Source organism: Acomys russatus, chromosome 3, assembly GCF_903995435.1.
Source record: "Acomys russatus chromosome 3, mAcoRus1.1, whole genome shotgun sequence".
Lineage (NCBI taxonomy): Eukaryota > Metazoa > Chordata > Mammalia > Rodentia > Muridae > Acomys > Acomys russatus.
Genome location: NC_067139.1, coordinates 81,309,380 through 81,380,455, shown reverse-complemented (window position 1 = coordinate 81,380,455; position 71,076 = coordinate 81,309,380). Strand labels below are relative to the sequence as shown.

The 71,076-nt window shown below is 44.4% G+C and overlaps 4 protein-coding genes and 3 non-coding genes across 7 annotated transcripts; 6 read left to right on the top strand and 1 right to left on the bottom strand.

The window, feature by feature from the left end:
• Nucleotides 1-17,663: 17,663 nt before the first annotated feature.
• LOC127187150 (olfactory receptor 6S1) lies at nt 17,664-25,670 on the top strand. The gene is made up of 3 exons (XM_051143362.1): nt 17,664-18,734; nt 23,812-23,938; nt 25,447-25,670. Exons 1-3 carry the CDS (start codon nt 17,745-17,747, stop codon nt 25,668-25,670), a joined length of 1,341 nt encoding a protein of 446 aa, XP_050999319.1. The 5' UTR covers nt 17,664-17,744.
• Trnat-ugu (transfer RNA threonine (anticodon UGU)) lies at nt 23,651-23,723 on the top strand. The gene has a single exon. It is a non-coding gene; the product is annotated as a tRNA-Thr (tRNA).
• Nucleotides 24,009-24,080, top strand: Trnap-agg (transfer RNA proline (anticodon AGG)). The gene has a single exon. It is a non-coding gene; the product is annotated as a tRNA-Pro (tRNA).
• Nucleotides 25,215-25,296, bottom strand: Trnal-aag (transfer RNA leucine (anticodon AAG)). The gene has a single exon. It is a non-coding gene; the product is annotated as a tRNA-Leu (tRNA).
• Nucleotides 25,671-33,241: 7,571 nt separating the features above from the next.
• Rnase12 (ribonuclease A family member 12 (inactive)) lies at nt 33,242-33,848 on the top strand. Its single transcript, XM_051143393.1, has one exon. It carries the CDS (start codon nt 33,266-33,268, stop codon nt 33,701-33,703), a length of 438 nt encoding a protein of 145 aa, XP_050999350.1. The 5' UTR covers nt 33,242-33,265; the 3' UTR covers nt 33,704-33,848.
• A 6,102-nt stretch (nt 33,849-39,950) lies between these two features.
• Rnase11 (ribonuclease A family member 11 (inactive)) lies at nt 39,951-40,532 on the top strand. Its single transcript, XM_051143392.1, has one exon. The coding sequence runs from the start codon at nt 39,951-39,953 to the stop codon at nt 40,530-40,532; it is 582 nt and encodes a 193-aa protein (XP_050999349.1).
• A 13,039-nt stretch (nt 40,533-53,571) lies between these two features.
• Rnase9 (ribonuclease A family member 9 (inactive)) lies at nt 53,572-54,135 on the top strand. The gene has a single exon (XM_051143361.1). The coding sequence runs from the start codon at nt 53,572-53,574 to the stop codon at nt 54,133-54,135; it is 564 nt and encodes a 187-aa protein (XP_050999318.1).
• Nucleotides 54,136-71,076: the final 16,941 nt, after the last annotated feature.

Genomic DNA, 71,076 nt, shown 5'->3' with positions numbered 1-71,076 from the left:
GAACTGTCTTTATTATTTTGTAAGTTGATTTTGTTATGCTGAGTCACATCCTTGTATTCCTAGTCTCCCCAGGAGTTTTATCATAAAAGAATGATAGATTTTGTCAAAAGTCTTTTCTGCATCTAATGAGATGATCATGTGGTTTTTGTCTTTCAATCTGTTTATGTGATGGATTACATTCACCCATTTACAAATGTTGAACCATCCTTGCACACTGAGGGGAGAGGTGACGCTTACTTGGTCATGGTGAGTAATCTTTTTGGTGGGCCCTTGAATTTGGTTTGCAAGTGTTGTACTGAGAATTTTTGCATCTATTTTCATCAGGGCCATTGGTCTATAATTCTCTTTCTTTGTTGGGTCTTTGTGTGCTCCAGGGATCATGATAACTGTGACCTCATCAAGGGAATTAGGTACTGTTTCTTCTGTTTCCATTTTTCAGAATAATTTGAAGAGTGTTGGCATTACTTCTTCCTTGAAGTTCTAGCACAGCTCTGCACTTAATCCTTCTGTCCCTGAGCTGTTGTTGTTGTTGTTGTTGGGAGACTTTTAAATACTGCTTCTATTTCACTAGGGGTTATGGGTTTGTTTAAGTTGCTTATCTGGCCTTGATTTAACTTTGGTAGGTTGTATATATCAAGTAATTTTTCCATTTCTTTTAAGTTTTCCAGTTTGATAGAATACAGATTTTTTTTTCAAACAGGAAGATACATTTTATTTCTTTTTTTCATTTTTATTTATTTGTTTATTTTGTACATACACATTTATATTATTACATATGTATATACAATATATTACCTACAGCAAGAAGAACCATGACACAATTAGGAATTATATAAATGTTACATTCTTAGTATTTTGGCTATTTGTATTTGACAGCCTTGAAGAAACATCTCTCCTGTCTTGGTGCATCTAAATTTCTGAATGTAAATCAATCTTCATCACCTATGTCATTATCAACTTAGAACACCTATCTAGACCTAAAAACATCTTAACCCCTAAACTATTAAGCTTCATTGTAAAACTAAGCTACCTGGTCTTCAACTCCCTCAGAGACTTGAGAAGGAATAAAATTGATTACCTGAGTATGCCGGGAGTGCAGGTTAGTAGCGTTCCAAATGAGAAGATGACAGAGACAGTTTTCTGCCTGAATAGTCACCCAAAACTCTCTATAACATTGGAGCATCTTCTTCAGCCTTCCGGTCCAATATATCTGACAGACATATTTGTGTTAGAGAGAAGGAGGTATTGAAGACGTTCACTATTACTGTGGTATTGTTTCTTTTACTGTGTCTCTCTTTTTTTTTTTAATGAGGGAGAGGGAGGTTGTTAATCACAAGAGTTATAATGAGCAGTGTTTATTGATTCCTGTTATTTTGTTGCTATGATGTGGATTCCCTCCCTTTTTTTTCATTTTCTGGTCTGGGATTATTTATTCCTTCTGTTTTCTTGGGTACAGTTGACTGCTTCAGATTGAGGTTTTCGTTCTGTGTCTTTTGTAGAGCTGGATTGGTAGATATATACTACTTTGTTTTGGTTTTGTCATGGAATTCCCCTCCCCTCTGTCTCTTGTGATTGACAGTTTTGCTGGGTATAGTAGTCTGGCCTGGCATCTGTGGTCTCTTAGCATTTGTAGAACAGTTGTCTAGCTTTTTAGAGTGTCCTTTGTGAAGTTGTTAATGATTTTAATGGATATGACTTTATATGTTACTTGGTACTTTCCCTTTGCAGCTTTTAATAGTCTCTCTTTGTTCTGTACATTTAATGATTTGACTATAGTGTGCTGTTGGGAATTTTTTTTCTGGTCTTGTATACTTGGTGTTCTGTTTGCTTCTTGTACCTTACCTTAATAGGTACCTCCTTTTTCAGGTTAGGGAAATTTTCTTCTACAATGTTGAAAATATTTTATGTGCCTTTAAGCGTCTAACCTCCAAAGAATCTAATCTTCTGCAAGCCCGGACCTTGAAGGCTTCAGCTTTCAACCTACATTTGCTAACAATGTAGGCTCAAAATGTTTCAGCCTCTGAGAATTACTGTTGAATAAACTCACTCTTCCTAATTCTTCCTGAACTCTCGCTGCCTGGTTTAGCTCAGCTGATCTGGCCCATGCTACTCTCCATGATGACTGATTCAAACTGATTTTCTGCAGCTTCTGACTGAATTATTCTGTTTGGCTTCATACTAACTTTGGCAATGTGTTCTAATTTTATTGCTGCTCGCATCTCTCCCTCTGGCCCATTCTGTCTTCCTATGTCTAGCTTTCTCTCTTGGCCACCTGTCTCTTTAATATTGTCCCAGTAAAAATTGCTGCTTGCCTCTCTTCCAAGCTCTCTCCCTGCACTGCCCTTAAGTAACCTCTCTTTCCTGTGCTGTTTTTGTGATAGTTGGGTGTATCCTATCTCTGACTTTTTCTGTCAAATCTTTCTCTGATTCATCACTTTGTCTGTCCTTCAATTAGGTATCACTTTCAAACACCAGTGCTTCCTTCTACCAACTAACATAACCTTTATTGTTTGGGATTAAAGGTGGCATGTCTGTATTCCAGCTGCATTGTATAGACCCAGAAGGTCTTTGGATATGATCCTTTCCCAGAGCAGCCATGTTTCTGGCTTAAAATTCCTCTATATCTATTTATCTGGTAGATTTGATCTTTTTTATGGTGACCCAGATTTCCTGTATGTTTTGTGCCTGGATTTTTTTTAGATCTAACATTTTCTTTGACCAAAGTATCCATTTCTTCTACCTTGTCCTCAACTATTGTGATTCTGTCTTCCATCACTTGTGTTTTCTTGGTGAGGCTTACCACGAGTTTTTTGTTTGATTTCTTAAAATTTTCATTCCCAGTTTTTCTCAGTTTGTGTTTTTCTTAGTGATTCTGCTTCTACTTTCATGTCCCGATGAACTTTTTTCATCATTTTATTCCACTGTCTGTGCTTTCATAGACTTGATTAACAGATTTATTTATGTTCTCTTTAAGGTCCTTGGACATACTCATAGTTTCCATTTGGAAGTCGTGTGCTTCAGTTATATTGCATATGTTACATTTTCAGTGTCCACTGTAGGAGAGTCTGAGTTCTGGTGATGTCTCGTCATCTGGGGTAGAGATGATTCGGGCGACTGGAGTGCTGACATCTGATCTTATCTCTGTTGGGTGGCTGCTCTGGTCCTTGTTTTCTTTGCTCTCTCTGTGGACCTCGGGATCTTAGGAAACTTTGTGGGTCTCCTGGTGGGCAATGGAGAGGACGGAGCTGAGCATGGAGAGGAAGCTGAGAGAGGCTGTGGGAAGGAGCTAAGGGGATCCTGTTAGCCTTTGTGTTTGGATGGAAGTGTATCCAGGAACTACACATCTCTGAGATGGGAAGGTATCCCAATGGAAGGGCATCCTGAGACACGAGGGCCCAGTAACCACACAGCTCAGAGAGAAGGCCTCCTCAGGAGAGTTGCCACTCCCAGGAGAGGGTATCCCCAGCTGAGCTGAGGAGCTCAGGATCCCCAGCACCACTCCACTTCTTCCCCAGCCGAGCTGAGGAGCTCAGGGTCCCCAGCACCACTCCACTTCTTCACATTTTTCCTTCTCTTCATTACTCTTTGGCTTCTTCTTCCAATGAAAGAGTCTCACCAGGCAGCAAATCTCATAAAAAAAGATTTATTGGGTGTGTCCAGGGCGTGGAGGAATGAATCCAGGGTTGGCTGCTCCTGCTCCCAGGAGAGGACAGCAGGAAACTGAGCAGACCAGAAAATCAATGGTGAGGGAGAGGGGAAGGGGGGAGCCCACATCATAACAGCAAAACAATAGGAATCAATAAACAGTGCTCATTTATAACTCTGGATATTAATGGCCTTGTTCCCCTCATTAAAAAAAAATATTAAAAGATTAGATTAGAAAACAAGTTTCAAGAAAAATAAAAAGAAAAAAAGAAAAAAGAAAGAAAAGAAAACAGGTTTCATCTTTCTCCTGCATCCAGGAAACACACCTTACCAGCAATGATAGTCACGACCTCAAGGAGGGAGTGGGAGAGAAGCATATAGACAAAAAACAGAAAACAAAAACAAACAAACAAACCCAAGCCAGTATAAACCTTTTAATATCTGACAAAATAGATTTCAAACAAAACTAATCAGAAGAGATGAGGAAGGACACTATACACTCATCAAAGGAAAAATCCTCCAAGAGGACATAACAATTGTAAACATTTATGTACCAAACACAAGGGCTATTTTGAGCTTGACATTAGGTGCAGGGCTCCCTCTCTCCAGCAGGACTTTCGGCTCTCTGCCTGACTCCATCTGGAGAGTGTCTTTAGACATAGATGGCCCTAACCACAGTTGATATGTGGCCCTTGACACAGCTCCCTGCTAGCTCTCCCCTCCCTGCACCTGTAGGATAATTAGGAAATGTGTTTCCGTTCATATGATAGTAGTGTACTGCCAAATGCAAAGCAAGCATCCTTAAAGTGCCCAGTTTCAACCACTTATGAACACCTATTTTGGAAGCTTCCCCCCACCATCCACTCCCCAAGGGCTATATAACCTCTATTCTCCTTGATTAAACTTGAGCTAGCTCCTGAAGTGGGTCACAGAGTGTTTGATCTGTGCTGTGCTTATGGCCTTCCAAGCCCCATGCCTTGTCTTCTGCTCCAGGGGTGGTGGTTTACACCTTTAATTCCAGCACTTGGAAGGCACATGCCTTTGATCCCAACACCTGGGAGACAGAGGTAGGCACACAGGCGTTACAGTGATTTAATTTTAAAAGCCACTTGAAAAATTAGTTTCAAATTTTCAAAAACACTTTTAAAAATCAATTGAGAGATAATACTTTTTTAATTGCCAATTTGTTTTCCTTAGTAAAGATATAACTTACCAGAAAAAAGAAATCCCCCATAGTTAGGATTGGGGCTGGGTTTTTTGTTTGTTTGTTTGTTTTTGGTTTTGTTTAGTTTTTTGATATAGGGTTTCTCTGTGTAGCCTTGGCTGTCCTAGACTCACTTTGTAGACCAGGCTGGCCTCGAACTCACAGAGATCTGCCTGCCTCTGTCTCCTAAGTGTTGGGATTAAAGGTGTGTGCCACCACACTCGGCCATGGTTTTGTTTTTATCTTTCCAGGAGAATAAGAACATCTAACTAAGGAATCCAGAGATCACTGGACCAATAAAACATCTGGAGAGAAAGGATGGATTATCAAGAAAAAGTGTGACAAGAAAAAGGGTAGTTGGCCAAGTGGTAATGTCTGTCTAGCTCCATCTTGGTTCTTCTGCCCTCTATAGACAAAAGTGGCAAATGGTCTTTATGTGGTCCCAATTCAATTAAAAAATTAAAGCTGGCTTTGGGGTTGGAGCATGGCTCTCTTCTTTAAATCCACACATGCTTGCTAAAGGAAAATCCAAAATCTTTGTCTTATATCAGAAGACCCACCTGGTATGGCCAGAGGAAAACAAAAATATTGCCACTGATCTCATAAACTTTTGACTTTCATTTTACTCTCTAAGTTTTAAGGTATATTACCTCAAAATCTATAATGTTATTGTGTATACATAGACTTTCTGTCATGACACAAGTAGTTGTACAGAGTATTAATTAATTTTAGAAATAAACTTCATCTAGTTTCCTGTATGTGTTTCCAGGATTGAGTCTGAAGCAAATAACTGGGAACAAAGTCTGTGTACTTCATAGGTTATGGCTCTCAAGCCTTCCTGGGATCTGCTGAATATGGCATTGAAAATGTGTAGGTTCCACCACTTCTAACAGTAACCTTTTGGGTTCTCTAAGAACATGATGCAGTCCCCAAGGACAAATCCACCTGGATTGTGTAACAATACCCACTGGGGAGAAAAATTGCTCCGTGTTTCTTCTTCTGCTTGTTCTGCCCAAACAGTGGGCATTCTTGAGTTGACAGTTACGTTCTGCCTAGTAAGGATGGCCGCTGACAGACACCACCACGGGCACTCTTGAGTTGACTGTTGCATTCTGCCTAGTAAGGATGGCCGCTAAGCTGACAAACACCACCCAAAGATCGGCTTCAGACTACACACTGCTTAGGACATTCAAATTGCTGAGTTCATATGATGAACATTTTACAGAATTTTGAACTAAAAAATATTTAATCCCAAGACTGCCAAATACAACCAAGCTGGACATTGTGGAAATTTTTAAAAGGTTTGCTTAATTTTTGTAAATAGTTTTATTGTACTAGAGTTAATATCTTTCATTTTTATTAAGACCAAAAGGGGGATATAGAAATAGATAGGAACAATAGCAAAAAGGGTAGATAGTTGAATCTACTCTTATAGATCTTTGTATATTGATACAAAATTAAGGTTATAATTGGTTACATTGGTATAGATCTTTTGTGTACTGATACAAAATTAAGGTTATATTATGGTTACAGCATGCTGTGTATCAACTCTTTTTAAGGTATTGTACCTATGTAATTCTTAAAAATGCAATACAATGGTCTAGTCCTTTTGAAAGCTACTATCACAACTATTTAGGATAATTAAAAATACAAACTAATAGTCAATCAAACTTGTAGTTTTCTTAGGTACTAGTTTTCTAAATTAATCAGTCAGTATACAGCTATAAACTAGTACTTCAGATATACTAGAAATAGATAGATGGTCTTCAAAAACCTCAGAGATCTGTAGGACAGGGCATTTAAAGAGGCCTTATTAATTTGAGAATGTTTTGACAATGAGACATGCCAGCTCCTGGCAGCACTCCCTTTCACTTCAAAGAGGATGATGTGCATCAGAAAATTCTCCTTTTAGGAGGTGGCCTCATATGAGGCCCGTTAGCCACTGGGAAAGAATTGCCCCTGCTTCTACTGCAGACCGAATACTGAACAAACTGCCTGCAGGGAAGTTGACTTCCAAGCTTTGCAAGGGCGCGGTAGGCAGGTTTCTCATGATACCTGCTCCACAGGAAAGTCTGCCATATATTCTGAGCCAGCAGGATGAGGACGATGCTACGACATTATAGAGATGTCTTGAGTGACTGTCCAGATGACCAGCAGTGTCTGTCATTTCTTAGTTTTGGAAGCTGCTTGCTCTGCACTTCTTATTTATTCAGATAATACTTATCCTTCTAAGGTTGGGGGTTGAAGATGAAATAGTTATAATCAATAATTATGATGTAGTTATTTAGGACTTAAGATATTTTAGTTCTAAAGATGGTTTTTGATTGGTAATGCAAATTTTTATATAAAATAAGTCCACAGAACTTTGGACTCATCAAGATTGGATAGATAGTAGAATACTTTCTTTAAGGTTGCTAAATACACAGGGACTAGACATTGTGAAAGTAATTCTTACCTGATTTTTTTTTTTTTAAGTTTTCTGAGACAGGGTTTCTCTGTGTTATCTTAGCTGTCCTGGACTCACTTTGTAGACCAGGCTGGTCTTGAACTCATGGTGATCCACCTGCCTCTGCCTCCTGAGTGCTGGGATTACAAGTGTATGCCACCGTGCCTGGATGGGAATGCATTTTTTATTTAGACAAAAAAGGGGGAATGTTGCAGGATATGTGATCCCATTGATCCCACAATCATTGAGATTGTGAACTGAAAAAAAACCTGTCTTTTGTTTGGTGTGATTGAGCCCTGGCACACACCTTTAATCGGAGAGCTTTCTGTACAAAGGATTTAATAAAATCAACCATAGGTCAAGAGGCAGAGCAAGAAACCAGCTGATTAAAGAGTAGGAGGGATTTTGAGTTGAGGGTTTTAATTTTTAGCTCTTGGCTTTTTGTGCTTTTTGAGCTTTGGCCTAGCATGACTTTGGCCTTAGATTTTTTTTACCTTGTCTTCCTGGGCTGTCAGCTGAGTTAGTGAGCATTTTGGACCATTTCCATAGGGCTGTGAGCTGAGAAGGAAGGGCAGCTGGGTGCTTTCTCTTCCTCTCTGAGCTAGCAGGTTTTCAGCCCAGCATCTGGCTCCTGAGTCTTTATTGGTAAAATAGAGTGTTTGGAATTTTCATTTAAAACAACAATCCCTGGAAAGATATTCAAGCAGATGACAGAGGATGGACTCAGCAAGTTGTATATGTTGATATATTTATTTATGTACATATATATGCATGTATACATGTAACAACAGTGGTAAAGGATGAGAAAGCTGTAAATCAGGAGCCAGCAATGGGAGAGGCAGAGATGAAAGGGGTAGGAGAAAAGAGAGGAAGGGGAAACAATGCAATTGTATCTTAATTAAATTTAAAAATATAATCCATGAAGTATCCAATGCCCTCTAAAAAAATAACAGAATCATTTGACCATGAACTGGAAACCTCTGAAACTACGAGCCAAATTAAACTTTTTTTTTTTTTAAGAAGCTGTTTATTTTTGTTGTTTTGCTGCAGCAAACAAAAGTGTATTAGCACAGCAGTCAACTTAAAATTAGAAAGATTTGTTTGGGATTATAATTGAGGCTTCCTGTGGGATCACACATCACAGTGTGAGGAATATGGCCAGAACAGTAGTTGTCCCATGCTTCCCTAGCATGTGCCAGGTCCTGGGTTTAATCTTCAACACCATGGAGGCGCCCAGATGCAGGGACTAGATCTAGAAAACTGTGAGCCAAGCCAGCCATGGTAGTGATAACCTTGAATTCCAGCACTCAAGAGTCAAGCAGTGACATTAAAGTCAGCCTGGTCTATATAGTGAGACCCTGCTTCAAAAGAACCAACCAACCAACCAACCAGAGTGCTGAGCTAAATGAAACTTTTTTCCTTACAAGTCGATTGTCTTAGGCAAGTGAGTGAAGAATGACTCCAAGAGTGAAGAGCCCTCAGTGAGGACCTGACTGCTAAAGACCCCGGTTCTCAGTATTTTCTGTCTTCAATAGCGAGAAAATAAATATATTATTTGTTTGCTTTTGCAGTGTGGTTGGCCAAAACTAGAGCTTTGTCCATGCTAGACAAGTGTTCTGTCTCAACCCATACCTTCAGCCCACCTGGACCATGGCAACCTGTTACAGCAGCCCAGACTGAGCTAAACTTCTGTTTTGTAACATTTTGTGACAGCACTTTGTCATGTTTTCCTATGTTGTTAAAATTTTAAATGGAACAACAGAAAAAAAAAAAAAGCAATTTTAAAGAATCTATGGACTGGTTAACAGCACTGTCTGTTCTTCCAGAGGTCCTGAATTCAATTCCCAGCAACCACATGGTGGCTCACAACCATCTATAATGTGATCTATTGCCCTCCTCTGGTATGCAAGTGTACATGCAGATAGAATACTCATCTACATTAAATAAATAATTTTTAAAAATCTATCATAATGAAAAAAGAGACGTCTGTATTCCAGCCACTGTTCTAATACAACCTCAACATTCTAAACTGCGACCCTCTGTGTTCTTGAATTTGTACTTTGCCTCCACAATGTCTGGATCAGAAGCAGGCTGCTTTGGATAAAGTTAAATTAGTTTTGGAGTTCATTATCGGTTTGCATTTCCTGGGATCTGGATTACCCACATGATATTTGACATTCCCTGGAGACTGCTTGGTTAATTCTGCAGAATTAGTTTCTATCTTTAGGGAGATATTTTTTTTACATTAATTTTTAACCAAGGAAATACTGTATTTTTAAAAAATGTAGCCATCTCCCACATACTTGATTGCCACTGTTGTGTATTCACCTCGTTTTCCTCTCTGCATTTAAACATGAGATGGTCTTAGTGAGAAATGCCCTCCATGGGCTTGGGCACTTGAGCACTTGGTCCCCAGCTGGTGGCACTTGTTTGGGGAGATTTAGGTGGTGCAGCTTGGCAGGAGGAAGTATGTCGGGGGCGGGGGGGACCGACTTTGAAATTAGAAACCTCCGGCCACGTCCTGTTCTCTCTGTTTCCTCCTTACCATTTTCTCAGCTTCTGGCTCCTGCAACTACGCCTGCCCCTTGCTATCACGCCTCCCACCACAACAGACTCCTATACGCAGAAGCTGTGAGCCAAAATAAAGTCTTCCCGAAGTTGCTTTGGTGTTTTGTCACAGAGCAGACGGAAAAATGTTTAAACCAAGGGGAATCAGTAACGCGGAACATGCGTTTGTTACTTTCTGCAACTCTGGAGCAAAATACCTGACCTACGGAAAGAGGGATTCACTCGGCTTACGGTTTGCAGTGTCTCGTGGTAGGGAAGGCATGTCAGGACTGTGAGGCAGTTCACGTATGTATGTGGCAGCCAGAGGTTAGTGTTTGGGTTTTTCCTCTATTGCTCTCTCCCTATTTTTTGAGGCAGGGGGTTCACCGAAACTGCCGACCACGAATTCTGTAAGACTAGGGAGGGGGCCAGCAGCTTCCAGCAATTCTTCTGTCTGTTCCAGCACTGAGGATGTGCCGTCACACCCAGCCAGCATTGGGCACACGCCGTCACACCGAGCTTTTACGTGGGTATAAGGGATTCGAACTCAGGTCTTCATGCTTGCACAGTAAGTGTTTTGCCAGCTGAGCCCCTCCCCAGCTCCACTTCCTCACCTTTCTGAGGCCTTACATAGGAAGCAGCTGGACTAGTTACAGAGAATCACGTGTTACCAACATGTAGCTCTGCAAATCACTAATCCATGGCCAAGCCAGTTTATTTATAGTCCCCCTTTTATTTTGAAGAAAATTCCAGACTGATGAGGAAAACGAAAGTTAAAAGACCCAACAAGCAATGATTGGAACACAGGTTTAGTTCACGAAGGCTGCAATTCATTTAACACAGTGTTTGTTGTGGAGGTTAACTTTGATTGCTAACCTGATGGGACTTACAAGCATCGCAGAAACAAATCTTCGGACACATTTGCAGCGTGAGTTAACTGATGTGGGTGGAAAGACTCACCCTGGGTGAGAGTGACATCATTCCTGAGTCCCAGGTCCTGGAGTGGGGGGAAAAGCTGTGGTGGTGCACACCTTTAATCCCAGCACTTGGTAAGCAGAGGCAGGGGAATCTCTGTGAATTGGAAGCTACCTTAGTCTGCATAGTGAGTTCCAGGGCTACACAGTGAGAACCCGTAACCTACCCCCCCCCCCCCCCCCCCGCCAAAAAAGAAGAACTAGAGCTGAGCCATGCACTCACCGCTCTTTGATTCCTGCAGTTTTTTGAACAACTGCTTTGCACTCCTTCCCATGATAACCTGCACCCTCAAACTCTGAGCCAAAACCACCCCTTTCTTTCTTAAGTAGCTTTGGTTACGTATTTTGTTCCAGAAATGCATAAATTAACTAACAGAATTTTCACACTAATAGTTATATGAGGTTTATTGTAAGAGTGTGGGAGAGAAGGAAAAGGGGGAGAGGGAGAGAGACAGAGGCAGAGGAAGAGAGGGAAAAAGAGAGAGGTGAGAGAGACCACATTAATAATCTTAGTTAAAACATTTCCCACCTGTTCTCAGTGTACAGACAGAAGAAATTTTTTACAGGCTGTCTTAAAAGCAGGGAACAGAGCACAGACTATCAAAATCATGAATAAAACAGAAGAAAATTTTTTGCCTTTTGCTATCACATAACAAAAACAAAACAAACAAACATACAAAACCCAAAACTCTGCAAGGATCAGCACTAATGTAACGAGAATGCTAATTGGATGACAAAAGTCAGTGGGTGTGGACAAAGGAGGGAGGAGAACTTGGTTTCCACTCAGGTTGCTGGAGATGCAGGTGGTTTGGGCAAGTGCTTTAGCGCACTACCATTGAGCTAACCTATATGTTGTTATAGCTTTACTTTTGAACTACATGTGTATACCTTAAAATAAATTCCAAAACATCAGAATCTCATAAAGTCACAAACATAAGCAAAAATTTTCCTAATATGTTTTGCTGTTATGTGACCAGCTAGGTTTGGTTGTAACTGAGTGCCAAAGCCATTTTCTTTTTTTTTTTTTTGGTTTTTCGAGACAGGGTCTCTCTGTGTAGCCTTGGCTGTCCTGGACTCGCTTTGTAGACCAGGCTGGCCTTGAACTCACAGCGATCCGCCTGCCTCTGCCTCCCGTCCAAAGCCATTTTCATACAAGTAGCTTTGTAACTTTAACACTTAACCTTGGACAAAGGCATCAAAAACGTACTCTGGCATGAAGAGTCTCGTCAACAGTTAGCTCTGGGAGCACCACATGCCTGCGTACGTGTACAGGAGTGAGAGTATGCATCTCCAACCCTGCAGAAATGAATTAAATACCTTACTGTAACACCTGAGACTCTGACGTTGCTAGAGGAAACAGAGAAAATACTTCAAGGACAGTTAAGGGTTTCCTGGGAAGGATTCTAATTGCACAGGAAAGAATCTTAAGAGTTGACAACAAGATTGCATAAGGTTGAGTCACTTCAGCGCCACAAAGGAAACAGTCACCGGAGTGAAGGGACAGCCCGCTGGATGGAAAAACAAATCTTTGCTAGTTATGGCTGATAAGAGATTAATGTTTAAAAGCCACACAGAACCCAAAGGTTAAAAAAAAAAATCATATAATACATGAGCTAATGAACTGAATGGATAGCTCTCCACAGAAATGAAACACTGTGGCCAATGAAGATGTTTAATAAAGATGTTCAATAAAGATGCTTAATAAATATGTTTAATATCTCTAGCTATCAGGAAAATGGAATAAAATTACTTTGAGATTCCATGTCACTGCTGTTGGAATCACCAACCAAACAGATGATGACAAATTCTGGCCAATGTTTAGGGAAAGAGGAATCTTTATTTACTTCTGGTCAGAATATAAACTGGTTCAGCCAATATGGAAATCAATATGGACTCTTCAAAATACTAGAAACTAACATATCACCCAGCCTTGCCTCAGGGAGCCTCAGTGAGTACACCACAGAGGCCCTCACACGGCTGCGCTCAATGCTGCTCCATTCACAACAGAATAAGCGAAGCCAACCAACAACCAACAGATACGCGGGACAGGGAACTATGGGGGAGTAAACATGATGGAGTTGTCTTCAGCTGTAAAACAGGATGAAATTATGACATTCGTAGGAAAAAGGATGGAAATAAGCCAAACTCAGAAGACAAATATCGCGTCTTCCTTCATATGTAGAGTCTAGATTTAAATTTATACATACACTGTACACATACACATTTGTAAATGTGTATCACACACTGTACACATACACATTTGTAAACATGTATCACACACTGTACACATACACACTTGTAAATGTGTATCACACACTGTACACATACACACTTGTAAACATGTATCACACACTGTACACATACACATTTGTAAACATGTATCACACACTGTACACATACACATTTGTAAATGTGTATCACACACTGTACACATACACATTTGTAAATGTGTATCACACACTGTACACATACACATTTGTAAATGTGTATCACACACTGTACACATACACATTTGTAAATGTGTATCACACACTGTACACATACACATTTGTAAATGTGTATCACACACTGTACACATACACATTTGTAAATGTGTATCACACACTGTACACATACACACTTGTAAATGTGTATCACACACTGTACACATACACACTTGTAAACGGGTATCACACACTGTACACATACACATTTGTAAATGTGTATCACACACTGTACACATACACACTTGTAAACGGGTATCACACACTGTGCACATACACATTTGTAAACGTGTATATGTAGGAAGGTAACTATGAAAGACAGAAAGATGTCAGAAGGGAGGGGAGCCAGACAGCACTATGAGATGTATATGTCATTAAATCGGAAGGTAGGAGGGGATTCACAAGGTACTGAGGAAGGATATGAGGAAAGGTAGGAAGTCAAATAAAAATTAATAATAATAATATGTGTTATGAAAGTGTCTCAAGGAAACCAATTTCTTTTTATACTAGCCAAAATTTTAGATTTTGAAAAACTAGTTCTGTAATTAGAAAAAATATATATCACCTTATTCTTTTTTTTTTTTTTTTCAGTAGCTTTAAGTATTACAGTTCAATGAAGAAGTTTTATTTGAATCAGAATCTTATTATGTATCCCAAGCTGTCAATTCAGGGCAACCCTCCCAAGCGCTAGGCTTACCGGCACGAAGCCCTAGGCCCGCTTTGGTTAAGGCTGTAGCGGTTGTATGGAACTCTCTAGACAGCCCTGACACTACTGTAGATGCAGCCTTCCCTTGGCTTAGCAAGTGAGAGCTCCTACTTAGCGTCTGATCCAGTGGGACAGCTCTGCCAGTCCTCCAGTCCACTCTTGCTCCTCCCAGGCTTCTTTATGGCTTTATGTTATGCTCTCAGAAGGGTTATGTCCAGCAAGGATGGAATCCAGCTAAAGCGACCCAACTCACGTTTATTTCAGAGGAGCAGCTGCTCTTCCAGTCTGCGGACTCAGAGCAGGTTAATGCACATGCCATTTTTAAGTGTCTAGTATGTTCCGAGCCCTGTGACTCGTGTCAGAAATGCAAAGGTGAAAACTTGGTGCCCTAGTGATTAAGAGACTAGATGATGAGCCAAGAAAGAAAGGTCAGAACGCAGGAAGGTTAAATAGCAGATTGGGGGGAGTGGGGCGAGGGGGGCAGAAGTCGGCAGAAGTGGTCATGGGTGGAAAGCAGTCGGAAAGGTAGGAGGCAGAGGAACGGGTAGAAGAACCGAGTAAACTGAGGCTCGGGCCTGAACAAGAAGTCATCAAGTCTTTAGTAAGGATCGTATGGTGCTTAGAGATGACAACATATGATCAGCAGCTGTCCAGCATCCTTGACGATGGTTTGGGCATGTAGAATTACACATGATTGACAGGCTGTAAAGTATATGGCAGGAGGAAGCAACAGAAGAGAGATGGCATGATCATACCCTGGGGCCCCTCATTATTTTCTGACTTGGAACCCAAGGGAAAGAGTCGCACTATCATCTTAAGTCCTCAGGGTGAAGACCTCAGGGTGAGGTCTGTGTTGCTTGGGTTACAGATAGCTCCCCCTGAGTGTCGTGAGGAGGGGGGGAAATGGATACTGGGCAGATGCCAAGATCCTCCCCCCCCATTTCCATAGTTAAAACTCCTTTTACAGTTGCCTGACTTAGGATGGTTTATGTCAAATGAAGAAAACATTCCTTGTCTCCTTTTCAGATTTACACAGTGTCTAGAAAGTTAACATAGAATTGCAAATTTCTCCTGGGCCCCTTGGAATGTATTTGCACCCTCTGTCTTATCTTCTCCCTGTCTGGGTAATTTCTCCATCCCCAGCACCACTGCTCCTTAAGTTCCTCATCTCTGGATCAAGTCTTATTTCTCCACTGAAAACCGAAGAGGCACATGGAAGATCATGCCTTTTGATACAGAGCTTTATTAGAGACCAGTGACTTCAAGTGCTCTTCCCTGCACTCAGTCTAAAGCCAGGAACCAGGAAGAATGGAGTCTAAAAGCAAAAAAGGACATTATAGTCCTAAAATTCACCAACAAGACAAGAAAAGAAAATGTCTTTCAACCTCTGGAGATGAAAACAGCTATCGGTAAGTGTATTGTATTCTCAAGGTGGAAGTAACCAGCCTTGTGAGCCCTTTGCCTTCCAGCTACTGTTCTTGTAATGACAGTTTAGACTGTGGACACAGTTGTTTTTCCTCATGAATTGTGCCTAGTGGAGGCTAGGGTGCTGATCACATGGTAGGAGCCATTCCTTCCGTGTTTGACTTAGCCGTGGCATAGGAAGGAACAGAATATCCGGCAATGGTGTGTTACCCCCATCTCGGTGAATTCAAGGCCAGCCTGGTCTACACAGCAAGTTTCAGGATCTCTTCTAGTGAGATCGTGTCTCAGAACAATCTGTCGAACAAACAAAACAAGGCAAACTGTGAAGGAACAGTGTAACAGTACCCTCCTCAGGATCAGAAAGCCTCACTGGGCAGAGGCTATGCTGGGGGGGGGGGGGAAAGCCCAAGAGAAGAGGCATGACCCAGCTTCTCCTGTTTCCCAAGTGCAGATTTCATCCCCCCTGGAGCTCCGAGGATGCCAGGCTGCTGTCAGCTTCACAGTACAGGGTGCTGGAGGGACCAGAGGATAGAAGGGGCAACGTGGACTCACAAACTGGGCAAGATAAAGGGTCCGATGCTTAGGACAATGCCCAGGGCACTCAGGGGCAGGCGCGTTTCTCTCCTGTTACCTCAGACATAGATAGGCTCAGTCCAGTGATGTGCTAGTTTCACAGGGAATGACAGAGGGCCAGAAAAAAAGATTTGCTTTGAGCTCCCCAGTGCCACCTCGTTGCACTTCATCCTTACTTTCTGTTCTTAGGTCAGAAGCATTGCTTCTATGGAAAACATTCCTCTCTCTTCGCGCATTTATTTGAGAGTGTTTATTTTCAACATCTGTTTCTTGAGAATATGACTTACCCCATCTAAGGCTAATTTGTTATGTCTTTCTTCGCATTCCATATGTACAAGTAACATTTCCTCCTGTTGCAAATCCTATTTTTCCTGTTACATCTTTAGGTATTGAACAGTGACCCAGCAATGTGGCCTGTCTCTCAGTCACTGGACACAGGCTATGGCATGTGATGAGAGCAGAGCTGAAGTGGCTGCTTTAACCTGCACCCTGTGATTTGTGTAGAAGCTGGAGGGAAGTGTGTGAGCAGGAGACGTCTGCATCTTAGACAACAGGTACAAATGTTTCCCATGCACACCTGTGAGATCCAAGGGCGAGAAAGGGAGAGAGTGGAGTGTAAGGAAGGAGTCTAAGATCCCCTGGGAATGAGGTGGCTGGCCTGTGTTCAGACCAGGACAGCTAGAGAAGACGCGGTGTTCCGAAAATCAACTCTGATGTTTTGCTACTGAGAGGTTTTAGTTAGGTTTCTCTTTTCACTTTCCTTGCCTTTTATGGAGACTTTTAAAGACCGCACTGTAGAATGTCACCAATTTGGCTTCTTCTTCTTCTTTTTTTTTTTTTTTTTTTTTTTTTTTTTTGAGTTGGTAGCACTGAAAGGATTTGAATCAACTCCATTTTTCAATTTAATCCATTATAGTCAGGAATTTGTAATTCTGTCTCTGACAAACCAAACAGAGGCTGTTTTTGAAAAAGCTTTGGATTGTGGCTCAGAAGGGAAAGTGTCACAAATTGACAAAGGCTTCATGAACCCATATTACTATTAGCCAGAGTGCTCAACTTGAAGATGACAGACCAAGTGCATGAGTCAACACGGCTCATGTTTACACCCTCCTCTCACACACGACAGCTTACAAGCCCTGTGTGAAGATCTGAGTTTGGTTTATTGTGAAATTTCTCCATAAAGAGCAAGAATTGCTATATAAAGTGGGCCAGCTTCTACTCAGAATTGCTTAGCTGGGTAATTGAAATGCAAACAAGGGCTCCAGTTCCTTGATCGTCTTCCAAATGTGGTGGCAAGCCAAGCACAGATTTTGATGTTCATCCTAGGAGTTTTCTCTGCCACTTCATTTATTAGGTTGGCGTTGGAAACTCTTTGGAATCCTTTGTCCTGTTTCACTTGCTTCCTACGGAAATTTGCAATGGAGGAGCACAATGTACTCGGCCACTGTGAGCAGAGACGCAAGAATTCAAAGGCAGGGAACCAGCCCGGGTTCTCTTTGCTCTCGTATTTTCACCCAACTCAGGTGCTCAGAGATATTTTTCCCCATCATAATGAAGAACCATCGGGCAAGGTTTGAGGATGAGATGCGTGCAGATTGGCTCCTGGTGGTGTCTTAAGATGTAGCTGCCCTTTAGAGAAACCTGCGTCTCTGCGATCAGATAATGGTCCTGAGTGTCAGGATGGACAACAGCCGGACATCGTCTCATCATTCATACTGTCTTACAGGCAGGAAAGAGGATAATGGCTCCACATGGGAACCAGAGCAACGTCGGGACCACAGAGTTTGTCCTGGCGGGCTTGCCGAATCTTAACGGCACGGGAGTGGACCCGTTCTCCATGTTCTTTCTTATTTACCTGTTGACTCTGACAGGCAACGTGCTAATTGTTGGGGTGGTAGGAGCCGATCGCCGCCTGCAGACGCCAATGTATTTCTTCCTGGGTAATTTGTCCTGCCTAGAGATTCTGATTACGTCTGTCATCATCCCTAAGATGCTGAGCAATTTCCTCTCAAGGCAGCACACCATTTCCTTTGCTGCGTGCATCACTCAGTTTTATTTTTACTTCTTTCTCGGGGCCTCCGAGTTCCTGCTGTTGGCGGTCATGTCTGTGGATCGCTACCTGGCCATCTGCCGTCCTCTGCGCTACCCCTTGCTCATGAATGGAGCTGTGTGCTGTCGTGTGGCCGTGGCCTGCTGGATGGGGGGCCTCCTTCCTGTGCTGGGCCCCACAGTGGCTGTGTACTTGCTTCCTTTCTGCAAACAGGGTGCCGTGGTACAGCATTTCTTCTGTGACAGCGGTCCGTTGCTCCACCTGGCATGTACCAACACCACAAAACTGGAGGAGGCTGACTTTGTCCTGGCTTTTCTTGTCATTGTATCCTCTTTCACTATTACCGCTGCGTCCTATGGCCGCATAGTCCTGGCGGTCCTGCGCATGCCCTCTGCTGCAGGCCGCCAGAAGGCCTTCTCCACCTGCACCGCCCACTTGGTGGTGGTGACCCTCTTCTACGGAAGTGCCGTGTTTCTGTACGTGAGGCCATCCCAGAGTGGCTCTGTGGACACTAACTGGTCAGTAACAGTGATAACAACGTTTGTGACACCTCTGCTGAATCCGTTTATCTACGCTTTGCGCAACAAGCAAGTCAAGGACGCTTTGAAAGACATGTTCAGGAAGGTGCTAGCCGAGCTCTTAGAACATTCTTTACTTGGGAAGAATTTGAGAAGGCAGACAGTAAGTGGAAAGTGACGGGACTCTGTCTCAGGACCATGTGCCCTCATCGACAGCTTCCTCTTCCTCTTGGACACTATGAAATGACCCACAACGAGCTTCAGAGATACCAAGTTTATCTTTCAAGCAAAATGAATTAACTGTACATTATCCCTATAACAGCTCATGCTATTTTCTAATATTCTATTTTTACTGTAAATATGTGTCTGTGTAGGGGACACGGAGTGTGCACTGATGGACTAGGAATCAGGCAGATTCTCTGGTAGGCAGACAGGGAGAGAGGGGCTTTGCTAGGTAATAAAGGTGGCCAACTTCCAAGATGGCTGGCTTCTTTCTCACCCTCCTGATGTGAGACAAAAGCCTGACAGCTTAAAACAAAGGCCTGGAAGGCATTTTTTTTTCTTCTACCAATAGGCCCCAGCTGATGAGCTGTTTGTTATACAACAGTTATGGGGCCAACCAACTAGTCTATCTTTCTTCAAGGTGATCAACTCTAAATTAGGGAATGTGGTGGTTTGGACAGGAAAGGGCTCCCATAGACCCATGTGTGTGAAGGCCTGGCCCACTGTTAGGAGGTGCAGACTTGTTGGAGGAAGTGTGTCACTTTGGGGGTGGGGCTTTGAGGTCTCTCCCATGCTCAGGCTCCTCCCGGTGTAGCACGCAGCCTCCCCCGCCTGCCTGAGCATCAAGATGCACAAGTCTCAGCTCCTTCTCCAGCACGGTGTCGGCCTGTGTGCACGGTGCTTCTTCCCACTGTGGTGATAGTGGGCTGAACCTCTGAACTGGGAGCCCGCCCCAGTCAGATGTTTTTCTTTTCTCTTTTTTCCTTTTTCCTTTTATTTATTTATTTTTAATATTTTATTAATTTATTCATATTACATCTAAATTGTTAGCCCATCCCTTGTATCCTCCCATTCTTCCCTCCCTCTTGCTTTCCCTCTACTCCCTTCCCCTATGTCTGAGATGTTTTTCTTTATAAGAGTTGCCATGGTCATGATGTCTCTTCACAGCAATAAAACCCTATCTGAGAAGGGGAGGGGGGATTTTTCAAAGATTTAAAAACCCCCAAGCCAGGAGAAGAGACTGGATTTCAACTTCCTGAGTGCCTCCTCTGCTTTTCAGAAGGTCTTTTTCTGTGTGTGTCTACATCACATGTGTGCCCTCCTTCCTGTCACCAAACTCCAAAGCCTCTCTTCAACTCTTGAATCTGTCTGCTCCCATTTTTGGACTTTGAGATTTCTCTGTTGCTACCTGTCTTGCTTGAGAGGATTTCCCTGCGTTTTAAATCTTTAACTGGCAAAGAAAACAAACCTGCTTAAGGCCCATAGACTGTATCAAATGCATGAGTGCAGGTGCCCACAGAGCCGTCGTGGGTGCTGGAAGCCAAACTCAGATTCTCTGGAAGAGGAGCAAGTACCCTTGACCACTGAGTCATCTTTCCAGCCCATCTTTTACCCATCATCACAGTACTTGAAGTATTTGACATGTGTGTGTTTATCTGGGGAAATCTGTTTAAATGTTCCTAATTGAACATTTAGAAATACCTGTGTACATCCTCTATCCAAAGTTTAAAGATTGATTACACTTTCAATAAAGGATTCAATTATTTATGTAAACCAATAATATTAAAAAAGATATCAAAAAGAGGCCTGGGAATGTAGCTTACTTGATAGAGTGCTTGCCTGGCATGCATGAAGTTCTGAGTTCAAGCCCTATTGCTTCGCTAACTAGATGTGAAAATATATTTTTGTGATACTGATACTTGGAAGGGATCAGAAGTTCAAAGTTATTTTCACCTATAAAAAGTATGAATCCAGCCTGGGACATATGAGATCCTATAGAGGGTGATGGTGATGAAGATGATGATGAAGAAGTAAATCTTAACACACACAAATAAAAATAAAATCTCAAAAAAATATGTAGTATCCTTCACATAACAAGGTGTCTCTGACTTGGATAAATTACAGAAGGAATAGGGGCGTCAGGTCCAGTTAGAAAGGACACTGAATCTAAAAACGATGACCATGACCTTGCGCAAACACAAGCTTCTAAAGTAAATTCTAGTGGCAGCATAGAGAAAAGACAGGCATGTAGAGAGTGAAAGAGGGTTGGCCAAGGTGCAACTGACTGCAGTCACTGATGCAGGAAGGAGGCTGGGACACGAGATGCTCTAAGGACCTTTCTGCTAGAAAACATATTGACATGTGCTATTTTGTTTGTTTGCTGGGTGTGGTGGGCTAATGGTCAGGAAGGAAGTCAGGAAAAGCACAAAGTCTGTCATTCAGGAAGCAGACTGATCCCGTTTCATCCACACTCAGGAAACAGAGAAAAAAACAGGAAGTGGGACAAGGCAATAAGTCCCCAAGTATCACCCCCAGTGACATACTCCCCCCAGCAAAGGTCCACTTCCTAAAGGTCCTGCAACCTTCCCGGGCAGCACTACCAGCCCCCAAACGTGTTAGCGTCATATTCCAATCACAACAGTGTGCAAGCTTTCCAGAGACCCTTACCCTAAACCCAAATAGCACAGGACGACCCCACATAAAGCTTTCTCAAACACATGGGCATAAGCTGACAATCCCTTATGGAAACACACATGAAGAACTTCAGCCAAGGTAAGGATCGTGACTTGTTAATTGTCAGCATGGATGGATCTGGAATCACTGAGCAGCATGCCTGTGGGAGGGTCTGGGAGGAAGGGAGATGACCCTCTTCCAGAGTGGACAGCATCTTGGGAGGGGGTGGAGGAGGGGGAAGGGGAGGGGGAAGGGGAAGAAATGGGAGGAGGGAGGTGACAATGACCCAGATACAAAGAAGAGCCTTGGGCTTTCTTGCCTTCATTGTCTCCTTGTTGGGGAGTGTGACCAGTTCTGCAGCTGCTACTGATGCTTTAGCATTACCCTCCAGCCTCTTTGTGGTCCAGCACGGAAACCCAGCAACTCTCTGGGACTCTTCCAGGCCTTCAGCAGCAGATTAAGGTCCACTAAAGCATCTCCCTTGCCACAAAGTTCTTGGCTTCCTCAGCATGTACACAGCCATGGTTGGACTGAGGCAGAATGTGTAGACAGGTAGAGTTTGAAAGTGTTTCTCCTCCTCTCTACTTTTCCTTATAACAGATGTGTGAACCGTTTTGGTATCTGACCAAACAAAACAAAAAATCTAAGGGTATTGACAGACTTTCTCAGACAGTCCTGGCAGCTCCTGGCCAGGAAGAATGAGCTATTTATTGGCTTTTCTTCTCGGATAATTGTTGATGCTTTTTTAAAGACCAAAAGTTGCCTTCAGAAGTTAGCCTTACCAGCCTGGTCTACACAGTGAGCTACAGGGCAGCCAGGACTACGTGGAGAGCCCCTGTCTCAAAAAACCAACCAAGTAAGAAACACGTAAACAAAAAGCCAGTCTCAGCATTTTCATTTTGTGATAAGCAGCCTGGATCTCACACTCCACAGGCTTGCCCCTGGAACAGCCTGACTATACTGGTGTTTGGGTTTTCCCCCTTGATGTTTCTTTTTGGCAATTTTAGTAGTTTTGTTTTCCATTTCGTTTTGTATGAGAGAAAAACCTAGAGCCTCTTAGAAAATTAGCCAAACTGTGACATAGTTTTATGTCAGCTTGGCACAAGCTGGAGTCTTTTGGGAAGAGGGAACCGAAACTGGGAGCCGGTGCTGATCTCAATGGAAGGAACCGAAGTAAACTGCCCGCTCTGGTCGGCTCGGAGGTCGCGGAGATGTGGGTGTGTGATGTTAGACACTGGCATACATAGGAACCGCTGAGTGTCCATAGGATCTGCTGGCTAAAAGTTGATTTGTTTTGACAGACAAATGTCAGGTCCATGGCCGTTGCCCTGGCTTCTTCTTTGGAATGCTCTTTTAATCATAAAAACAAACAACAAACAAACAACTTCCCCCCAAAAAACCCCCAAAACGTTTAAATATGTAATAGATAACCAGTAAAGAAGAACATACTGGCCCATGCAGAAAACGGAAGTGACCACAGAACCCACAGAACTGTGACCAGGTGCGCATGCGAGGAGAGAAGGAGCGGCAAGGAGGGAAGGAGGAGAGGGTAGTTTTGACCAACACTGATTTTGTCGGAAGCCACTCTCTGAAAATCATAGCAATAAAGATGACGAGAAGCTATGACAATAGACTCATTTCCCAACGAGCACCTCAGGGTCTTAAATAACTAAGCAAGTGACGTAGCATCTTACACAATCTGAAACAACCAGGTAGGCCAACAAAGACCGGCTTTCCTGGCTCTGCACAGGACATCTTGGTGGGACCTCTGTGGGCTCAACCGCGGACCAAGAGCATCTGCCATAGATGGCTTATTTTCTGAATTAACGAGGCTCATCCATTTCTTAAAAATGTTTCGAGGTTAGCATCATGACGTACACATTCACATGAGTCAGGATGTAATGAATGTATTTTAGGTTGAAAATAGCTGTGAAGTTTTTCTAAAGTAAACGCATGGTTTTGTTCTTGTTTGCCAGGTTATACAAACAATGATGTGAAAAAAAAAATTAAAGTGCCAATCTTATTTGAATAGCAAAGATGCGTTAGCGTTCACTTAAAGAAGGGTTAAATTTGTTCTCCAGTGCACGGACTGTTCCTTCTCTTGCACCTTTGAGAAAACGAGAGTGAGAAAGAAGGCTGAGGGGTTTGCTGGGAGTCAGACAGGTGGGTGGTCTAAGCCTCGCGGAGGTCCCGCTTCAGTTTCCAAGATGAGGGCCGAGGTGACAGTCTGAAGGCGGCTCTGCATGAAGCAGAACATCTCCGGGACTAACAGAGAAACGTTTCGGTTTTGCATCGCAAGATCTTGGAACCTCCCTTAGAGAGAGTCCTAATCAATGCTCCAGAAGAGCAGGTTGAAAATACATATCCATAAGGAGAGAAGTAGGAAAGGGATGCTCAGGTGATGGCTCCATAGCTCAGGGGTTAGAGCACTGGTCTTGTAAACCAGGGGTCGCGAGTTCAAATCTCGCTGGGGCCTTCGGCTTTCTTTCTGCTTTTTTTTTTTTCTGCCGTTTTCTCTCTGGCCCTGGAGAAGCTTGCACCCTGTGTCCGTCCGCGTTGTGAAGTCCGCAGTCCCTCAGCATCGCTTCTGCCGCCGGAAGCTTCGCGGCCACCAATCCGCGACTCCGCGCGAGGCGGGCGATGGCTTTGCAAGTCTGACGGACGCTTGTCCTTCCAGCAGAAGGCGCTCGGGTACCCGGAAGTTCATTACACTAGGCCGAGCGTGAACCTTGGGGCGGAAGTAGGGCTGCGAGCATCCAGCGGCTCGTTGGTCTAGGGGTATGATTCTCGCTTAGGGTGCGAGAGGTCCCGGGTTCAAATCCCGGACGAGCCCTACTTTTGAGTACTAAAATTCTAGTGGAGAAAAAACCCAATTCACTTGAAACGGGAGTCGTGAAACACAGGAGATCATTAGAAGCAGTACTAAGGTAGTAAGTGCTAATAAGAATGGTATTTTTCTGTCCTAGAATATAATTCCATCAGATGTTTATGACTTTCTCTTTCCCTCTGTGTTCAAATGTCACAGTTTTAGGGACACTTTTTTGAACACTCCTTTGTCACTGCAGTCTGTGAGTTTTCTTTACAGCACTATTAACATTAATATTAATAATTAACTGATTTCTATTAAAGATACTGTCTGACAGAACCCTGTGAGTTTTCTTTACAGCACTATTAATATTAATGTTAATATTAATAATTAACTGATTTCTACTAAAGATATTGTCTGACAGAACCCGGTATGTAGCCCAGGCTGGCCTCAAACATTTCGTTACGCCAACTGCTGTAATCCTCACACTTGGCAGTGCCCATGACACACACACACACACACAGTCGTGCTTAGCAAAGGGTGAACACATTTACTGTGCTCTTAGCCACACCTACTGATTTCTAGAAGTCTCAAGTAAATAGCATTTCTCTTTGGTTTTGAGGGTACAGTCTGGAGTAGGGGCCGAGGGGTAGGGGGGCCATGTTGTGATAAGCTCGCGGGAAAATGAGAAATATTGTTCCTGGCTCTGCTCCGAGTACTGTGCATGTATGTATTGGCTCCGATTCTGGAGGTTTGTGCTGCTACAGATGAGGAAATTGTGGCCAGTCCTCCACGCAGCACCGCCTGCAGCCGGCGTTTTTGTTTGTGCTTCCGCTTTGGACAGGCTCTGTGCTTTATTCACCTTTCCGTGGTCCTTACCGAATAAGACACTGCCAATTGCAAGTGAGAGCTCGAAATGTGTGCTTCCTTCTCAGCTCGTTGCTTTTGGGAGACCAAGCATTCAAGGACACCTTGTGAGGGTAGCCCTGTCTTTAAATATTTGCGTTAAGAAAGACTAGATGAAGAACGTAAGACGCTCGACATCGGTCCTACTACCCACCTCTTCTGCCAACTTGAAATAAGTGCTAGGCGCCGAGGGAAAATGAGGCGTCAACTTCTAACACGACGTATTGTGGGAGCAAAAAAATAAAAAAGTAGAGATGGCAGCGGTGGGATTCGAACCCACGCCCCCGAAGAGACTGGAGCCTTAATCCAGCGCCTTAGACCGCTCGGCCACGCTACCGGTGGAAGTTGGTTCTTCATTCTTTGTACTTCTACTTTCCAGACACCAAGGCGTAATGGTTCCTGTTAGGCGTTCCCCGCCTCATCTTTCTCCTAGTTTGCTCAGCTTTCACCCTCTTTTAAAACTAAAAGATCTGACACTGTGGGTAAGATCCGCAGTACAGAAGGACCCAGAAGAAGCGCAACGCAGCGCTGCGGGTTCACGTCTCCCCCCGGAGTGTCCACGCAGACCCCGCTTCCCGCCGCATCTCCGGCCCGATTCTGAAAACAGGCAGAGACCCTGTCTTCGCTTCTTCCGGGGAGAATTCAGGGTTTCGGGGTTCCGTGCTTTTGGATTTGGGCGAAGAGACTGCAGTGGCTCATTGCGTCCACTAGGCAGAGCCCTACGCCTGTAGGAATCAAAGGCAAACCGACACCCGCGGTGGAGGAGAAGGGACTTCCGTACCGTAACCGTAAAAGAGGCGCGGTGTAGTTTGGCGGGTTTACTGTGCGAGAAGTTCCAGGTTCCCTGGTTCTCATCTCCAACCGGGCTTTCCTTAGTTTCCTCCTCTCAGAGTCGGTTCTCTCCCCAGTAAACCGAAACGTTTACTAAAGTGAAACAAAAACGGCACCGGGAACAGCGTGATTCAGTATAGCCACGTGAGCAACCACTATGTACGCAGATTCTTTGGCTTCGTCTTTACGTAAACTCCCTTCCCGTGAATTAACAACGAGAGTAAAGGCCAGGTGCTACCACCCGCCGCTTATACAAACTCTCCTCTCAAGTCTATCATCACACTACAATCAGCCGCCATTTCTCTTCTTGCAGTTTTCAGGACTTTCTTAGAGAAGCGAGGGTTTTTCGTTTTGTTTTGTTTTTGTTTGTTTGTTGTTGTTGTTTTTTTTTTCATCAAGGATTTCACACAGCCCTCGTATTTCCACAGCTGTCATCGTAATGACTCATCTTCGAATTCTGACACAATACGGGGCAGCAAACGTGAGGTATCTTGCTTGCTGTGGAAGCCTGGGCTTCCTCCCTCCCTCAAGCCCTTTTGTTTGGGGGACGTGGATGAAGAAACCCTTGGTAGCATAGCTCTTCCGGAACACACTTCTCGCCAGAGCTTTCCTTACCAACTCCTCGTGAGGAATTTTTAAATTAAAAAATTTTTAAATTTTATTAATTTATTCAGATTACGACTAAATTGTTATCCCATCACTTGTAACCTCCCATTCCTCCCTCCCTCCCGATTTCCCCCTATTCCCCTCCCCTAGGTCTATGACCGAGGGGAACCTCCTTCCCCACTATATGGTCATAGGCTATCAAGTCTCATCTTGGTAGCCTGCTTATTCTTTCTTTGAGTGCCACCAGGCCTCCCCACCAAGGGGAGTGGTCAAATCGAGAGGAATTTTTAACCACCTCTGAAGGGCGTGTGTGTTCTAAGCACAGTTTTTTTGTTTTTTTTTTTTTTTAAACAGTGCTCCGTGGTGTGCTTAGGGGTTCCTGGGGGAGCTAAAGATGCTACTGTTATTCTTCAGGCCTCTAGGAGGCTGTATCCAGCCCCATCTTCCACAAAGCCACACTGTACCTTGCCTTCCCGAGTGGAGTTACTTCCGAGTCCACCCATTATCCCGCTTAGCTTCTCTTTGTGCCCCTCCCTTCTCTAACGACAGGAAAGGCTGAGCCAAGCCTCTTCCCGGTGCTAAACCAATCTGGATTCCATGCCTTTGCGAGCAGAAAAGGTGGTGTCCCAAGTCTCCCACGAGAGGCTGTGAAGGAGGCCTCCTCTAAGCAGCCTGCTGCCTTTTGCTCAGTCTCCTTGGAGCAGGAAGGAACTGTGTTGCTTCCAAGGGAAGTGGTGGTCATGCAACTGGGGGTGCGCAGGTGAGGGGTGTGTGTGTGTGTGTGTGTGTGTGTGTGTGTGTGTGTGTGTGCATGCATTGTGCTGACAGGGAAGGAGAACAACACAGAGCTAACAGTTATTACCAAAATCTCTTAAGGGGTTGTCAGCAAATACAGATTCAAGGCACTAAAACTTAAGGTCTTACATAGTGGGGGATTAACATGTCTCCCCTCTTCTCATTTATCTTTCTGGCCTTATGAGCATATAGTGCTATACAGTTCCTCCAGAACCAGCCTTCAGGATGGCTCACTAAGTAATATCATCGGTGCTAAGCCTGATGACTTTGTGTCCTCCTGGGGACGCATATAGCAGAAGGACAATGCTTGCAAATTGTCCTCTGACCTCTATACAACCACTGTGGCACAGGCACTACCCTCTCAATTATAAAGTGGGCTGAAGAGACGACTCAGAGGTTAAGAGCACTGTCTGCTCTTGTCGGAGGTCCCTAAGTTAAATTCCCAGCAACCACATGGTGGATCCCAATCATCTATAATGAGATCTGGTGCCCTCTTCTGGTGTGCAGCTGTAGATGCAGGCAAAACACTGTATAGGTAAGACAAAACTAAACTAAACAACAACAACAAAACAAAACAGTGGCCTGGAGGGGCTGGAGAGAGCTGTTTTTCTTCCAGAGGAACTGAGTTTGATTCCTAGCGCCCATAGCATATAGCTCACAACTTGGGATCTGACATCTCTTTGGGCATCTGCACTTAGTTGCACATACTCTCACTCACAGGCCTGCAAGCCTGCACTCCCACAAGTCCACATGCTCTCTGAATAAATCTTAAATCCTAACATAGTGGTGCCTGTCTTTCACCCCAGCACTTAGGATGCAGGGGCAGGTAGATCTTTGAGGGCAGCGGGCAATATATCAAGCTTCAGGCCAGTTAGGGGTGCACAGTAAGACCCTGTCTAAAACTACGAAACCCAAAAACCTCTTAGAAATTAAAAAAAACAATGCATTTTGTAATCTTGCCTCTTTATGGTCAGAGAAAAGTACAGTCCTTTTGGACCACTCACCTGCATGTTCCTCCTACACTTAATATTTACCGAGTTCAGAGTCTTAGCCTCAGTTCGTGGGGGACAGTTTTAATGGGTCCCAAGTGGCCCTGGCAGGGTGCTGATGAGCAGGGAGAGGTTTTGGTTTGTTTGTTTTGTTTCAAACAAGTCTAAATTTTTTAGGGCCAGGGTGATGATTCTAGTTCATCTTTTCCAGGAAATTTTGATCTTATTTTTTAGAGAAGATGCAACTGCCAGAAAAGAAAGCAAACCCTGGGAGTGCACGAAAGGGAAGAGTGCCCTGAGGGCACCGGGAGGGAACCTGCTGCCATTGTCCTTCCACACTTTGGGTAGCTTTGGGTGAATGCCCAGGCTGCTGGTACAGACGAGAAGCCGGGTACTTACGATATGATCGAAGCGAAGTCGCTGTCCTACCTTAGAAGGGTAGGTTTCAGGCAATCGCTCTTCATCTGCTCTTTCTTGGGCTGTTAGCCCATGTTGGTCATTTCTGGAACCCAAGGAGAGGAGAGAGACTGCGTTTGTCACAGAAGGAGCTGGTGTGCACAGCATGGGGGCTCTGACTGTAAAACCCAGGCTGGCTGGCTCCAATTCGGAACCAGCTGTCCAGAGTCAGGAGTAGCTTGCTCTTGGATGTTTGCGGGCCCCAGCCTTTAGTTCACCTTACTGAACCAAAGGGGAAAATCAAGCAGTAGGTAGAGAATTTGAAATGGCCCAGGAGCTTGGAAGGGAATCAGTTTGCAGCCTGATTAGAAAACAGCTCTTAATTGTCAATGATACAATTCACGAGCCTCTACAACAGTTGTGCATACATGGGCCCATGGGACACCTCAGTGGGAAAAGTTCTCGCTGTCAAGCCTGATGAGTTGGGTTCAGAACCTGGATCTCCCGTGATGGATGGAAAGAACCAATCCCTAAATGTTGACCTCTGACGTCCTAAGGTCACGTAGATGGCTCGGTTGGAAAAGATGCTGAGGGTAGCAGCCTGGGTTTAGTTCCCCAGGACCCACATGGCGGAAGGAGAAAACCAACTCTCAAAAGTTGTCTCTGACTTCTATAGGCTCACTGTTGCATCTCTATTCTGCCTACTTACCTACCTACCTACCTACCTAGCTAGCAACCAAGGAAAGAACTAACTAGCTCGCTAGCTCTACCTAACTCTAAGGAGGTGTCCCTTTGACCTTCCTGCCAGGTCCCTAAGCCATACGACCCCACATTTGGGTCTGGTACCTGTTGTGTAACTCTATGCTCCATCATTGTTGTTTCCAGGAAACACAGACCACCTCTCTGCTCCTTCAGTGTCTAGCCAGTCCTCTAGTGAGATCAGCCTGTACCAGCCTTTAAATTAAGCTCAGTATCTTGGTTTGTAAAACCAGACTGCAGCCTTCCTGTCACTATTTTCCCCCACCACTCATGTTTTAGATACAGAAATGGAAACTGCAGGAAACGGCAGGAAACGGCATAACTTCCTCATGCTAACATAGGTAGTTGGCACCACAAAAGAGACAAGACATGACATCTAATGCCCATTTATCCACCCAGTAAACATGCGGTGGTCTTAGAAGCCATGGACATTGTGGTAGAGATGAACACACTGCTGTCTTCTCCTGATGTGTAGTTTGTGGAGAGGAGGCAAATCCTTTACTACGCCATGTGGCAAGTTGTCAACAGGAAATGTACTTCCTCCAGAGGCGGCTTTTTAAGAAGACCCTCCAGGCATCCAGGGAAGAAGCTCATGGATTAACCTTGTTCCTGGCTTGCAAACTCTGGACCAAGGCAGTGACCTAGATGTCACTGTGTCAGGGCAGAGCAGTGAGCATCCTTGCTCCCAGTGCATAGATTTCATCTTGCTGTGGATGATCGCAAGTCTAGAAATGAAGGTGTTGCTGTTTACCAGTCAGGGAGTTATGTCCTGGGAGAGGGGCTACTGAGTGCAAGTGCAGCTTACCTCCAGATTTGATTCGATAGGTGCGGGGTAAGCCCCAGGCTTTTGTGTTCATAATTAATAGCCAAGACATCCTGGTATATTTCACTGAAAAGGGACCTCATCTTAATAGAATGTAAGCTATATGAGAGCAGGAGGATGGGCCATTTGACCAGAGGAAGGGGAGAATGTAAGCTATATGAGAGCAGGAGGATGGGCCATTTGACCAGAGGAAGGGGAGAATGTAAGCTATATGAGAGCAGGAGGATGGGCCATTTGACCAGAGGAAGGGGAGAATGTAAGCTATATGAGAGCAGGAGGATGGGCCATTTGACCAGAGGAAGGGGACTTGGAGTGGGTTAGGAGAGGAGATCAGTGTGTGTGTGTGTGTGTGTGTGTGTGTGTGTGTGTGTGTGTGTTGGGCAAATAATAGCCAAATATGATGGTATCTGTGTATACAAAGGTCACAATGGTAGCCATTACTTTGAATGATAATTAAAAAACTAGTGGACCCCCACTGTTTTGTTTTAAATTTAGAAAACCCAGAAAGCCCTGGTGTAAGGCGTGGCTGAGAATGGGTGCACTGGCCTCTCCCAGTTACACCGCACAGCCTCCCATTCTGTCATATGGGTATTCATGTGTTCCAGCTTTATGTAACTTGTTCGAATGATGCATCCTTAAAAAGAGAGTGATGGGCCCTTGGCACTTCTTCTTGCACCGTCTCCTTCCCAGGTGCTCTTAGCCACTGAGCTTTGTTTTGTTTTTTCTTTTAAGCAGGGTTTCTCTGTGTAGCGTTGGCTGTCCTAGGCTCACTTTGTAGACCAGGCTGGCTTCAAATTCACAGAGAGTGCTGGGATTAAAGGCTGGGGCCACTGCGGCCCGGCTCAGACATGGTAGATTCTTAAACAGTATTTAGATTTGCTGGACAGAAGGAAAGGGACACTCACCAACTGCCCAGGTCTTCTCCAGGCACTGTGTGTAAAACTGCATGGTTCCTGTCTTCTAAGACACCATTGATTGGGTTTGTTTTTCATCGTCAATCTGCATTTACCAGATGCGAACTGTAGGAGAGCAAGAATGTAAATTGTTTACATAAAAATCTGCCAATACATACAAAAGTAGAGAAAGGATAATGGATCTTGTCACACTCGTTGTCCTAGTTCCTTCTCTGCTGCTGTGCTAAGGCACTGTGGCCAAGGCACTTACAGAAGAAAGGGTGTATTGGGGCCTGACAGTTTCAGGCATTAGAGTTGGTGACCATCATGGCGGGAGCACGGCGGCAGGCAGGCAGGCAGGCATGACTCTGGAGCAGTAGTTGACAACACAGCTCACCTTCTAATCCACAAACACAGATGATAGAATTAGAGACAGAGGCAGAGAGAGAAAGAGATCTGGGAATGGCATGGGCTTCTGAAACCTCAAAGCCCGCTGCTAGAAACACACCCTCTAATCCTTCCCAAATAGTTCCACCAATGCTGCGGAATGTGGGGGACCAAGCATTCAAATATGTGAGCCTATAGGATCCATTTTCATTCAAACTAGCACACTTATCTTCCTAAAAACATCACAGACTGAGTATATCTCAGTGGCAAAGCAAGTGGTCAACACATATGGTGCTCTCTTGGTCTCTAGGCCCAACTCCAAAGAACTCTGTCTGTCTCTCTGTCTCTGTCTCTCTGTCTGTCTCTCGCTCACACACACACACACACACACACACACACACATATACACACTCACACATGTATTTGAACATTGACATATACACCCTAACACACACACAGATACAATCTCAGATAAACATACATTCACACACATTTACAGTCACACATGCACACATACGCAACCACACACTGTCACATGTAAGTACAACACACATTCATACACACCTTCATATAAATACGTTTTTACACATATACACACTCAGCCTCATATACTTATAATCACACACACATGCACATTCACATAATAACACACATTCTCACACTCATAGTGCACACACTTAGACAAGACATACATATACACACACACTTACACACACACATTCATTTATACAGTTGAGATGGAGGCTCCATGTCACAGCAGGGCTTAATCAAGTGATGTGCTCCATCCCGCATCAATTCACCAGACCCTCTGAGATGGACGGTGACACAGTTCTTCCTATTGTCCCAGGCTCTGGAACCACACATTTTATTAAGCTCTCATCCACTAATTAGCCACATGGAAGCTGATGAGTTTCTGTTTTGTTTGTTTTAGCACCTGGTCTTTCAGAGGGTCAGCCGAGTGTGGGAACTGTCACCTGGCCAGAGGCCCAGGGCATTGGCTGGGTGAGTCCTACATCAAGAGAATTGGTTTTACCCAACTCAAGACATCACACATGGGAATAAAATGTGCTGAAACATGTGTTTGGCCCTGATGGGATGAAACTCTTACTATGCTTATCACTCTGTGCCTCTACTATAACCCTTCTGCGACATCCATCTCTATTAATGGAGTGAAAGTACTAGCTCTTTGACCGACTTGTGGTGAGGACGCGTTAGCAACGTACAGTGGACAATACTGCGGCAGGGCAGGCATATATCGGGCTTAAATGTTTCCAAACAGTCTGTGACTGTGTGACTGTGAGAACCTAGGCAGGATCTGCCTTATCAAGTCTCTTCCTCCTGGAAAGCACCTGAGCACGCTGTCCCTCGGGTCCCTCCCTTTCTGCTCTTTCCTCCTCTGCCCTCCCCACATTCAACGGCTCATTATCAGTTCTTGTCTGGGAACAGTGAGACACGAAGGATTTTCTCACATATATGATTAAAAGGGCATGTTACCTGTGAGAGCGAGAGCGAGGAGGGCAGGTGAGGGCAGCATAGACTGAAGCCAGATCCACGCAAGGAAAAGGAACAGGAAAGAACCGCTTATGGTAGACGGAAAGGAAGCCGTCCAGTAGTAGGAATGAGGTCTTTCTAAGGGGGAAGCACTTGCAATGGGTTCTTTCTTGGCCAGTGTGATTTTAATGATCAGGGAGGGACCCGTTAGGCTGGAGGACTGGGGAGCAGGCATGGGTTGAGGTAAGAGAAAGGGCTCTCACAACTTCTGCTCCTTTCTGCTTCCTTTGCTTCCCAGGAGTTGAAGCCAGAGATGTGAAGGGAATTCTGCCCCTGATGATCCTCATGGTGATAGTTTTCCTGCTGCTTTTGTTCTGGGAAAACGAGTTCAGTGAGGACGTTGTGCTGACTTCCATAGAGCACTTGCACGTGGACTATCCTCAGGATGATGCTCCTCTGAGGTACTGCAACCATATGATTCTGCAGAGAGTCATCAGGGAACCTGACCACACGTGCAAAAAGACGCACGTCTTCATCCACGAGAGGCCTCAGAAGATCAACAGCATTTGCACTTCCTCTAAGAAGATGACTTGCCCAAACTATTCTGATATTTTCTGCTTTCGGAGTGAGACAAGATTCCGAATGACAGTCTGTCAGCTCATTGGTGGCACCACGTATCCTGCCTGCAGGTACAAAGTCTCCCCTATCGAGGGCTTCCTCTTTCTCACTTGTGATGACTTAGGGCCGGTCAATTTCCAGGGATATGTCCACTAACTTGCCACCAGCACTGAGCCTGCGGACTTTTCCTCTGTTCCCCTGAGTGCTCTGGTTAAATTGAACTGTGGATACGGTGTAATGGCGTGAAGGAAGTGGGTAAGGTGATTTTTCCTTCTGGTGTTGCTGAGAAGCAGTCATTGATCCCGTGTCAATAAAAATATCTTTGCTGAACTAAACCACAAGCTTCACACGTGTTTTACGTTTCTGCCCCCTTGTCTTTGAGTCATTATGAGAATGAAAAGGAATCTGAGGTTGGACTGAGTTCAGAGGACAGTGAGAGTCACTTAGGCGGAACACAAAGGGAGCCACCAATTAAACACCAGCCAACCAAAACCCAATGATGAATCTAGGTAAACAACGTTAAGTCTATATTCTGAAGGATCAAAATGATAACAAAAATCCCTTTTGTGTGAACTATCTATATCTCAAAGATCCGATGTGATAGGACAGGACCCAGAAGGGGCCAGTCGTTTGAACTTTACCAGCAAAGAAGCAGACCATATTGTTTAAAATATTAATTTTGGGCATGAAGGATTATATAGTGTCAATTTTTTGAATCATACTTTTATTTATTCTTTAAGAATTTCATATTATGTATTTCTGTTGGTTTAAGACAGGATTTTACTTTGTAGCCCTAGATGGCCAGGAACTCACTGTGTAAGACAGGCTAGCCTCGAGCTCACAGAAATCTGCCTACCTCTACATCTTAAGGGCTGTGATTCAAGGCCTGTGCTACAATGCCCGACTCATAGAGTATATTTTGATCATATTTTTCCCCTTCCTCCAGCTATTCCTAGTTCCTTCCAACCTTTCTGACCAGACCCCTAATTGATTTTTTAATACAAAGTGGTCGGCCTTGAAAGTATAAGGACACAAACAACAAAAAATTTACTCATCTCACATATATATATATATGCAACTGTAATAAAATAAAAAGAGATATCAACTTGAGAATGAGGAAACATAGGTGGGGTTGAAGGGAGATGACGTGGGATGGGCTGAAAGAAAGGAAAAAAGAGGAGAAGTGACATAATTCTGTTTTAATTAAAAGAGAATGAAGTTATCAACTTCATGTTTTTTCTCTATCTTAAAAGCAAAACCAAACCAAATCACAAAGTCCAGTAATTTGTGCTGGCCAACTACTTCTGGGCATGAGGCCTGCCTTAGGTACATTTGTTTTAGCCATGCCACTCCATTAAAGAAAATTCAATTTTCCTCTTCTAGCATCTATCAATTAATAGATTTTTTTTTGGGGGGGGGGCCTGGGGTATGGGACTTTGTCTTCACTTCCCCTTAAATTTATTTATTTGTTTTGTTTTTTGTATGTATCACATTTATACAATGTGCATAGAGATGAGAGGGGGCAACCAGCTCCCTGAAACAAGTTACAGGTGGTTGTGAGACTCTGTGGTTGCAGGGAACTGAACCTCAATCTCTGCAGATGCTATTAACCTCTGAGCCATCTCTTCAGCCCTCAATTTATTTATTTAGTTAGTTAGTTTAAGAAAAAACAACTGGGGTCACCTCTTAGAGACTTTTTTTTTTTTTTGGTTTGTCGAGACAGAGTTTCTCTGTGTAGCCTAGGCTGTCCTAGACTTGCACTTTCTTTGTAGACCAGGCTGGCCTCAAACTCAGTGATCCACCTACCTCTGCCTCCCAAGTGCTGGGATTACAGGCGTGCGCCACCAACGCCCGGCTGGGAATTTTTTCCTTTAAGATGTCTTTTAAATGTATTATTTGAGAGTCTCATACAGGCATACATAGTGCTCAGATCAACTCCACCAACCCCCCTCCTTCCCCTCCCTCCTCTCCTCCTCCCTATGTTTCCACCCTCAGCCTCATGCTTTCTTTCCTTTCTCAACCTATAGCCTGTTTTTCTGTGTCCCACAAAGTTCAATCAGAGCCATCTGTGTCACCCTGAGATTAGAACTAACCATCAGAGCCTGGGCCTGTGGGCTGCCAAGGTCAGCAGGAAGTGGTAGGCCCACAGTCCCGTCTCCCTCCACAGTTGGCTGTTAGGAGGGCCTGACTTCCGTGGACATGGATCAGAATGGCCAGCTGCTGTAAGTTTATGCTTGCCGTAGCCAAGTTGTGCGTAGAAGATGGTATTTTGCAGTTCCTTTCCCTCCTGTGGCTCTTGTATGCTCTCTGACCCCTCTTCCACAATGTTGTGTCAACCTTAAGGGGCGTTATAAGCCTCTCGCCTAGGGAGGAGCCCTCAGCTAGTCTTTAGTCCCAGCATCTTGGGCAGCCATGGGTATTTGCATTTACCTTTGTCCACTGCAGGGAGTGAACAAGGCCTTTGTTTAAGGCTGAGCTAGCCTTTGTCTGTAGGTATAAACACAGATATTTAGAGGGTGGTCTGATACTGTGTCGATTCAGCTAAGAAGCCTGTTTAGGTTCCTTTCCAGGGTCTAAGACTTTTCCAGTCATGGTTTAGAGTATTAGGTAATCCCAAATCCAATGAGGAAGCAGTGTTACAGGAACCCCTGTAACAGTCACGCCACCATTGTACAAATAGGTACGTTCTGCATGGCAGGTTGGTGTTACACTTCACAACTGTACCGTGTTGGTTCATTATCAATGCCTTTGCCCCAAACCATCCTGCACGACAGTATGTGGCACTGTGAGAGCCAGCCAACAGGAGAAAATTTTCCAGTAAGGCCCAGCTTAATTTCTCTTCCACTTTCATCCAAAGTATGAGTTGTCCACAACAGTAGGGTGGGTAGCCAAGAGGAATATCCAGAGCCTATATTTTGAGGGGTACTTCTGGGATCTTAGAGACTCTTCTAAAGATAGGCAATACAGCGTATACCACATCTGCTCCTGTTCACCAGATCCTCCTGGTATTAAAGAGAAGGAGACCGGAAGGCACCTGGCTAGCCAGAAGCCATTCCCATAAAGACGGTGGAGCGATGCGCAAACGTCCCAAGAAAGGGCTGAGTCTCTCTGAGGTTACATTTTTTTCCTCTTCAAAATCCTGCATGAGATGGAGAAGGCTTTGAGCCAGACTGCAAACACCCTTCCCTTTTGGTTCTTGCTGTTAAATTACATGTGTAGGCACCCCGTGCCTAGCTATGGACATGGTAGGTAACCTTACAGCCAAAGGCGAGAGGAAGACACAGGGAGCCTTCTAATTCTGGGAAGTCATCAAATCTTGATAACTGGTTTTCTGTCATTAGTATTCTAGTTATCAGTCTTTTCATGTATAAAGCTACAATAACACATGAGGCTGTTTCTATGTCTGTTACACTAGAGTTCTGTTTCCTAGGTAGTGCAGAAAGCAGCTTTGCTTGAGGGAAAGCGTAGGGCTGGGAAACAGTAAGAAATATGGGTAGTAGATAAGCAGGGGCCAGTTAATGGGGCCATTAACTCTGAGTGATGTAGTTTCGGTCTTGTAGGTGAGAAGCAGGGCTCAGACAGGCGAGTGGGCCAGAGCGAGTGAATGATTCCCAAACTTTAAAGAGCTCGTTCTGTCCTGATCTTCTCAGCTGAGAGACTCCGGCTACTGCGTTAGCCACTTGGATTAACTCAAGGTCATATCAAAAAGGGGAGGCGCATCTCCACGGGCCGCTAATTCTGCCCTTTCAAGGCACTGAATTACAACCGGCCAGGTGGGTTTTCAGGGAGGAGGGTGACTAACCCGAACCCACACTTCGCAGCTTGTAAGTCAGAACCTGTCTCGTGACTTCTTCCGCCCAGAGCAGGCCTTCTCCAGAAGAATATAACTTTTTGTTTCTCTGTTGGAATTCTGCCGTCGCCGTTGCCTTGTGAGGTTCTGAGTGCTCCCGCGTGAGCAGAGTGCTCCGTGGCTGAGTCGGACGTGAGCAGCAGCAGGTTTAATGAGATGCCAGCTACACGAGGGCAGCCTCAGTCAGAAGCAGACAAGGCAGGCCTTGATGGTGTTCTCTTGCCCTGACCCTAGGCTTTACTGTCCTCCCTTTGTCCTTATCACTTCTCTGTCCTACTTAAAAACAAATCTTGACAATAAATGAATTCCCTTTAAGGTACAGGTGACATCTATCTAGGAATTCATTTCATAGTATTTTCATTCAATAGAGACCCAAGCCCAGTTCAGACACGCTGTAACATTTAGATATCTATACTTTGTGTGTGTGCTGTAACATTTAGATATATATACTTTGTGTGTGTGTGGTCTGTATATATTTTTTTTTAATGAAAATCTAATAACTTGCAAACAAGCGCAGGTAGCTGTGAATTCTGCCCATGTGAAATGTGTGTTTCATAGGGACAGGGGTCTCTACACTGCTCTTCCTAACGCCTTCCTGTTTTCCTAATTTCATTTTACTAAGAGGGGTCAATGGCAAAGGACGCAGAGGTTCCAGAAAAGTAAGTTATTTACAAATTCTTTCTCCATCCAACATCTACCAAGTCTACCTAGGGCGCACAGTCTCAAGGAACACGTGTGGACTGAGTTCTTAATAATCTGCCAATAGTCGGCTATTATAGGACATGCCTGTCCTCTTAGCATATTGGAGGCTGAGGCAGGAGGATCAGTAACAAGTTTGAGACCAGCTTGGGCTATTTAGCAAGTTCTGGGCTATTTAATATCTTGTTTTAAATAGTGAGACCTTGTCTTTTTTGTTTTGGTTTTTGTTTGTTTGTTTGTTTTTGTTTTTTTTTTTTATTTTTTGAGACAAGGTCTCTATGTGTAGCCTTGGCTGTCCTGGACGCTTTGTAGACCAGGCCAACCTCAAACTCACAGCGATCCTCCTGCCTCTGCCTCCTGAGTGCTGGGATTAAAGGCATGCGGTACCACTGCCCAGCGAGACCCTGTCTTTAAAGACAAGCAAGGGCTGGGATGTGACTCAGGGGCTAAGGGTATGTACTGACTGCTTCTTCAGAGGACCAGAGTTCAGTTCCCCACACCCCTGTCAGACAGTTGACAACTCCTCATAAGCCTAGGCCTAGGGAATCTGATGTTCTCTTCCCGCCTCTAAAGGGACCTACATTTACATGCATACAATTACATACACACACACACACACACACACAATTTAAAACAGTAAAAAATAAACCCCTCTTAGTAAAAAGAAAGTTATAAGAGATTGACAAAGATGAGATATGGACTTGGTAAAGAATGCAGTCTGGGTTTGGCTTTGGAGGCTTTCAAAGAAAGGACCGAAGAGGGAAAGAAGGAGGCTGGAGAGACGGCTCTCACTGTGGAAAGCCCAGCGCTGACACTACTACAGGGTTTTCTGCATTAACTAGCCTTCTGATGAGGAAGAGGTGTTTGTGCAGGTCCGTGTGTGAAGCTGTGTCCTTTGGCAGTGATCAGAAAGTGTGTTTCAGGACCAGGGAGTTGTGAGCCTTAGACCAGTGTTAGTCACACATGTCACCTAACTAGGCAGTGAAAAGATCAGACTCAGCGAGCGGAACACAAAGAAATGTGTGCGGTAGGCTTTCAGAAAACAAAACAATAAAAATGATCTGGGTTTAGCGAAGACTTTAGGAAGACGTCAAAGCAGGATGCGTCCTGGCCCCAGGTTCTGACCACAACATGCACACTCTGCAGTTCCTCGTGAGTATCCCTGGCTCCTTGCTTCCTCATCAACTGCCGAGCTCCTTCCCCCTCACCCCCACCATCTCTCTCCCCCTCTCTCGCCCCTCCTTCCCTCGGTTAGATCCAATAGCAGAGACTCTGAGTATGAGGCACAGTCTCACTTCCAGCCCTGCAAGACGCTGCCATCTTTCTCTGCAAGATCAAGTTGCCAAAGAGCTGGTAAAGACGGAGGCTTCCTGTCTGAGACTGGATGGGGAAAGAAACGAGAGATAGAGAGGGGTTACTGTGTCTGCTTTGTCCGTTCACGCGGCACCGTGTGCCAGGTCCTGTGTGGGCACTAAGAGACGCTGATAGTCAGATGTGTTGGCTGAGATGACGTTGACCTCCAAGGAGACTGTTAACCCCTCCAGTAAGAGCAGAGAAAAAGAAAAATGCTTTGTTCCAGCACTTGCAACTTAGCTCGCTGCTGTTGCTGCTGTTGTTTTCTTCAGATGGGTAAAACTAATGCTAGATGAGATAGAGTGAACTGATTGTAAGTGGAGGTCTTAGCATTGGTGCCCAGGCTCCTCAGCTGGTTGTCACTTTACTGGGTCATATTTTGTTTATGTATGTAGGAGCCTTACAGCCAGGGGTCATCATTAAGAATAACAAGAAGGGAAACACTTCCCCTACATTCTTCCTTTTTATCTTTACCGCAGGCAAGATTACAGTGTTTGTGAGATGGCCCTCTTTCTGCTGTTGCTCGGCCTTGGATTGGTTCTTGTGGCGCCTTCAGAAAGCACAGCGGAGGGAATTACAGAAAAAACGTCACAGGAAGAAATGCAACGCACGGCAAAATGGACCGTTGAGGAATCAGTGAACTCGACCCTATCAGATAAAAATATCAGCCCCAGCATATCCAAGGATGTGATGTCTGCCCCAGCCCCAACACCCAGAAGGTTCTATTTTGTCATCCTCAAGGGAAATACTTCGAGTAATGATAAAAACTGTCTAAGCGGCCTGGTAGGCTGGAGAAACATTTTAGAAGTGAATGAGTCATGCCAGCTGGGCAGTAATAACTTCATACCTGGGCGCACAGATGTGATGCGTGGAGTTCCCAAGGCCACCAGCTGGAAGTGTGGACAAACACGGAACCTAAGCTGCCTCAAGAGCCTGGGGCTGGAGCACGCCGTGTGCAAGGTCACTGCAGGTCAGCAGTGCCCCAGGTGTCCCGAGCACAGGGTCACCTCCTTAAAGAGAATCTTAACAGTGCTGACCAGCCACTCTCTCATGAGCTGGTTAGTCAGTGGCTCTAAGCTGTAGATCACGGGGCTTGGAGACTCAAGAAGGAAGAGTCAATGATCACAGTTACTTCTAGCCTTCTGCTGCGTGTGCCTATCTCATAGTACATGGTAAACACTGAACTCACTGGATCGGGGCTCGGGTGGTCCAATATAGCCCAGGCCAAGTAAAAATTGTAACTGATCCTAAAATACAGACTCATATCCTTGCTCTCGCTCTTGACCTAGTTCCCACAAACTGAGCTCCTCTCTACTTTAGCTATAAAGCTTTCCCAAAGCCAAGTGTACCCAAGTGAACAAAGGTAAAGACCCAGGTGAGCACTTGTGTGCACCCAAGTGCAGCTGCCCCCCACCCAGCTCTTGTCTGTCCCCCAGGAGACATCTCAGTGCCAACAGCTCCAGCACTATGCAGTCTGCACTCCCCCCACCAGTGCGCCTCTGCTGGAGCTGCTGCAGACAGAGGAAACAAAGCTCTTCTCAAAGCCAAGCAAAGCCTTGCTACGCTGGAGCTGTGCCTGCAGAGTGGCAAACTATGGGAGACACAGAAGGTAGTGATGGGAGATACGAGGTCTATGCCAAGTTTTCAGCAGAGTTATCTTCAATCTTCATGCTTTCTCTAGCGGTTTTAAGTCCTCAGAGTTAACTGCGCGTGAAGCCACTGTGGTGTTACTCATTGTTGTGCAAATGTATGCTCCCGGTTACCCTCTTATGTCCTTCCTCATTCTCAGACCACTCATTTTTAATGTTCTATTTTTAAATAAATGCATGACAATGGATGCCATGTTGCTACAATGCTTCTCTTGTGGTGCATTACATGTTGATATTCCCAATGTTTTTACGTCGATACAGAACTCTCATTCTATTGAAACTATAGGATGCTGATGTCAACCAATATAGACCATTCTAGCAACATTTGACATTTGGGGGCTTCTTAGCTGCATTCTCTTTGTCTGCATGGTGGCTGCTTAAATGCCGCTCACATTCACTGTGGGCTTCGCCAGGCTGAGTGTACTCAGAGCTTGATTTGCATTTGGCAGTAAGAGGAGAGTGTTTGAAGGAAGAAATACTTGCATCCTGGATGGTGACTGAGGGTGCAGGTTGGACGCTAAGCACAGCAAGTCCATTTTAGGGTTCCTTTCATGGGGCAGGTCTGACACTACAGTCATTCACCAAATAGAAGGGAGGGTTTTCCAACAGTACATCACCCTAAGACTGCCTCTTCTTGGTTCATATTCAGTTTATATATAAGTAATTTCTTTTCTACACCATGTATTTATAGTGGAGGGGCAAGTTAGTCCCAGGAATGACTCAGTTTTGTTTTGTTTACAATGTAGCCAACCCTTCTTAGCACACATTGCTTTTCTCAAAAAGAAAGATGAACAAGGCACAGGACTGCAGCTCTTTTTTTTTTTTTTTTTTTTTTTTTAGTCTGAGAGTATCTTCCAGAGAGACGTAATCAAGAACACACCATCCACATCACTAAAGGAAGTAGGAACCCTGGCTTCTAGCCCGTTACTGGGGTCTCCTGAACCCATCACCTCATCATCACACTGAGGCCTGAAAGAAATGGAAGTGCTATAAAAAAAAAAGCAGTGTTTTTTACTCCAAAGCCCATCACCCCCTTAATGTATGTGTCACAATGTTCCTGATGAGGCATGGATCAGGGAATTGGAGGCTTTCAAATATTAGGTTTTTGTCATATGTCATTTCTGCTCACCAAGCCAGCAAGGTCTTCTGTGGTTTTGTGGCTTTGTGTCTAAGTTCCCTGGGTTGGTGTTCAGATTCCGCTCTCCCCTTTCCCCTCCCTCAGGCTTTCCTTCATGCCTGCCTGCCTCTGTGGGCCTCACTGGCCACTGCTTCTCTCCTACAGAAGAGAGCCTGCCTCCTGGTCCTTCCTGTCCCTTTACTTACTTGTCTTAACCCTTAAGCACAAGAGCTGCCGCCAATAAGCAGCAGTCTGATTATCCCTGGTGCTTGTCAGGAAAGCAAATGAAAAGTAAATATGCCCTTGTAGCTGAAAGGGAAAGTGGGAGGTAGATTATGAAACAACCACTGAAGGTACTTAGATGGTGGAGAAGGGGGTTCAACGTCCTTTTTTGTGCAGTATGGATGCGTATGAGATCTGACTCTAGGCACCATGAGGATCACTGTGGAGGAGTTTCAGGTCACTTGAGCCAACCCTTCTCACTGCGATGGTACCCAGCCTCACTTCCTCTCTCAGGCTTTCCGAGCAGAGGCGATGTGGGCTGGGTCAGACTCTAGGTCTCATCACAGTGTACTGAACATACCATCACTGTTTCTTCTCATAGCTAGATCCACAACTGGATTGTGCTTTTACTTAAATCTTTTAGATAGTGATGATGATGATGATGATGATGATGATAATAATAGCCCAGGAATGAGCTGAACTCTAGAGGAATACATGTCCCTAACAGCTGGGCTGAGCAACTGTCCTGCCAACTTGCTGTTGGCAAGTTGTTATACAAGAGGAAGAGAGGTTTTGTTTTGTTTTGTTTGTTTGTTTTTGTTTTTTTGAGACAAGATCTCTCTGTGTAGCTTTGGTTGTCCTGGATTACTTTGTAGACCAGGCTGGCTTCGAACTCACAGAGATCCACCTGTCTCTGCCTCCCAAGTGCTGGAATTAAAGGCGTGCACTACCATGGCCGGCTGAGAGGTATGTTTTAAAGCCCTTGTTCTCTGAGATTTTGTCCCATGAGTTTGGCCTTCACAAAACAAACTTCTGACTTACAGGATCTGTCGTTGAGTGCAAGCCCCTAGGCTGCAGGGCTAGGAGGAACCCTGGGTTCTGGAGATAGAGGGTGGCACTGTACATTTTGTTCTTTTGCAAAAACGTTGGGTTTGTTGAAGCGCCCAAAGTTTCACTCCCACTCAACTTGACAGATCAAAAGCTTTCTTTCCAATTCTTGTTTTAGCAAGTAGAGAAAGGTTGCTGCTTAAGTGTTTTGATCCTTTGAGGCAAAATAATTCAGTGTGTCTTAGAGTGCCTACCTCCTAGCCAGTCTCCCAGGGCAGCCAGCCAGTCTTTTGATCCCGAAAGCCCCCTGACAATGAACATATCTGAAAGCAAACACGAGGCACTATAACGGTCATTTTAGAAAAGTGAGTGAGAGGTTCAAAGAGAGACTGACCATCTGAAACACATCCTACTTCTCCCTGAGGAAAGAGCTGGCAGGCTTGACACAAGAGGACTTGAAAATCTCTCCTCCTTCATGTTCCTGGAGCCTGCTAAGGCTTTCAGAAACACGACAATGACAGTCACAGATCGTTCATGGCAATGACAGTTGTAATAACAAAGCCGCGTTCTTAAGCACTCCAGAAAGATCTACACATCCTCTCTTTACTCTCAGAACAAGCCACATGGAATAGATGCCATTAGCTCAGTTTCAGCAGCGAAGAAGCAAGAGCCTAAAGACCACAGGCGATGTTCAAAGTCACCTGTGTAGTGACTGCTCTCTGCAGGAGTTTGCTTTCGTAGGTCACACTTTTAACCTATCATCTGTGTTTGATAGAAGAAAAGCACACTTGTCCATGACTGTAGGAAAAGATAACTCTGGGATGTTTCTGAATAAAATACACCTTACCATTTATTTTGCTGATGAAATGGCAGCTGCCATCATTATTGTTTTTATGCAATTAGATCATTGCACTATTCTAAATAAACAACTGAAGACTATTTTCCGTATATGAATGGTAAGGGATCACCATGTATCTTTAGCCTATAAAGTGGTCTGTCAGTTCATAAGAGAAAGATAAACATGTGTACGGAAAAAAATATCAAAAGACGTCATCTGTAAATTAGCCATAGAAGACGTACTTGTACACTCACTGACCACTTGAAAACTTTTCTTTCTTATTAAATAAAAAAATGATGTGCAGCATGTGTGCGCGTGTGTGCATGTATGTGCGCGCACGTGTTTGTACGGCATGTGTGCGTGTGTTTCTGTACGTCTATCTGAGTGCTGGTCCCGGAAGCAGCATTAGATGTGCTGGGGCTGGAGTTATAGGTGATTGTGAGCCTTGAGGTGTGGATGCTGGGGACCAAACTCTGGTCCTCTGGAAGAGCAGTATTAGTTTTAATCACTGAGACATCTCTCCAGCTCCTATCGTTTTTAAAAGCAATCCAATCATCAGGCACAGATTAAGAAACTAACAGAGTGTTGGTGTGAGTCCAGAAAAGGAGGCATTCGCACTTGGTTGGTGTCCCTGGGAGGCCTGCTCTCTGCGCATCTGGAGCTAAGCGCCTGGAGCAGGCTCTTGGCATAGTTCTTGCTTCACTGACTGCTTGTGTTCCTTCCTCCTCTCATGTCCTTTAGGCAAGGAGCTCAACTTAACCATCTCTGCCTCTGGCTGTCCTTAAGGTCAGGGAAGGCCTCCATAGGCCCTAATCATGGTGCTGGGCTGGTGAGAGCTCTGGGCTTTGTATGTCCTCTTCTCGCCCCAAGCTCAGACTATTTAGGAACTCCACATTCTGGGTAAGAATGTAGACGAAGACCTCTGCCATCTTCCTGGGTAGCGGGGCCCATCGGAGGACAATGTGGAAGGACAGGGCTTGAGGGAAGGCCAGCATGAGGTGACTGCTCTCAACCTCCCTCTCTCTCCTCCCAGTCCACTTTCATTTTTTTCTTCTTGAACAGACTGTTCCCTCAACAGACAGTTACTGTCTGTGCCTCATCACAGCTTGTTTTCTGTCTTCCTGTTGGACCTTTGTCACTTAGCTTTGCATGCACTTCCCTATTTGCTTCTCTTTTTGTGCCTACTTACAGAGCATATAATAATGTCTATAAACCCTAGTTAGTATATGGAAAATTATATTGATTGAATTTTTATATTTAAAAAATCTGTTCATATATATATGTATTTAAATTTTTTGTAGTTTTCCTTCTTGTGTCTGACAGTAACCTGCCCGTACCTTATAAAATTTGAAAGACATGCTTAGTGGGCCAAGGATGGCTGAATAGTATTGGACCTAGAAACTTCCACTAGCACCAGCCACTGTGGAAATAAGGTATGTATATAAACAAAATGCACTCTCACTATTAATACGCACATCAAAGAATTATTTAATATCTTAAAAGAGAAATGTATCTTTGTTGTCTGAAAGTAAATAGCTCAGAATCCCGTGAAAGAATTTAAATCTTGAACTTGATAGTCTAATACAAAAGCTAAAATTTGAACAAAGAAAAATAAGTTAGAAATATGAGAAAACACACAAATGAGAATTGGTGGAAATGTGACTGTTAAGCAATGAAACAAGCCTCTTACTAGCAGGCTAGATAATTTATATTTTTCCCCTACAGCACCAGGGTAAAACACTGAGATTGTCACCCCATACGGCAAGGTATCACAGCGTGGCCAGAGAGGCTTTAAGGATGTGGTTGGAGAGTCTGTCTGGAGTTACATATCTTGGTCCTAAATGCCAGAGACACAGATTTGGCTACCCGAGGAGGGACTGAAGTAAGGTCGCTGCATTTGAAAAAGAGCCACATTAGTCACTTTTCTTGATGTGTTAACAAAATACAAAAGCAACCAAAGGGGGAAAGGTTTTATTTTAACTCATGGTAGAGAAGTCGAAGTGACTAAAGCTTGGAGAAACACCCATAAACAAAAAGCAGAAAGGGATGGATATATGCTTGTTAAAGCTCAGCTTGATTTCTCCTGTGTGCACAGGCCAGGATTCTCTACCCAGGATTATTCTGGCCCATAATTAAAATGGCTTTCCCCACACTGATCAGGATAATCCCCACAGGCATACTCAGGGGCATCTCCCATGTGATTCTAGACTCTGTCAAATTCACAATTCACGGTAACCACTACAGAAAGGCTTGTTTTGGCTCATGGTTCCAAGGAGCCTGCCCATCATGGCGGTGAAGTCATGGTTGCTGCTGCATATGAGACAATCAGTCACATTTCATCTGCCGTCAGGAAGCAGAGAGGGTGTCGTTTCTGCTCAGCTCACTTCCCTCTTGTTCAGCCCCAGTCCTCAACCTGTGGAATGGTTCCACTCACATTCTGGGTGGGTCACGCCCCACTTCATTAGCCTAGCCTAGATAATTCTGCACAGGCCTTTTATTGGGTGACACCAAGCCTGAGGAGGCATGAGACATGAAAAACCAACAACGACCTCAGACAGAGAGCTGATGACAGACTAAAGTAAGGGTACCTTCAGGGTCCAACTTGTTGAACCAATGAGCTTATTAGGGTTGCTTGCAGGAATACAGGTGAGCTGGCAGCTCACTGCAGCATTGCTTATGTTGTAGTCCAAGAAGAGCCACACAAACCACTCAGACACTGACCTCAGTCCGATAAGGATGGTTTATGGAACTCATACTCCAAGACTGATCATGATCAGGGACCAGGCCCAGAGTCAGGAGCTGAACTGCGACACTGGTCTGCTTCCAAGGCGGGCTATTTATAGGAAAAACCACAGCCAGGTAACCAGGCGTAGGAAGTAAGGGGAGGGCAGCATTACAGCATTTTGACTAGGTCAACAAAGCATTTCTATCTGACCTTTAATTTGATTGGTCCTAAGTGGGCTGCAGTTGGGGACTTTGCAGAATGTCAAGGTAACAAAGTAATGAAACCATTTAATCATAACAAGATATGAGGTTGATTTTACCTTATAGGAGGATTTATATTAATGACATTTGGCAGGCAGAGCCTGAACTTAATTTGAACTTAATTTCACCTTAAGACTAAAATGGAGGTGGAAGACAAAATGGCTATAGTTATGTTAAAGGCTAAAGCAGGGCTCATCACTAAGTGGGAGAAGCTCAATAGCATTCAGAGAGGAAAAGAATGCTCTTTAATGAGTGCTCCCAAAACCTACAGCTTCTACTTGCAGAGGTCTGGTGGTGACCTTTGTGATCACAGAAACATTCCATAGTTTATACAGGGCTGGCAATATTGTCATAATCTTTACTATGTGACTATGCCCACTTCAAAAGAGAGTTTTCTCTGGAGCTAAGCAAATTTACAGAAGATAAAGAAATTGATTTCAGACTACAGTTCTCCAAAACTGTAGGAAAACCAATATATGTTTTATTTGTTTGTTTGTCAAGACAGGGTTTCTCTGTGTAGTCCTGGCTGTCCTGGCGCTCACTCTGTAAACCAGGCTGGCCTAGAACTCAGAGATCTGCCTGCCTCTGCCTCCTGAGTGCTGGTATGCACCACCACCATGCCAGCCCAGTGTGTGTTGTTTTAAGGCATCACATTTGTGAAAATTTGTTACAGTAGTCATAGAACCTAAAAGAAGGGTCATGAGAAATGATATAAATATTTTATAGTAAATATGTGAAAAGAAGTAATGTTTAAACATTAATCTTATAGTATAGACACATTAGGGTCAAAGAAAGATAAAGATAGATTGTGGATCTGAGTGACATATAATCTGGGCAAATCAATGAATATGGGTGATAGAAAAAAACAACAGGGAAGAAGTGGACAGGGTTAATATGGTAACATTTAAAGGAAGCACATATGCAATTTTCTGATTGGTCTTCTTGGTTATTATTTTTTTTTAAGATTTATTTATTTATTATTATGTATACAGTGCTCTACCTGCATGTAGACCTAAAGGCCAGCAGAGGGCACCAGATCTCATTATAGATGGCTGTGAACCAGCATGTGGTTGCTGGGAATTGAACTCTGGACTTCTGGAAGAGCAGTCAGTGCTCTTAACCTCTGCGCCATCTCCCCAGCCCCTTCTTTCTTATTTTGTAGCATCCTTTCCATCCACTATGAAGTTGCCTTTTAATTTCTGTAGCTTTTCTCAGTATGTACTTTTCAAAGGAAACACGCAAGCATAGGCAGAGTTATGTTCTATCTACTTGAAGAAATAGTAATGAACTGTTTATTTACTCAAGCATTTGTTTGCACCCATGTGGACTCATGGATATTTACAACCTGACTTGGGTTATAATCCAATGTTTATTTGAAACATTTTGTGGTCTCAGTTTTAGATTTTAGGAATTATTTCCGTCAATCCCAGTTACTTCAGCTCTCTTCTATGAGGTTACTCAAACATCTGTAAAGTAAATGTAGGCGCTTCTTTGCATCTTGCTATCATCGTAACTCCAAGGATTAATTTGTAAACTTTATAAATGCTCAGATTCATTCTGCTTAGTTCTGACACGCAGGCGTGTGTGTGTCCACACTACAGCACCATGCACTAAGAAACTGTGCATTTCATGTGGCCACCCCTGGTCCTACTGTCCAGGCCATCTTCTGTCCATGTATCTGACTTATCCATCATGGAAAATGGGATTATCCACTCAGTAGACTTCTTAGATTTTTTTTCTCATTTAGCTACAACATTTAATATTCATTTATGGACTGATAGCTTGTTACTTTTGATTACAAAATGGTATTCAGGCAAAACACTGAGCACTCTTCACAGCTGGTCAGTCTCTCTGGCCTCTGCCCTCTGGCTTTTGACAGTGCTTTTTCTGTATACAGATGCTTAGCAGTTAGAACGTTATCAGGAGCTGGGTGTGGTGGCACACGCCTTTAATCCCAGCACTTGGTACGTAGGCAGAGGCAGGCGCATCTCTGTGAGCTGGAGGTCAGCCTGGTCTATACAGAGAAACCCTGTCCCAAGCCCCACCACTGTGCTTACAGGCAAATACTCGAAGCCAGCTTTTTATGTGCTTTCTGGGGATTTAAACTCAGGCGCTCAGGCTTGTACAGCAAAGACTTCACTCCCTAAGCCTTTCCTCTGCCCAGAGCAGTCAATTCTTATTAGTTTCTGCTTATTGATGATTACCAAACCAGTGCGTTCAATCGACATATGTACCAGACCCATCTCTTAGCATAGACACAGACTGATACGTTCACGTGTGTGTGTGTGTGTGTGTGTGTGTGCATAAAAATTTAAATATAAATGAGACCACATTATACATTTAAGTCTGAGACTTGTTTAAAAAAAAAGTCCTGATGTTTTTTCATGCCTTTAAAACCTTTTACTTTTAAAATATTTATAGAATCAGAGGAAGCAATAAAATTGTGTTACAGCCTTGTTTTTCATTCTCTTTCCTTCTCTGAATAGAAATAGTTTACATAATTTCAGTATAAAATCAAATATCTGTTGAGCAGACTATAGGCCTTACTTAGATTTCATCATCTTTTATGTGCGCTCGAGTGTGTGTGTGTGTGTATATATTGTGCAAGCAGGCATATGTGTATATGTGGTGTGTGCATGTGCGTATATGTATGACAGTATACGTGTATACGGTGTGTACACGCATGAATGTATGTATGCATGTGTGTGGGTTTGTGTGGTGTGTGCATGTGTGTGCATGTGAGTGTGTGCATGTGAGTGTGTGCATGTGAGTGTGTACATGTGAGTGTGTGCATGTGAGTGTGTGCATGTGAGTGTGTGCATGTGAGTGTGTGCATGTGAGTGTGTGCATGTGAGTGTGTGCATGTGAGTGTGTGCATGTGAGTGTGTGCATGTGAGTGTGTGCATGTGAGTGTGTGCATGTGAGTGTGTACATGGTGTGTGTGTGCATGTGTATACTACAAGTATGTTCATCGTTTGTGTGTGTGTAGCATGTGCACGTATTTGTGTGTGTGTGCAGAGTGTGCACATGTGTATTTTATTAGTGCTGAAGAACTCACTCATGATGGACAGTTTGTTCTCCAGCTCTACGTTTCAGACTCATATAGTGTAATGCATATATATATATTCAGACTCATATAGTGTAATGCACACACACACACACACACACACACACACACATATATATATATATTTCAAGCCAGGTGTGGTGGCTCATGCCTTTAATCCCAGCAATCGGGAGGCAGATACAGGCAGATCGCTATGAGTTTGAGGCCAGCCTGGTCTACAAAGTAAGTCTAGGACAACCAAGGCTACACAGAGAAGCCCTGTCTCGGAAAACTAAATAATGATAATAATAATAATAATAGCAATAATAATAATAATAATAATAATAATAATAATAATAATAATAATAATAATACCAAACAAAAAAGCTAAACAAAGTGCTAGCAAAAATTTATTTGCAGAAAACATCAGTCACTTATAAAGAGATTTCTGTCATCCCTGTGTTGAAGTGAGTTCCTTTTTCCAAAGTAAGTTATGAAAATTACTCTGTATCTGTGTCTCAAAAGTTGACTTTCATTAATGATTATTTTTCGCATCTTATAGGTTCACTCTGTGTGCCGTTGTGAGCTCTAGCCCTTAGGCATTCACCTTAAAGAGAAATGCTCTGAATGGAATAAACAGTGTATTTAACCTGCTCATTATTCACTTTGGGATGTCTGTGCAGATTTTCTTGGCTCAATGTGGTCCTCATTTGGGTTATGGAGTGAATGTTTAAGACAAAAAACAAAACAAAACCAATCAAGCAAAACCCATTGCCTTGAAATGTTTGTGAAAAAAAAAATACATTTGATGCAATTAAAACATGGAATTTCCTCATCAAAGTTAACCAGGAATACTTGGGATCATGAATGTATATTGCATTGTTAAAGTTATTTTCTGAATTTCAAAATTTATAGTTGTAAAACCAAGATTAAGAAATTGGCAAGAAATAAATCATTCATAAATAACATTTTACTAAGTTTTTTTCTCCCTTTCTCCTATGTAATCTACATTTTCATTGATTAAGATGGTGAGGTAGGGCAAGGATGATGAGATGGGGCTGCTGAAATGGCTCAGTGGGACAGAGCACTTGTTGCCAAACCTGAGGACCTCAGTTCAGTTCTACATGGTGGGAAAAGAAAGCAACCCACAAATTGCCCTCTGACCTCTACTTATGCACCGTGGCTCACATACACCCAATGCTTCCCAGCATAGACAGTCAAAATGAAGTAAAACTTAAAGACTGTGGGGTAGGCAGGATCCAGTGTTCTGATCTCTCCACCCACACAAATGGCCATGGTCCTCATTGCTTTGCTCCTCACTAGGAGCAGTTCTTTTGTCAACAATGGATGTTCTGCTGGGGTTTTAATCATATGTTTTTGCTTTTATTTCTCCAAGAAAAGCATGTGGTTCTGGCTGACCAGTCAAAAGTCCCCACGTCTCCGATTTACGCAGGTGAAGAAAGGCCAATCTGAAGAGTCATTTTCCCTGAGGAAAGGAGGTGGCGGAGGGCTGCACAGTGGGAACACTATGACCCTATAATAGGGTACAAAAGTGACAGTCCCTGGCCCTGACATCCCACAAAACACCCACACAGGAGCAAATCTGATCTACAAAGCAGTGGAGTGGAGGTGGCGGCGGTGAGAGTCTGGGGAAGAGTTTAGCTTCCTCCTGCTGTGCCCCTTGGACATCCGTCTTCTGTGAGTGAGTACAGCTCCTCTCAGGGTTATGATAACATGTTGAAGATTTCTTTCCCTGCTACCTAGACACTGCCAGCACTGTGCTGTATAGGCACACATTTCTTTACTGTATGTCTCTAAAATACCATAGCTTAATGTATACATGAAGACTGGAAAGCAGTCTATTCAAAGGGAACATAGTTATCTCAATCGCTGTTACTCATTTACAATTATTCTTACCAGTATGGGCAAGTGTTACCATTTTGAATGTATTAGACTCAGTTTAATCTTTCCCATACTAGTAGACTTTCTAATTTCCAAAGTTTTCCACTTATTTAGATGGCTGTTTCCCACACACTTTGCTGTAATCCCCTTTGTCAAATCATTCATTTAGAAGTCTAGGTATTAAAAAACTTTCTACAAAAGCCTTATGGCCTTTAACCTTTTTGTCTGCAAAGTTTTCTTTTCTCTTTTTTTCAAAAGTATTCTAACAGTTTCTTCCTGATCAAAAACTCATGGTTGCTTACTATATCACATTCTCACTAGCATTGGGTTTTCAAGTTGTAGAAATCCTGACTTGATGTGTATCTTGTAAGCCATTTTCTTGGTGGGGTCTCAGTAGGTAGAAGGGCAGGCAAGCCCCAGACGGCATCGGTCATGTGTGTGATGGCTTTTGATCTCCAGCTCAGGAGCTGAAGATGCTCCATGTTCTCACTGCTGAGTTGCGAGCTGAGCTCTTGGGCTGCCACACTGTGATACTAATGGGAGGGTGGAAAAGGACGGAGGGGTGGCTTATAAGCACGACCATATGGAATGACCACTCAACATCGCCAGCTTGGAGTATGTCTTTTCTTCTTCCCTCTGTACTTCTTCTGTGCTCAACTTTCCTGTTCTCCCTGTTTCCCGCTGTGTGCTCCCAACTTCTCCACTTTTTTTTTTTTTTCTTTCCTAATTCATAAGAGCAGAATCCAAACCTGCAATCAGCCACAACTGTCTCCCCATCTCCCTTATCCGTGGGCCAGAAGTTCTGGGTTATGACAGTCACCACGTGGGACTAGTAACAGTAAAAGTAAACAGTATTTCTAGTCTCCGGTTGTTCCAGTGTTGGTACTGTGTAAGCAGTCTCTGTCAAAGCTTATGATGTACGCCTTCTCACACTCCTATCTGTGGTACAGCTTTAAGATTTGAAGGAACTCCAACCATGTACTTATGAGCTGCCCAGATTCATTCTCTGTTCCTAACTCAGAATGATTTCTTCTCATTGGAGATCAGGATCTCTGGCACCAAGTTCTAAGTCCAACAAGGATGAGCTGACCCGTGTTGGTGCAGATTATTCGGTTATGGGAACGGGTAAAACATGCTTGCTCTAGACAGGAGGAGCTCGTGGCTGCCTCCCGGTAGCCCCTCTCCTCTCTCACTGTGGGTGTAGTCTGCCTTCTCAACAACCCTTCTCCTATCCTTTCATTGTTTTCCTTTACAGCACCTCCACTTCCTTCTCCCTCCCTCCCTCCTAGCTCTGCCTCTTTCTGTCACGGTCCCCTCCTTTGTCTACCATCCTCAATAGTAACAGTTACTTTAGAGTCAACATTAGGGAGTTCTTCAACTAGATTCTGAAGTCCCAAGTGTAACAATCTTTCAGAGGGCTCATATTCAGAGTGCAGAGCAGTGAGAGCCGGAGTAAGTAGGCCCTGTGTGAAAACAGATTTCATCCTGATGGAGTGTCTCTTCTCACACATCACCTCTGTCTCCACAGGGAAAGAATGAAGTCTCTGGCCACCACCTACCCTTGGCCTTGGCCATTGCTGCTGCTGCTGCTGCTGCCGCTGCCGCCAAAGCTGCAGGGAGACTACTGGGATTTCAATGAATATGAAGTAGACCCAGAATTACGGGACTACTTAAGGGAACTTGAGAGCACAGGGCCTACCAGACCACCTTCCAGAGAAAGGATCGTAGAAAGGATCATTGCTGACACTGAGCGGCCTTTGGGTGATGAAGAGTACTGCAACTATGAGATGAAGTTCAAACAGATCCACTACAAGCTTCTCTGCTACCCAGAGCACTACTTCTTAGCAGCGACGGTCAGTCAACTGCAAAACGCCTGCAGGGGCAAACGGGTGCCGTGTAAGAACGGGGCTCTTTTTTGCAGGAGGAGCATGAGCGTACTAGACGGAGTGCGATGCGTCTTAGAAAGCGGGGAGAAGATAGCGCAGTGCACATACAAAAGCATCTTCACGAGAGGTTATGCAGTTATCACTTGTCATTGGGACGACGACATAGAAGAATTTATTCCTGACAGTGTACTTGATATACTGCCACCCGAGTAGCGGGAAAGCATCGAGCACCAGAAACATGTCTCCCCCTCCACCCAACAGTCTGGCTTTCTCTGAGCGGTTACATGCGGGAATAGATCACTCTTTAGACACTGATGCTGCTCATCGGAACCGAGAATGGCAGTCTTGGTCCGATCACGCACCTCCCTCCTTTCCTGTCCCCAAAGCTCTGAGTGGCAGCATGGCCTATGCTCATGAAACCCTGCAGGTGTTTTCATAATGGTCACAGAATGTGCCACGACAATAAGCAACCTACAGCAAACAGCCAACACGAAGAGAAGCTAGCTGCTTGGCGTGGGGGTTCAGGTTAGGTGCCGGGAGTGGGGTTCAGGTTAGTGTCTTTAGCATTTTGGAGAATAAGGGAGAAATTCCTAAATTGGAGGCTAGTCTGTGCTACCAGACAAAACCTTGGCATAAACAAACAAATAAAACATACTCTGGAGTAGCTGCCTGAACGATCATCAGCGTTTTTATGTGATTTTTTTCTAGTTTAAGAGGAAAAATAAAGAGCTTCAATCTAGTAACTGGCTCTGGGGTGCCTGTGGGGGTTTCTAGGGCTGGCGATGCTGGGACAAACAACTTGCACTCCTGTCAGACTTTAACGCAGTACATCTTCCCAAAGTTATGTTGGTGTATAGTTCACCTTTCATGTGCTCTGTGTTTAGCACAATGCACGGCGCTGTGAATGAGGAGATCCAGGCAAAAAGCATCTCGGGATAAAAGCCTTTATTAAATTCATAGGGAGATGCTCTCCCTTCGTCGTGTGTATGTGAGAGTTAAGCTCCACGCCTCGATGGAGCTCAGACAAAAGTCTTTACAGAGATAAGTACAGTTGATAATTTCTTACAGCTCTTTTCTTATTTTCCAAGAGATATGGCTCCATCATAGAATGTTTGCCACCTGTTGTCATCTGAGAACAGTGACCAGAAGCAATTCAGGGCACAGACATATGTGTAATCAAAACACTGAAACACATAACACAATTTTCAAAAATTAAGAAAAGGGAGTGTCTCCGTTATTAGAAAATACTTTGGACTTTGACTTATGGGGAAGTATTGGGACTATAAAGCCATGGAGACTCCAGAAGTTGGGCTGAATGAATGGTGCATTATGATATCGCTGTGGGTCTGTGGAGACCAGTGTACAGCACTGCAATTTAGACTTAAAATGCCTTCACAGGCTCATGTATTTGAACACTTGCTCTCCAGACAGTTTGCACCATTGTGGTTGTTGTAGAACTTTTAAAAGGTGTGACCTAATTAGAACAAGTGGAGAAATAAGGAAAAGATCAGGTCTGTTCTTGTCTTGTTTGTATTTGCTTTTTTCAAGACAGGGTTTCCCTGTTGTAGCCCTGGCTGTCCCAGACTCACTTCGTAGAGCAGGCTGGCCTCGAACTCACAGCGATCCGCCTGCCTCTGCTTCTAGATATTGTTTCCTGCTTCCCCAAGATGGGAGGTGGTTAGGAGTTCCTGTTGCACATCCCTGCCACTGTAGAGCAATCGACCACCATACTTTCCCATCACGGTGGACTATAATCCCCTCCCCCCACCACAAGGGATAATAAGCCATTCCTTCAGTTTAAAATTTATTTATTTATTTATTTAATTTATTCATATTACATCTCGATTGTTAGCCCTTCCCCTGTTTCCTCCCATTCTTCCCTCCCTCCCAAATTTTATTTATTTTTAATTTATGTGTGTTGGTGTGAAGGTGACAGATCTTGGAGTCACAGACAGTTGTGAGCTGCCCTGTGGGTGCTGGGAATTCAACCTGGGTCCTTTGGAAGAGCAGGCAGTGCTCTTAACCACTGAGCCATCTCCCTAGCCCCAGCCATTCCTTCCTTAAGCTGATTCTTTTTACATATTTAGCCATTTGGAGGAGAAAAATAACTATTACGTCAAAGAAAACCCAGCTTGATCATGGCACCCACTCCATTAAATATGCTGTTTAATTCAGTTCTTTGGTGGTTTTGTTGAACATTTTTATATACACATTTACCAGGTATATTAGCACATCACTTTATTTTCTTATAGTACCCTTGTTTGGCTTTGACAGCAGAATAATGTTGACCGAACATAAATGATTTTGTGTTCCTCCTCCTCCTCCCCCTCCTCCTCCTATTATCTTGGAAAAGTTTGAGAATAACTGGAATTCATTCTTGCTTAAATGTTATCCTATAAAGTCCTCAAGTCCTGAGCTTTTTATTTATTGTTAGGAGACTTTGTATTACATTTTCTCTTTTTCAATCTTCTCACTTATTTTTATCTTCACATTTTCTTTGTGAATCCATCTTTTTTCTCCCTTCCCAATAGATGTAGTTTCTTGTGCCCAAAGATGCCCCAGGCTGCTCCTAGGAGGCAGGTTCCTGTTTCTGCAGTTGGGCGACACAGTCATCACCCTGCCTCCCCGGTTCAGCATCTGACGCACAGATGCTGCCAGTCAGTCACTTCCTGAGATCCTGGGTGTAACCAGCGGAGGCTCGCTGAGTGAAAGATGCTGAATTTTGTGGAACATCTTCCATTTTATTTCTTCCAAGGATTAATTCCTTCTTTTGGGTTTGAGGAACAGATCAAGTAACACAATCCCACATCCAAATCTGAGGGATAGATTTTTTTTCACCCCTAAAACGTCACCTTTCAGCCTGAGACCGTAGTCCTTTCTCCTTAGTAATCAGCCTGGTTGGGAAGTGAGCATCGCAGAGCTACCACGGCAGTCTGAATAAGAATGGCCCCCATAGGGGCTGGAGAGAGGGCTCGGAGCCTTTCTAGAGGACCTGGGGTTCAAGTCCCAGCACCCACATGGCACCTCGCAACTGTCTGTTACTTCAAGATCTGACACTCGCACATCGACAGACATGCAGGCAAAACACCAATACACATAAAGGTAAATACATTTTAAGAAAATACATATATGGTTTTTTTCGAGAGAGAGGGTTTCTCTGTGTAGCCTTGACTGTCCTAGATTTGCTTTGTACCAAGCTGGCCTTGAACTCATAGCGATCCACCTGCATCAGCCTCCCCAGCATTAGGATTAAAGGTGTGCGCCACCAGCCTAGCTAAAGATATATATTTGAGCCACTCAAGGAGTGGCACTATTTGAGAAAGGTTAGGAGATGAGGTTGAGTTAGAGGAAGTGTGTTACTGGGGTTGAGCTTTGAGGTTTCACATGCCAAGCCAGGGCCAGTGGCTTACCCTTCCTGTCGCCTGCGGACCCAGATGCAGAGCTCTCAGCTACTTCTCCAGTATTCTCCTTGGCTCCATGCTCCCCACCATGATGATAACGGACCAAACTTAAGCCTCTGCTTTCAGAATAAAGGAAAAGGATCTGGCAATCTAATCCCTGTGAGCAGCAACGTTTTCACTTACAGTTTTATCAGGTCTCAGTCCACTGAAGGATATGACAAGCCACAACAATAATTTTGCTGTTAGTACACAGTAAGGATTGACCTGTTGGTGAGTCTTTTGGTGTTATTTTAATTATTATAGCAAATAAACAAAACTGCAAGTACAGGCTTCTTCCCCATTTGTGTTTAAAGATATTCACAGTCACTTCTGAATCAAACAAGAGATCAAGGTCGACATTGGGACAATACAGTTTATCCAAATGCTTCTTCCGGTCCTTTGGATATATCTCTTACCCGCTAAGGATGTACATCAGTTGGTAGAGTACTTAGATTGGCATGCACAGAACTCTGGGTTCGAGTCCCAGCACTGTATAAAACTGGGCATGGTGGCACATGCCTGTAATCCTAACTCTCAGGGGGCAGGAGCAAGAGAATCAGAAATTGATGCCTATCTTTAGTTATATAGTGAGTTTGAAGCCAACGTGGTTACATGAGACTATGTCTCAATAAATTCATTAATGTAATTAAATAATAAAATCAAAGATAGGTCTTTTTGGTGGATTATATCTATAATCTCAGGTACGTTGGGGAGGCTGAGGCAAGATGATTGTGGTAGGTCTGAGGCAAGCCTGGCAAGTTCTAGGCCAGTCTTAGCTGCATAGTGAGATCCTGTCTTAAAATAATTTTTTTTTAAAAAAAGAGAGATATATAAACATTTCTCATATATTTGAGACAAAGAACTCCATGTTTAAGAATAGTCAATAAAGAAATATTTTAAACAGGCGTGGTAGTGCATGTCTTTAATCCCAGCATTCCAGAGGCAGAGACTGGTGGATCTCTGTGAGTTCAAGGACAGCCAAGGCTACAAAAAGAAATCCTGTACTGAAAAACAAAAAACAAAAACAAAAAAAAAAAAAAGAAAGAAAGAAACTATATATCTGTATATCTATCTCATTCATTACATTTGTGCCAGCCATTCTTTAATCTGCCCTAACTTTGAGAATACATATCACTCTCCAGTTTTTATAACTGGAAGATTAAGAAAAAAAAGCAGATAAAGGCTATTAAGTTCCCCTTAAAAGATCAAAGCATCCATCTCTGCCATCGCAGAGCCCTCAGAAAGTGCCTCTTGTCATAGGAAAAGAAATAATTAGCCTCTGTGCAATATGATGTTTTTAACTTGAGAGTATCTTCCCCCGAAAGCCAGGATTCTGAAAGACTTGCATGCTTTCTAAGCACTGGGCTATCCATCCTGAGAACTGTGCTCACAATGTCATTGCGTGAGCATGCTCACTCTACTATTTCAAAAACAGCAAACGTTCAAGCCACTGATGTCCCAGAGTCTCTCTTCCTGTCTTACCAAAGCACATTAGTTTTAAGTAGATGGAACTACTTATCAATTAAAACCAAGATATTATAGGTTTTTCTCCTATTTCACATTCTATCCTCAGTTCCTGTCACTTGGTGACTCTCTAAATACTCAGATGAATAAGTAGAGCATCATAAACAAAGGAATCCTTAGGCTGGACGTGGTGGGGCACGCCTTTAATTCCAGCACTCGGGAGGCAGAGGCAGGCAGATAGCTGTGAGTTCAAGGCCAGCCTGGTCTACAAAGTGAGTCAGGACCGCAAGGCTACACAGAGAAACTCTGTCTCAAAAAAAAAACAAACAAACAAAACAAAAAACAAAAAACAAAAAACAAAAAAAACAAAACTTTAAATTCTGGTGCATTAATTCTGTTTTCCCACACTCTCCAGCACTGACATTGTTGCCCAGGAAAGGGATACAGAAAAGGAAGAATAGGACATTCTTTTTTTAAAAAATGTAGGGGCTGGAGAGATGGCTCAGCAGTTAAGAGCACTGACTGCTCTTCCAGAGGTCATGAGTTCAATTCCCAGTAACCACATGGTGGCTCACAACCATCTATGATGTGATCTGATACCCTCCTCTGGCCTGCAGGTGTACATGCAGGCAGAGCATTGTATACATAATACTAAATAAATAAATATACATAATACTAAATAAATAAATCTTTACAAAAAATTTAGATAAAGCTAAAACTTTTATCAGTATTGGTTCAGTAACCTGTATAGCAAATATGAAAACAGAAGGAGGCCTTCTACAACGGGATGATGGTCACTAAGAACACAAAAAGGGAGAACTTCAAAAGGAAAATGAAAGTAAGAGGAAGGGCATCTCTCTCCATTGAGATGTGTAGCTCCTGAAGACAAAAGCAAACCAAGAAACGCTGTGTGGAAGAGCAGCAATAAGGTCAGCGCAGGAGAACGCTAGGGGGCGCCATTGGCATGTGGTACCAAAGCACCAGTCATGTACATAAATACTTGTGCTTTCATATTCCCAGTGTCTCTGTGCTCTGAGGATGTGCTTGATATGACAGAAGGCAGGTCTGTGTCCCAGTGGCAGCGTGTCCACTTCATTTTTAATAGATTATTGAAATTTTAATAAGGGGTATATTTACCAAAATCTGTTCTAAACTAAGATATTGGAGGAAATTCTAACTGTGATTTATTTTTAGATAAATGGATGTTGAACATGTTTTTATACTTCACTTGTAGAGTGACTGTTCCCAACAGCTTAGGGAAGGCTGTAGCAATAAGAAGGAACCAGGGCAGCCGGGCGTGGTGGTGCACGCCTTTGCTCCCAGCACTCGGGAGGCAGAGGCAGGCGGATCGCTGTGAATTCGAGGCCAGCCTGGACTACAGAGTCAGTCCAGGACAGCCAAGGCTAACATAGAGAGACCCTGTCTTGAAAAACCAAAACCAAAACAACAACAACAAAAGAAGGAACCAGGTACAGGTCTTAGACTTCGGACACAGTAGCCCTCCTCAGTGACTAAGCTGTTGAGATAGTAATCTGGATTAGAGCCTGGACTCCAGCAGCCATGCTAAACTAGGCTTTGCCAATTAAACAGACAATACTAGTGAAAAGCAGAAAGACTGATGCATTGTAGCCACACTGAGGAGACAAACAAAGACATAGGGTAGCCTTCCATGCCCGTCTTCAGAACTGTGACATGAGGTTTAGGGTTAAACAGAAACGCAAAAGATAGGCATAACCCAGCAGTCCTGGTAATGATGTGTTCCCACCCACCACCATGGTGTTGGGTCTTGTGTTTCTGTGGTGTGGTGTTGTGGGGAGCCATGCCAAATTCTGCCATGTCAGAAATCCTGTGCTTAGGCTGCATGCTGTGACCTTCGAGTTGCTGACCTTTGCCTCATGAGGTCTTGTGTTCTAGGCTATCCTTGGACTATTTACCTTTGAAAGAAGTAGGGAAGTCCCAACTTGGAACCACCCAGAGGATCAAGGAAGTTCTTACAGGAAACTACTCAGAGAACTAGAAAGTCCTACAGGGAGCGATTCAGGCGATTGTATCCTTGCCTGGGGGCTAGGGTGAGTGGGATTCGAATAGATCCTATTGACTTTGCTCTACATGTATTCTTACTAGTCGGCATTGAAGTGAATCTTGATCAGAAATGTCCTGACTTGATTCCTTATTTCTCGTGTCTCTGTACCCTACTTTCAATCCCCACTCCCTCTTTCAGGTGAACCCTGATTCGATTTTTCCCGCGGCTGGGACCCGGCATGGTGTGAATCACCAGAACAGTGTGAAATTTCTTTCTCGAGACAAGTTCTCCCTTGAGGTAGCATCAGGACCCCAGACTTTTTTTCCTTCTAGCATGAGACTTCTGTGGGAATTCCAATTTCTTGGGACCTATTGACTCAGACGTTGACAGCTAAAGGCAGGGATGCAATGGTCTCTGTAGAATCTCTTCTTTTGTTCGAGCACAGTTGCACCACCAACACCCATTCCCACCCTTTAATCTTTGGTGATCGCTTACAATAAGTATGTCAAATAGTCCAAGTACAATTTTGTATTTTCAAAGAAATGGACACTAAATCTACTAATACCCCACTTGTTGGAAGTCTGCTCCTAAGACTTTTGAGATGATGCATAGTGATAAAAATTCAACAAGTATGCCGGATGCAGTGGTGCACACCTTTAATCCCAGCAGGCGGATTGCTGTGAGTTCAAGGCCAGCCTGGTCTACAAAGCGAGTCCAGGACAACCGGGGTGAGGATGTGTGTGTGTGTGGGGGGTGTGAGGATGTGTGTGTGTGGGTGTGAGGATGTGTGTGTGTGGGGGTGTGAGGATGTGTGTGTGTGTGGGTGTGAGGATGTGTGTGTGTGTGGGTGTGAGGATGTGTGTGTGTGGGGTGTGAGGATGTGTGCGTGTGTGGGTGTGAGGATGTGTGTGTGTGTGTGTGTGTGAGGATGTGTGTGTGTGGGGGTGTGAGGATGTGTGTGTGTGTGGGTGTGAGGATGTGTGTGTGTGGGGGTGTGAGGATGTGTGTGTGGGGGGGGGTGTGAGGATGTGTGTGTGTGGGGGTGTGAGGATGTGTGTGTGTGGGGGGGTGTGAGGATGTGTGTGTGTGTGGGTGTGAGGATGTGTGTGTGTGGGGGGTGTGAGGATGTGTGTGTGTGTGGGGTGTGAGGATGTGTGTGTGTGTGGGTGTGAGGATGTGGGTGTGTGTGGGTGTGCGGATGTGTGTGTGTGGGGGGTTTGAGGATGTGTGTGTGTGGGGTGTGGGATGTGTGTGTGGTGTGGGGTGTGATGTGTGCGTGTGTGGGTGTGAGGTGTGTGTGTGTGTGTGTGCGGCTGTGTGTGGGGGGGGGGGTGTGTGGGGGTGTGTGTGAGGATGTGTGTGTGTGTGTGTGGGTGTGAGGATGTGTGTGTGTGGGGGGTGTGAGGATGTGTGGGGGGGGATGAGGGCGTGGAGGGGGGGCAAACAGTTCAGTGAACTATTCCTGACCTTGCCTTCTTGTTCTTTCGCACTTCTGCCCCTGAGATGGCTGCTGGAGTCCAGGCTCTAATCCAGATTACTATCTCAACAGCTTAGTCACTGAGGAGGGCTACTGTGTCCGAAGTCTAAGACCTGTACCTGGTTCCTTCTTTTGTTGTTGTTGTTTTGGTTTTGGTTTTTCAAGACAGGGTCTCTCTATGTTAGCCTTGGCTGTCCTGGACTCACTTTGTAGTCCAGGCTGGCCTCGAACTCACAGCGATCCGCCTGCCTCTGCCTCCCGAGTGCTGGGAGCAAAGGCGTGCACCACCACGCCCGGCTGCCCCTGGTTCCTTCTTATTGCTACAGCCTTCCCTAAGCTGTTGGGAAACAGTCACTCTACAAGTGAAGTACAAAAACATGTTCAACATCCATTTATCTAAAAATAAATCACAGTTAGAATTTCCTCCAATATCTTAGTTTAGAACAGATTTTGGTAAATATACCCCTTATTAAAATTTCAATAATCTATTAAAAATGAAAGTGGGACACGCTTGCCACTGGGACACAGACCATGCTTCTGTCATATCAAGCACATCCTCAGAGCACAGAGACACTGGGAATATGAAAGCACAAGTATTTATGTACATGACTGGTGCTTTGGTACCACATGCCAATGGCGCCCCCTAGCGTTCTCCTGCGCTGACCTTATTGCTGCTCTTCCACACAGCGTTTCTTGGTTTGCTTTTGTCTTCAGGAGCTACACATCTCAATGGAGAGAGATGCCCTTCCTCTTACTTTCATTTTCCTTTTGAAGTTCTCCCTTTTTGTGTTCTTAGTGACCATCCCGTTGTAGAAGGCCTCCTTCTGTTTTCATATTTGCTATACAGGTTACTGAACCAATACTGATAAAAGTTTTAGCTTTATCTAAATTTTTTTGTAAAGATTTATTTATTTAGTATTATGTATATTTATTTATTTAGTATTATGTATACAATGCTCTGCCTGCATGTACACCTGCAGGCCAGAGGAGGGTATCAGATCTCATCATAGATGGTTGTGAGCCACCATGTGGTTACTGGGAATTGAACTCATGAGCATTTAACTCTCTCCTACAGTCCACGGGCATCATTTCATAAAAGTAGCCTACCCCAGTCAACAGAATATGAGCTATATCCACGTTATTCATGATGAGGTACTGACGGACCACGTCATTTTATAGACAGACCTAAAATAGCCTTGCAACATGGCAACCTGATGAGGTCATGAAGCAAGCTCAGTCCTGCCCAGGAGGCACCTTGCACCCAAGCAACATGCAAGGTAGAGCTGCTGCAGCAGCATCTAGCGGTGTGCCTGGGAACAACAGCCCTGCACAGGCCCAGGCCCCAAACTGAAACCTGTGCTTTCCTTAGGGCTGGAGCTGGCAGACTGCATCCTGGCTCTCTATGGGAGTATGGAAGGTGCTGCAGAGCCCTCCTGTGGAGGTTCTGATCATCCCTGCAGCAGAGGCATCTGCCTGGCTTCATCCTGGAAACTCCTTAGCCTATTCTCTCCCAAGAAGCCTTTCCATAGAAATGGTTAAACACTGTAGGGAGCAGTGTTCAAGGGAGGGAATCTGATCTCAACAGGGTTGTGTTTAATATCAATAAAATTTCAGTCAGGTGTGGTTGTGCACAACATGAGATCCCATCACTTAGGAGGCAGAAACAAGCACACCTTCATGAGTTCAAGCACAGCCTGCTCTGACCATACTACAGAGCACAGAAAGGAGTCACAGTGCCTCAGATACACTGAGTAGCAAACATAATGTTTCCTGGACAGATTTACCGAGGCTAGAAGCTTCCAGAAGTCGACCCAGGTGAGCAAAAGGAGGAAGTAACTCTCCCAGACAACAACTGAAACAGGAAAAATAAAAGTTACTTTTACAAAATACAACATACTGTTTTGTTTTCTTTGGTGTATCTCTCTCTCTCTCTCTCTCTCTCTCTCTCTCTCTCTCTCTCTCTCTCTCTCTCTCATTCTTGTTCGCTGACCCAGCACAGCACTTTGAGGTGTTCTTTCTCTGCAATGGCTCTTAGTTTAGCAGGCAAGCAAAATCCCATAAAAGTCAGAGATCCCAGGTACAGGGGACCCAGATGGCTTCACCCTCTCCTCCCAGCATTGACTCCTCATTCATCCGGAGGACCTGCATCTGATGCTCCAGCTTTAAGACTGAGTCCCTCTGGCGGCTGACCAGCTGCTTCTTCTTGCGCAGGCACTGCAGCAGTTCCTCCTGTCTTTCTCGATCCTGTTGGTTACAAGACAGTATTTAGTGGAGGGCTGCTCACAGGCATGTGCAGACTTCCATACAGGGGCAAGCACATGTAAAGGATCCCAAGAGCTTGCTGGTCAACAGCCCAGTCCAGAGATGTCCCCATCAAGCTAACTTGGGAAGAAACCCTGCTACAAGTTAGAGACCAACAAGAAGGAAGCCCAGTGGTCTCCTCTAGCCAATGCGCACACTAACAATGCTGCACACTGCTCGCAGGCGCCATGCTGGATGAGTGTGAGAGTTTAGACTCAGCACACCAGCTCTCTCAGATGCTCTCACAACCTGCAGACTGGTGAGCATGGGAGTTTAGACTCAGCACACCAGCTCTCTCAGATGCTCTCACAACCTGCAGACTGGTGAGCATGGGAGTTTAGACTCAGCACACCAGCTCTCTCAGATGCTCTCACAACTGGCAGTTTGGAAAACTTTGATGCTGAAATGGGCTGTCGCTGAAGGACAGATGACCAGGACTGCAGTTACAGAGGACCATTGCATCAATGGCTGAGTGGACCTTCAGAAGGACATTCAGACTGTTAAGATTGTGGGATTGATGATTGTTTCTATCGTCAAATTTAAAATGGGTACAATTTTCAGCTTGAACAGAAAGGGGGAAGTTGTAGAGGAATGCCAATTCAGAACATGGTTGTTATGGCAAGAGATCACATCCAAAGACCTTCTAGGCCTGGTTGACCTGGATGAAATACAAACATGCCTTTAATGCAGGAGACAGAGGCAAACAGATCCTGAGCTCAAGGCCAGCCTGGTATAGAGCAAGTATCAGGTAAAGAAAAGCTTAGTTCCAGGCATGGTGGTACACACCTTAAACCCAAAGGAAGGTGAAGTTAGTTTGTGGAAGGAAACACCCATGCTTGAAAGTGATGTCTAATTGGGTGACAGAAAAGGTGACGAATCAGAGAAAAATTTGACAGAATAGGATATGCCCAACTCTCACAAGAAGAGAGAAGGGAGCCAGGCGTGGTGGCGCACGCCTTTAATCCCAGCACTCGGGAGGCAGAAGCAGGCGGATCGCTGTGAGTTCGAGGCCAGCCTGGTCTACAGAGTCCAGGATGGCCAAGGCTACACAGAGAAACCCTGTCTCAAAAAAAACAAAACAAAACAAAACAAAACAAAACAAAACAAAAAAAAAAAAGAGAGAGAGAGAGAAGGAAGGGAAGAAAGGGAAGGCACTTAAGAGGTAGTTTTAAGGAGAGGAACAGTTTTAACAGGACAGTAATAGATGAGTTGCAGAGAGAGAGAACTCAGGTGAAGCTGAAACAAGTCAGAAAATAAGAAGCCAGATGATTAGAGCTGACCGATGAGTTAGTTTGAGGCCAAGCAGAGCAATTCTGGGCCAAGAAAGAAGCCAGATTGAATAAGCCAACTGGGAGAAGAGTTTGAGCCAGAACAGCTGAGTTGAACCAGCCAGCCCAGAGCTCAGAAAGAACAAGTAAGAGTGAACTTATAAAGCAGTAAGACTCAGAAATTGAGAACATTTTATGCCTAGGTTAGATTTACCGAGGCTAGAAGCTTCCAGAAGTAGGCACAGGTGAGCAAAAGGAGGCAGTAAGCCTCCCAGACAACAACTGAAACAGGAAAAATAGAAGTTACTGAGAAACTGTAAAATTCCAGCCTTGCTTGCCCAGTCACCTGAGAACCTAAACTTCTGACCCCAGAGGCTTCTCCCAGTTCTCAGAACTGCTAACTTCAAGAGTTCCACCCTAATTCCCAGAATAGTTACATGTAAATTTGCAGATATCAGATGTCAGCACAAGAAGTCCCCCCAGGCCAGATGTCCATATGGATGCCAGTGATAAGCAACCCCACCTGCTTTGTGGTTTTTGCCTTTAAAACTAGCCTGTAACAGCTACTCGGGGTCCTTCGCCTCCCAAGTGCTGAGGGACCCTGACACATCAACAATTGGGACTTCTGGTGTGTCAGTAATAAATTTTACCTATACCTCTCAGCTGGTGTGACTTGAGTGGCGACCCCCTTCCCAAATTGGACTCCCAGGGTCCAACATTTTGGCCCAGGGTCCAACATTACTTTTACAAAATGCAACATGTTCTATTAGATGACTGTATGCTGTTTTGATGCCTTAGGTCCCTCCTGTGTTGGCTCAGTGTGCAGGTGTCTCCAGCCTGTGTGCAGGTGTCTCCAGCCAGTGTGTAGGTGTCTCCAGCCAGTGTGCAGGTGTCTCCAGCCAGTGTGCAGGTGTCTCCAGCCAGTCAATGCTGAGGCCAGGGAGCCTCACTTTTAGCAGCATGGCTCTTGGCCACTGTGCACACCTAGGTGGCACATTGGAATCTACCAGAGAGTTTATAAACCTCATTCCTGGAAATATTACTTATGTACTCTGGGCATCTGTACAGCAGTAGGAACCCAGGATGGAGAATCCCTACTCGGTAAAGAGAAGAATTGTCATCACAGGTTTCTAGTAGGCCCAGGCCTATGGCACAGACTCTAGGGAGCTTTCTAGAGAGCTAGTCTCTTCCTGCAGGTGCAGCGAAGAAGCTATGCAGCCCAGCTCCCTCCGCTTGGTCCCCTGCCTCTGCTGACCTGGGCCCTGACTAATAAGTGAGGCCCACTATGGTTATGGGAGCTCCCTTTGTGGTCCCCTGCCTCTGCTGACTTGGGCCCTGACTAATAAGTGAGGCCCACTATGGTTATGGGAGCTCCCTTTGTGGTCCCCTGTCTCTGCTGACTTGGGCCCTGACTAATAAGTGAGGCCCACTATGGTTATGGGAGCTCCTTTTGTGGTCCCCTGCCTCTGTTGACTTGGGCCCTGAATAATAAGTGAGGCACACTATGGTTATGGGAGCTCCCTTTGTGGGAACCTGTTCACCTTGGAACAACTGGGAAAGAGTGAGCCAAATCTTGGGCATGGTCCACCACTACCCAGTTGTTCCATGCTGGGGAGCAAGCCAACACTACACAGCTTGGGATCACGGTAAGCAGGCGTGGCTAACAGGCCAATATCCATGGGGTCTATCTGTTTACAGGGCAGGTAATTCAGTGACTGAGCTGTCTATATCCCATGCTCACTATGTTCTTATCCCATCCAAGGAAAGTTAGCTTTCTTCTCTGTAGAATCCTGGGTGATCACTTTGTTACTTCAATACAGTGTGTGGGTGTGTGTGCGCGTGTGTGTGCGCGTGTGTGTGTGCATGTGTGTGCATGCGTGTGTGTGCATGTGGGCACATGTACGCATGTGTGGTGTGTGTGTGTGTCTGTCTGTCTGTCTGCACACACACCACTCCAATGAGTACACAATCTTCTTTTTTTGTCTTTTAAAAAATTTTTTTATTAATTTATTCACATTATAACTCAGTGCCATCCCATCACTTGTATCCTCCCATTCCTACCGAGTACACAATCTTCTAATGAACAGGAGCAGGAAGGAATGGAGGAAAGACTGCAGGACCCAATGAAGCAAAAAGAACTGGCCACTCAGCAAAAGGACCTGGCGGAAAAGATGCAGCATCAGTTTGGTGTCTCTGAGATGAGGTAGGAGCCCCGGCTGTGAGAAGGGGCGGAGCCACATGGGTTCCCTGCACCTGCATCTCTGTCCTTTTTTGGGTTTCTGGCCATCTGCATTGTTCTCAGCCACAGCAAGGGAAAGAATACCTCAGAGTCCAGGAAATAATATTTGATCCTTAGTGTTTCTAGGAATTGTGTACCCTTCCTCCCTTCTGAGCTATCTGGTATGATTTGAGTACTTCATTCCTTAAGTCTCCCCATAAATCCTCCTAGTCCCAAACTGAGCAGGGGGAACATTACTTGTGGAAGACAGAGAGTCCTCCACGCACATCACATTAGCTCCTCCCCTTGGGCAGATGTGCACGCAGCACACTCCTGCTAATCACAGGATCTCTGCAATGTGCATCTGTTTCCTGTGAGATTGTTTCTCTGGTTGAAAGCAGGTTTAGAGGTTGACAAGTTGAGCCCAGGCAGGTTTCTACACTGTAGCAATAATCAAAGCCTTCATTACAGTGCTGGGCAGTCTCCCTAAAGTACCTCCGTATAGGTGATTAGGTTGGTCTCCTGAACTGTGACTCAGACATTGCTACACTGTTATATTTTTTTTTCAAACTAATGCAACTGGACTATTGGAAAAAATGTTGTTCATTTTTTTAATAGTCCAGCACAGAGTGTTGTTTTCAGCTGCTTGGTTTTGTTTTGTTTTGTTTTTTTTAATGAGGAAAAAAAAAAATCCAGGCTGCTGTGGGCTCAACAGCTGACATAGCAGGCTCTCACCAGACCTGTGTTCCTTCCTCTCCTAGGTCTCAAATACGTCAGTATGGGCCGGAAGAGGCCTCAGCCCAGGACGAGGGCTCCATGCAGGCAAGTGAGCCGCCATCCCATCCCATCCTCAGCAGCTATGGCAAGCCTGGGTGGGTGTTCTTCCTTGACTTCTGCCTTCTGTGTGGAAACAGACCCTGACTTTGTCCACCCTGTAGGGCGCTTCTGGGTCTGATTGCCTTTCCTTCTCTGACAGCATCTTTGAGAGAACTGAGGAGGCCAAAGAAAGCCACAGACATCTTGAACATAACATTCTCTGCGCTAGGATCAAGGCTTCCTCGGGAGAAGACACCCACTTTGAACTGTGAACTCACCAATGAGGCAAATACCAGTTGACCGCCACATGATACAGCCCCAGTCTGATCCAACTGTGTGTTGTCTCCCAAATCCAGGAGAAAAGAAACCATGAAAAATAAACTGGAGATACAGAAAGCCCAGACGAGGATTACCTAGAATCTTGACACCCATGGTCAAGTGGTCCCACTGAGGGACACAACATGGAAGGCTGACTGAGCCCTCGGCCCTCCATCTTTGGTGGAAAATATGACATGGAAAATTGTGTTGTTCCACATGGTTATCCAGACAGACCATCTCACGTAACATCATATACTTTCTCCAGTACAGTGTTGAAGCTACTCCACATCACACACTTGTCATGCTGAAGTGAGTGCTCCTCAGAGATGACGGCAGTGCCTCATCCCTGTGCTATTCATTTGTTCTTCCATAGGGAAAAGGACTGGGGATTCTTCAGCTTCACAGCCTGGACTGAAACAACTGGTTTGGAACATGGATTTATAGAGGACATCTGAGTCAACTTTGGTATTTTTATCAGGGAGAGAGCTGATCCCCATGCATGTGTCTGCTCTCCAGGGAGCACTCGCAGGCCTATGTTGTGGGAAAGAATCGCATACTGTCCAACACATTACAGGATCAGGCTGCTTTGGACTTGATTCTGTTTCACAGGTCAGAAGCTGTGCATCACAGGCTTTGTAAATTACAGCAGCAGTGGCTGAGAATTCATCAAGAAGCATCCCTTGGGGCCACAAAGAGTGCTCTAGTGCCCACCACACAATGATGACTCATGGCCAGCAGGGGCTAACAATTGCCTGTGAAACTTCAGATAATGTGATACTCAAGAGCTACGCCGCGTGTTGCTGGATAACGTGAAATCAGCTAAAATTATGCATATCAAAGATGTCATTGAAAAAGTATCCAGTGGTGGTGTGGTAATCTACATCCAGCGCAAGGAGCTTGGCTCCCAGGCCCATAGATTCTGATCATATCCTGCTTAGTATGAAGGAAACCCATATGGGAATCACTTGTGCCTTTTGTGACACTACAAATACTAGGTAGTAACAATATGTCTGTTTGGGAGCATGGCCTGAGCTGCCACCAATGCTGGCCTGTAGCTGATAAGGCATGGACATGTTTTCAAGATCAAAGATAAATTTGAGTTTTAAGAAAAATCAGAACTTGCTGAGGCTTTGGGGAAACACTAACCGAGCACCACACAAATTATTCACCACGTATCCCCAAATCCCAGAGGAGAGGACAATGGTGGATATATTGTAGTTAATCTTTTACCCAAATGTGTCAGCAAATAGTGTAAATTGGGGGTGATTAGGTACGCTAAAGAAGCATGTAAAGAGAGGGGGTCATGCTATCTTTGAACATGTGTACCCGTAAAACACGGAATATGAGTTACCTTGTGGTCATCTAGACACCCACACACATCCTGTGAATCTGTGATGTTTTCTCCTTTGTGTGTGACATCTAGGAGATGAAGTGAGTCCTCTATAAGTAGGTTAAAACCAATGTCACAGAGAGAAATCAAGATTTCTGTTTTTCTCTTGATAAAGCATTCTGTTAATGATGAATTGTAACAATGCAAAGCTTAAGAGGAATGACCTGAAAACAGTAACAACTGAACCCCAGTGTAAAGAGGCATCTCATAGATTTCTACTGGCTCGATTTAGACCCTGTGTGGCTGCAGTTGCTCAGTTTGCAACGTTGTGGGATTGGATCAGGTCATTATTGGACATCACGGTGTAGGGACAGTAAGAGCTTTGACAATTCTGCAAGCTACGAATCTAAGAACCTTCATTGTCATCAGCTTAATGTTAAAAGCACAGACCTGTGAACAGGTAAACAGTAGGTGCATAGGACTGAGCAGCCAGTTCATG

Bases quoted from the DNA above. Each gene is read 5' to 3' on its own strand.
- LOC127187150 (XM_051143362.1), top strand. From the start codon at position 17,745: ATGGCTCCACATGGGAACCAGAGCAACGTCGGGACCACAGAGTTTGTC. The intron at 18,735-23,811 runs GTAAGTGGAAAG...CGCGTTGTGAAG, and splicing joins AGAATTTGAGAAGGCAGACA to TCCGCAGTCCCTCAGCATCG. The intron at 23,939-25,446 runs GTACCCGGAAGT...ACTGTGGGTAAG, and splicing joins TTCCAGCAGAAGGCGCTCGG to ATCCGCAGTACAGAAGGACC.
- Rnase9 (XM_051143361.1), top strand. From the start codon at position 53,572: ATGAAGTCTCTGGCCACCACCTACCCTTGGCCTTGGCCATTGCTGCTG.
- Rnase11 (XM_051143392.1), top strand. From the start codon at position 39,951: ATGGCCCTCTTTCTGCTGTTGCTCGGCCTTGGATTGGTTCTTGTGGCG.
- Rnase12 (XM_051143393.1), top strand. From the start codon at position 33,266: ATGATCCTCATGGTGATAGTTTTCCTGCTGCTTTTGTTCTGGGAAAAC.